This window comes from Oenanthe melanoleuca, chromosome 1, assembly GCF_029582105.1.
Source record: "Oenanthe melanoleuca isolate GR-GAL-2019-014 chromosome 1, OMel1.0, whole genome shotgun sequence".
NCBI lineage: Eukaryota > Metazoa > Chordata > Aves > Passeriformes > Muscicapidae > Oenanthe > Oenanthe melanoleuca.
The window spans coordinates 843,196-900,530 of record NC_079333.1 but is presented as its reverse complement, the minus strand read 5'-3'; the positions used below and the strand labels follow the sequence as shown (position 1 = coordinate 900,530).

The 57,335-nt window shown below is 56.7% G+C and overlaps 4 protein-coding genes across 11 annotated transcripts; 1 reads left to right on the top strand and 3 right to left on the bottom strand.

Moving 5' to 3' along the window:
* The first annotated feature begins 1,593 nt into the window (after positions 1-1,593).
* On the top strand, positions 1,594-3,177 carry TPBGL (trophoblast glycoprotein like). Its single transcript, XM_056487028.1, has one exon. It carries the CDS (start codon positions 1,631-1,633, stop codon positions 2,705-2,707), a length of 1,077 nt encoding a protein of 358 aa, XP_056343003.1. The 5' UTR covers positions 1,594-1,630; the 3' UTR covers positions 2,708-3,177.
* A 4,345-nt stretch (positions 3,178-7,522) lies between these two features.
* Positions 7,523-37,208, bottom strand: PGM2L1 (phosphoglucomutase 2 like 1). Of its 7 annotated transcripts, XM_056487000.1 has the most exons (17): positions 36,872-37,140; positions 29,718-29,885; positions 25,326-25,432; positions 23,318-23,402; positions 21,110-21,193; positions 19,393-19,586; positions 18,562-18,751; positions 18,252-18,349; positions 17,012-17,192; positions 15,500-15,593; positions 15,004-15,133; positions 14,399-14,588; positions 12,533-12,666; positions 8,593-11,708; positions 8,497-8,526; positions 8,137-8,354; positions 7,523-8,025 (listed from the first exon to the last, which is right to left on the bottom strand). In XM_056487000.1, exons 1-14 carry the CDS (start codon positions 36,980-36,982, stop codon positions 11,606-11,608), a joined length of 1,869 nt encoding a protein of 622 aa, XP_056342975.1. In that variant the 5' UTR covers positions 36,983-37,140; the 3' UTR covers positions 7,523-8,025; positions 8,137-8,354; positions 8,497-8,526; positions 8,593-11,605. The 7 variants fall into 7 exon arrangements, with proteins under 7 accessions (XP_056342975.1, XP_056342940.1, XP_056342946.1 ...); XM_056486965.1 differs by having other exon boundaries at positions 8,137-8,266; positions 8,325-11,708; XM_056486971.1 differs by having other exon boundaries at positions 8,137-8,454; positions 8,487-11,708.
* Positions 37,209-46,259: 9,051 nt separating this feature from the next.
* KCNE3 (potassium voltage-gated channel subfamily E regulatory subunit 3) lies at positions 46,260-48,414 on the bottom strand. The gene is made up of 2 exons (XM_056487014.1): positions 48,171-48,414; positions 46,260-47,198 (listed from the first exon to the last, which is right to left on the bottom strand). The coding sequence occupies exon 2, from the start codon at positions 47,184-47,186 to the stop codon at positions 46,908-46,910; it is 279 nt and encodes a 92-aa protein (XP_056342989.1). The 5' UTR covers positions 47,187-47,198; positions 48,171-48,414; the 3' UTR covers positions 46,260-46,907.
* Positions 48,415-49,063: 649 nt separating this feature from the next.
* On the bottom strand, positions 49,064-51,155 carry LIPT2 (lipoyl(octanoyl) transferase 2). 2 transcript variants are annotated; one of them, XM_056488195.1, is made up of 2 exons: positions 50,626-51,155; positions 49,064-49,757 (listed from the first exon to the last, which is right to left on the bottom strand). In XM_056488195.1, exons 1-2 carry the CDS (start codon positions 51,122-51,124, stop codon positions 49,669-49,671), a joined length of 588 nt encoding a protein of 195 aa, XP_056344170.1. In that variant the 5' UTR covers positions 51,125-51,155; the 3' UTR covers positions 49,064-49,668. The 2 variants fall into 2 exon arrangements, with proteins under 2 accessions (XP_056344170.1, XP_056344162.1); XM_056488187.1 differs by having other exon boundaries at positions 49,064-49,713.
* Positions 51,156-57,335: the final 6,180 nt, after the last annotated feature.

The window sequence follows — 57,335 nt, the reverse complement described above, 5'->3', positions numbered from 1 at the left end:
AGAGGAGGCTCCATCTGGGAGTGCTGCAGTCACTGCACACCTGGCTCTCCCCACCACCCTGCCCTGCATGCTGCCCCACCCTTAAATCTGTGGTGGCACACACAAGTCTATTTCTATTCCCACGGCTCCCAAGCCTATTTCTTTCCCCTGCCCTGTCCACAAGCTTCCTTGATTTCTCTGGCTGCTGTCAGACACTGTCACTTTAAATACAGAGTTTGCCCAATTTCTGGGAGTGCAGCAGAGGGTGGCCAGGAGCACCCAGTCATAGCAGCATCCAGACCAACCTGGTCCCTCTAAAATTCAGGAGAGCTTCTGGGGAAAGGAACCCCAGAAAGAGGGAAATACTTTGGGGAAAAGGTCAGAATGCGAGATAAGGACAGGGAGGAGGAGGAAAATCAAGATCCATAAGATTCCATCCCTGGAAGTGTCCAAGGCCAGGTCGGAGGGGGTTGGAGCAACTGGCACAGTGGGAGGTGTCCCTGCCCATGTCAGGGGTGGCACTGGATGCACTTCAAGGTCCCTTCAAACCCAAACCAGTCTGGGGCTCTGTGTGCCCAGGATGGGCTTTATTTAACGTGAGCCCCAGCTCAGGTCCACAGAGGTGTTTAGGCACTGAAGGGGATCCGACTGCTGCCGCATCTGGCTCTGAACGCAGCGCTCCCAGTCCCCGGCTGTGCATCACTCCGGCATCCCAAAAATCCCGTTCCCACCCAAGCCCATCCTCCATGGATGTGATCACCCCTGTGCCCCCCAGCCCCGGGCCGCCCCCGGGATGCCAGCGGGGACCAAGCAGGACTGGCAGCAGAGGGAGATGACCCCGCAACGCTGAGGCATGTGGGGGTGTCTGCCTTGTGGGGCACGGAACGGGGACCAGGGCAGGAAGGGGAGCGGGACAGCCCCTGGATCCCGCCCGGCTGGAGCCAAGCTGGAATCCTCCTGGAATGGGAGGGGTCTGAGGTAATTCCCCACATCCCCCCTGGCGTGGAAAGACCCGGTGACAGCCCGCGTCCCCTCCCAGGGCTGGGGGCGACACGCGGCAGCAGCCCCGCAGCTCCCACCTTGCTGGGAAAGGACGGGACAGCCTCCAAATCCTGCCCGGGCTCGGCGGGGACCGCGACATCCCCTAATCCCTCCGGGGACAGCCAGGGGACCGGCCAGCCCCGCGGCGGCGCCGGTGCCGGGTCCGGTGCCGAGCGCGGCTCAGCCCAGCCCGGCTCAGCTCCCCCCGACGGCCGCTGCCCGCGGCGCTCCCCAGCGCATCCCGCAGCGCCGGGCAGCCCGACCCGTCCCCTTCTCTTCTTCCTCCTCCTCCTTCTCCTCCTCCTCGCTCTCCTCCCCTTCCACCCCCCCCGGGCCGCTTTGGGCAGCGGCGCGGCGGGCGCTGCCGGCAGAGCCGCCGTGTGCGGGCGCGGCGCCGGAGGCAGCGCGGCCCGGGGCGGCTCGGTACCGGGACAGCCCGGCCCGGGGGCGGCTCGGTACCGGGGGCGGCTCGGTACCGGGACAGCCCGGCCCGGGGGCGGCTCGGTACCGGGACAGCCCGGTCCCGGGGGGCTGCGGCGCGGCAGGAGCGAGCCCCGCAGCCCCGGGCGCGGCCCCGGCGGTGCCCGTGCATGCCCGCGCCGGCGGCAGCATGGCCCGCAGGCAGGCGCGGCCGGCGGGCGGCGGGCGCTGGCTGCCCTGGCTGGGGCTCGCCGTGCTGCCGCTGGCCGTGCCGCCCGCCGCCGCCGCCGCCGCCTGCCCCTCCGCCTGCCCCGCCGCCTGCTACTGCCTGGTGACCCCGCGGCTGCAGCAGTGCCGCTGCGAGCGGCTGCAGGAGCCGCCGCGGGAGCTGCCGGCCGCCGTGCACAACCTCAGCATCGCCGGCAGCAACCTGAGCGTGCTGCCCCGCGCCGCCTTCGCCGGCAGCCCGCTGCGCGACCTCCGCCTGCTCCGCCTGCGCCACGACAACATCCGCGCCATCGAGGACATGGCGCTGCAGGGCCTGCCCGCGCTGCGCACCCTCGACCTCAGCCACAACCCGCTGCTCTCGGTGGCGGCCGGCGCCTTCGGCGGGGCGCCGCTGCTGCGCACGCTGCAGCTGAACCAGGCGCTGCTGGCGGCCCCGCTCGAGGAGCAGCTGGCCCTGGCCGTGCGCAACCTCAGCCTGCGCCGCCTGGAGCTGGCGGGCAACGCGCTGCGGGCGCTGCCGGCCGCGCTGCTGCCGCCCGGCCTGGAGGAGCTGGACCTGCGCAACAACTCGCTGCAGCGGCTGGCGGCCGCCGAGCTGCGCAGCCTGGACGGGCCGGAGCTGCGCGGGCTGCGCCTCAGCCTGGGCGCCAACCCGCTGAGCTGCGACTGCGGGCTGCGCCCGTTCCTGGCCTGGCTGCGCGCCGCCGCCGCCCGCGTGCTCGACGCGCGCACCCTGCGCTGCGCGTCCCCGCCGGCGCTGCGCGGCACCGCGCTGCTCCGCCTGCGGCCCGAGGCGCTGCTGTGCGCGCCCCGCGACGGCGGCGAGCCGGGCCGCCTGGAGACCGCGTCCTACGTGTTCTTCGGCATCGTGCTGGCGCTCATCGGCATCGTCTTCCTCATGGTGCTCTACCTGAACCGCCGCGGCATCAAGCGCTGGCTGCACAACCTGCGCGAGGCCTGCCGCGACCAGATGGAGGGCTACCACTACCGCTACGAGCAGGACGCGGAGCCGCGCTGCGCGGGCACGCCCGCGCTCTGACGGCGCCCGCGGGGTGCCCGCGGCACCCGGGACTGGCCTCCGGACGCTCCTGGAGCCTGCACTTGACTGAGACCGTGTACAGCTCTCTTTCCTATTAGATTTCTATTCGACAGGTGCGAAGTTTAACTCGATTTCTTTTTATTTTTTTTCCCCTTTTCGCTGCAAAGAGGAGAACGCATCGTCCTGCTGCGACGTGCTTTTCCTTGCCCGTTCACGCGTTCGGTTCTGCTCGATGCGTTTCCAGCTCGTTCTAGGCACGAGGCCGTAGAAGCGCCCCCGCCGGCCGGGTGCATGTTCCCGGGACAGGCGGGGCAGCCCTTGGACTCTAGAATGTAGCGTAGACCTGGTGTCTCGGCACTTTGTAACTTAAAACGAGCCGAGCAGAAGCTGCCGCCCTCATTCCCCTGCCCGTGTTTGCTTTAGTGCCTGTTACTATATCCTAGAGCAAATATATTGAAAGCTGCACCCACTCCGTCGTCTATTTTCTGTAAAGCTCCTTGCAAACGATCTCGGAATATCGCCGTGGCTGAGGCGAAGTCTCTGTGCTTTGTTTGCAGAGGGAGGGAGCTCCGGGCTCCTCCGTGTCCGTCGGTGCTTAGGAACTTCTCTTCCCGAGCTGCTGCGGTGGCCAGGGATGCAGAGGGATTTTGTGTGGCTTGTACAGAGAGCTCGGGCTCTGCCAGTCCCGATCCGCTGGCAGCAGCGCAGGGGCTCGGGAGAATGATCCAGGTAACAGCTTTCTAAAGCACTTTTTCTGTCCCGGGTGGTTTGAGGTGCAGAGCGCTGAGCATCTCCGCCCGCGGGGCTTCCCCGGAGGGAGCTGCAGCTTTGTACCGTGGCGTCTCCAAACGCGGGTTTGGTGCTGGGATGAAAAGGGGAGCGCGTTGCTCCGTGTGCGCTCGCCTGTCCCAGCGGGGTGCGGGTGGGGATGCGCTGACCCGGCCGTGCCGGCTGTGGGATGCTCGGAGCAGCGCTGCCCGGCGTGCCGCGTGTCAGAGCTCTGCGGGAGCTGTGCTCTGCAGCCGGGGAATGTGGACATGGATTTCCATCCCGGGGGTGCAGCCTGCTGCAGAGTCCTTTCCGTTTCCCCCTTTGAACTCCCTGACCCTGAAATGTCGAGGCAGGTCAGTCCGGAAGGGAGAGCGGAGCAGAGCCTGCAGCTGGGCTGGGCTCGGGTAGGGACGCAGCCCTGAGAATCAAAGTGAGTTCCCTGGATGTTCTGAGCTGGTCCGACTGAGCAGGGAGCTGGGTCCCCGCTCTGTCCTGGCTCCTGGGGACTCCTGGGAGCCCCACGGCTCGGCTCGTTGCGAAACTTGTTGAATTTTGAAGACCTTTTCCTGAGGTTTTCCCCCATAGTGGGAGCTTGTGGGCTCCGGTACCAGCTTGTCACTCCGTGCAGTTACAAGGGGAGGAATCCCAGCCTGCCCCCTCCTCCTCCCCTTCCCCACCCGCTGCAGCCAAACCCAGCCCTGAGCGGGAGAAGGGCGGCAGGGAGGTTCGGGTTCGCACATCTGGCAGAGCTCACCCAGCTGTGACTGCGGGGTGCAGCATCCCTCCATGGGGACAGGGGTGGGAGCCCTGGTGAGAGTGAGCGCGGTGCAGGGAGAATCCTGGAGGGTCTGCGGGCAGGCGGGGCCGGGGGGCAGGAGGAGCCCAGGCAGGGCCGGTGGGGCAGGAGGAGCCCAGGCAGGGTTTGTGGGGCAGGGAACAGAGCCCAGGCAGGGCTGTGGAGCAGGAGGAGCCCAGACAGGGTTGGTGGGGCAGGGAACAGAGCCCAGGCAGGGCTGTGGGGCAGGAGGAGCCCAGGCAGGGCTGTGGGGCAGGGAACAGAGCCCAGGCAGGGCTGTGGGGCAGGAGGAGCCCAGGCAGGGTTGGTGGGGCAGGAGGAGCCCAGACAGGGTTGGTGGGGCAGGGAACAGAGCCCAGGCAGGGCTGTGGGGCAGGAGGAGCCCAGACAGGGCTGTGGGGCAGGGAACAGAGCTCAGGCCTGGCAGCAGGCACCAGAGCCCAGCCATAGATAACAGGAAGGAGATCACCTCCAAAGGCAGAAGTGGCCAAGCACTCCCTGACCCCAGAGCCCTTTCTCTGAAGGGCTGGCTGGTGTGGGCAGCAGGCTGCTCCAGCTTTTCCTGAGGCTGGAGGAAGGGATCTGGTGGCTTTTGGGCACCTCTCCTTTTCAGAGCATCCTGGCCCTCCAGAGCGGGTGCAGTGAGACCCTCCAGGGGTGCCAGACCCCTCAGTGACATGCAGGGGTAGGATGGGGGTGGAGAAGCACAATTCCTGTGGCTTGCTAGCATCAATATTATCCTGTACAGCACATACCTCACACATGACGAAGGAGCAGGGTCAGGGTACCTCTGGATCAGGGCACTGGCACTGAGCTGAGACTCAGAATGTGCTTTCTGGGCTCCCAAAGGCAGCCCTGTGTTTGGAGAAGCCCAGCTGCCATCACGTTTGCATGCAGCCCCTTTCCCTGAAGGAATGAGGATGGACGTCCCAGGGCCCCAGCTCATAGCAGAGTTACCCCAGGAGCTCCTGGAGCCAAAGGAGAGGCAGGATGGAAACAGCACCTGTGATATGAACCAAGCAAAGCATGCTCTGAGCCCCCTGCAGTGGCTCATCACTGAAACAGGAGGAAAAGCCAAAAATGTCTGTTTATATGCCCTGCATACAGAATGGCACCAGTGCTTTGAGATCCGCTTTTCCTTCCTTATTTTCCAAAGCTGAGATGTTCCCTGGGCTGATCCAGCTGGGCAGGAGGGGGGTGTGGGTGCAGCTGGAATGTTCTGGGGTGTCACTGAACCAGGGTAGCCCAGCTGTGCCCAAGGTGCTCCGTGGTGCCCAGGGCTGGAGGGAGGAGGCTGAGGGTGGAATGTGGTCTCCTTCAGTGCAGGAGAGGCCAGAACTCCCAGTGGTGGTGCCAGCTGGATTTACCCAGGAGAAAGAACTGGGCTGGAGCAGCACCCTTGTTCTGGCTTAGCACAGGGTGTGCTGCTCCTGCACTGGGGCAGGGAGGAAAATCAGCCACGAACTGCCTGACCTTACAGAAACACATTTAATTAATTTCACATTAATTTAATTAATGATAATTAATTCTCCCCAAGCAACTTCACCCCTGAGGACCCACACACCTCACCTTAGTCGTCACATTCCCTCCTCCATTATCACAAATCAACCCAAACCTTCAGTGGGAGGAAAACACCCTCTGCTTTTCCTTGATTCCTTTAGGAAAAGCAGGACAGGGACTTTACACTCATACCTTGGGGAAACTGAGGCACAACCAGAGCAGGGCCCAGTTCCTGTGGCAGGGAAGGGTTTGCACAAGGGAAAAGGCCCCAGAGATGGATTTCAGTCCTCAGCAGGGCTCAGTTCAGACCCTGGGCAGCTTTGGGGCAGCACAGCCAGGCCAGTGCTCTGCCTGTCCCTCCTCTGGAGCAGAGGTGGCTCCTGGGCCCAGGAGGGTGGGTTGTTAATGAGGGTTTCTCCCAGGTACCTGGGGCTGCTTCTACCCAGCCAGGATGTTCCTGGGGGATGGGGGATTCTTGCTGAGCACTGAGCTGTCCCCAGCAGCGAGGAGGGGCTGGAGGTGACAGCACCAGGGATCAGGGACTGCTCCTGAGGGACAGGGAGCAGGTCAGAGTCCCTGAAAGGAGCAGAGCTGTGTTTTCCCTGAGCCCAGCCCCAGGGAGCTGGCACAGCACTGCCCAGGCAGATGGGGAAGGACGTGGTTCCACTAATCTGCCCCAATCTGGATTATTTTTCCAAATAAACCTCTGTTCCCAGCTGTTTTGAACAAGTTCTTGGCACGTTGGGGACAGGTGGGAGTCTGGGGCTAGGGAGAAGCTGGCAGGGGTGGAGGAGATAGAGGGGACAGCATCTGCTGGTGTCCCTGTGCCACCAGGCTCGGCCCAGAGAGGGGCACTGAACACCTCTGAGGTGGTTTTGGCAGCACAGCACCCAGAGCCTGGGGCTGGGATCACCCCAAGGGGCTCAGCCTCCACTGAAGTTTACTGCCAGCAAAAACCAGTGGAAAATGACTTATGGTGAGGGCCTGGTGCCCCCACCTCCTGTCCCAGCCAGGGCAGAGCTGGGAGCCTCTGCAGCTCTGTCAGGATAGAACAGCCTCTGGTGCCCAGGGTGAGCACAGCAGGCAGCTCTGGGCAGTCTGGGCTCCCAGGGAGCCAGGAGCAGCCAGGGCAGCTCAGCAGGTCCCTGATCTGCCTAAGGACACACAGTCCTGCAGAGTGCTCCATCCTGCAGCACGTCCCCAGCCTGACATTTACCAATCCCTATTTTTAGATCTTGATCACTTCTAATTGTTCAGGCTCCTCAGCCCCAGAGATGCTGCTCTGCAAGGGCAGGAGGGGCCCCTGAGCCCATTCCTCTCCTGCCCTGTGCCTCAGTTTCCCTTTGTGCGGGTGAGGTCTCCCCTTGGCTCCAGGTTTGGGGGCTGAATCCAGAGGGATCCATGCAGAGGAGCCTCAGGAGCCTGCAGAGAGCTGAGCCAGGGGACAGCCCTGGCACACTGCTAATTAATTTAGTTATAAATTAACATTTCCACTGCCAAGAGCTGAATGTGAAGGCAGGCACTGCTGCCTCCAGCACTCAGCAGCTTCCAGCCCCCTGGCTGCTCCAGCTGGCTGTCCCTGGGTCCTGGAGCTCCTGAAGGGACACTCAGCCCCAGGGACACCCTCCACCACCAGGGAGCTCAGGGCTCTGAACAGCCCCTTGGTCCCAGGCACATGGAAATTCCTCCAAGCCCAGCTCAGCTTCTTGGGCAGAAGTGTTTGGCTAAAGATGACAAAGAAACTTGGATTGAGACTATGAAGGGAATATTTTATTACTTATAACACTTCATTCAGCTAAATCCATGTAGCAGTACACAGAAACTCTTAAGAAAAGTGCAAATTCTCACTCTGCATTTGTAATACAGCCTAGTTTTACAGAACAGACATCAGGTAAACAGCAGTACAGATCCAGAACTCCAAGGTCGCAGGCAAGGAGAATAATGCAATTTGAGACACTTCAGTCACCTTTACAAAGCCATTTCTGAGCAGAGGGAGCCAGGCTGGACTGCAACCACCCAGGTGCCACCATGCAAGGAGCCCCCTCTTAGCTGGGGAGGGGACAGAAAGGGCAGGGAAGACAAAACAAAGTGATGACAGTATCAGTTTGAAAATTAGAGCCCATCCAGGTGCTTCCTAAAGCAGCACACACATCCCACCCTGCAGGGACAGAACCCTGGTTCCTCTGCTGGCTGCACCAGAGGGCAGGTCCCACACACACACCTGCTGGGACCCCCAGACACACACACACACCTGCTGGGACCCCCAGACACACCCACACACCTGCTGGGACCCACAGACACACACCCACACACGCTGGGACCCACCAACACACCTGCTGGGACCCCAGACACACACCCACACACACACCCCTGCTGGGACCCCCAGACACACACACACACCTGCTGGGACCCCCAGACACACCCACACACCTGCTGGGACCCACACACACACACACACACACCTGCTGGGACCCACAGACACACCCACACACCTGCTGGGACCCACACACCCACACACCTGCTGGGACCCACACACACACACCCACACACCTGCTGGGACCCACAGACACACACCCACACCTGCTGGGACCCACAGACACACACACCCACACCCCTGCTGGGACCCACAGACACACACACACACACCTGCTGGGACCCCCAGACACACACACCCACACACCTGCTGGGACCCACAGACACACACCCCCAGACACACACACACCTGCTGGGACCCACAGACACACCCACACACCTGCTGGGACCCACAGACACACACCCACACACCTGCTGGGACCCCCAGACACACCCACACACACACCTGCTGGGAGGAAACACAGCTGGAAGCCCCAGTGGCCCAGGAGCCTGGCAGGGAGGGCACACAAGGCACTACAGTGTGCATCTCCCCTCCTCAGGAGGGCTGGGTGTTTCCAACGAGGGAAATGAGCAGGGCTCCTGCAGCCCAGGGCCAGCCCAGCTCCTCCCCACATCCTGCTGGGACACCAGCAAGCAGCACTGCCCAGCACCAGCCAGCCCAGCTCTGTCACACACTCCCTTTTGTTGGCAGTCCCCTCTCACACGCCCAGAGGGGCAGGACTGCACTTGCAAACCTGATCCACGCCCTGGCTGCTCTACCCACCTCAGTAAGGAACAGCTGCCAGCTCAGCCCCACACTGAGCCCTGCCTGGCAAAGCCCTGACCCTGCACAGCTCCTGTCCCATGGAAACACCACTCACCTGTCACAGCCAAGGGACAAACACAAGCCCTCCAGATCTGATCAGCCACTAAACCCTCACACTGGCTGCGTGACCACAGCTGAGCCCCTGCCCAGCTCTGGAAAGGTGTGTTTTACCTGGAAGCATCTCAGAAACATCCACAGCCTCCTTTGATCTGTGATCTGCTTTCTACTCAAGGCAGAAAAGCCTTTGTTCTCATCTGAGAAGGGGGAAAGAACAGCTGGCAACTCAAGGAAGGTTGTGCACAACCCAAGTAAACTCTAACACGATGCACAACAAAGTTACAGGGCAAGGAAACAAGAATTCCAGTCCTTCACAGTAACAGAAGTAAGGGATGTGAGATCAGGGAGGAGATACAGGAGTTCCACAAAAGGAACAGTATAAATATATCCAACAGTTCCAATACAGTAGGAAAACAACAGTAGCAGCAGTTTCAAAACACAAATAATGACTATACCCTGAAAGTACATTCAGCACCTTGTGCCTGCTGCTGTCCAACCAAAAGCATCACCACAGCTACAGCTCACTGCCAGACCTACCCACAGGGAAAATCCCAGACACCACCCCACAGCTGGGCTTTCTTCTTTAATTAAGGATTGTCAGACTATCAACAGTTACCAGCTCCCAGCAATGCCTGTTTGAAGCCATTCCCTCCATTTCAGATCTCTGGGGAGCTGCAGACTCCTGCTCCTTGCAGGAGCAGAACCATCACTCACTGTGGTCTGCTACAGCAGCACACAGCTGGGCCCATCACACACACACAGCATCCTTCTGCACTGTTTGTTCACAGTTATGTCCCAAGTCACTTGTTTTCTTTGCTGCCTGGAGAACAAAATCCTCAGTGCCTCAGGGCTCAACCTGCTGCCAGTGGAAGGAATGGCAAGAGCTGCCCCAGGTTCAGTGCAGATCTGCACCTTTCTGGAGAGCTGAAGGCAAAGCAGCAGCAGAAACACCCTCCCAGCCCTGCCCAGCACAGACAGCCACAAAAGCATCCTCTGAGTGGGACTGGGTTTGCCTGTGTTCCCCACCATGTCAGCCAAATGTACAATCAAGGTAAAGAAACCAAGCTTTTGGCATTAGATACATTTCACTCAATGGCAGAACAATTCAGAGATACTCTCCCAAAATAAAAAAAATAAATAAATAGCAGTGACAGGTCAGAATTTGTGCAACACAGACCTTCTCTAGCACACACACACTCACAGACACAAATTCTTCTCCATGGATATAGTGCAAAGCTGCTGGCAGCAGGAAACCCCCAAAGCCCAGGGCTCTCTGAGGCCATGGAGAGGCCACACACAAACCTACCCTGTGCCATCAGAGGGAGGGTGAATTTGGAGAGGCAACAATAGTGGCAGAACAACAGCCTGAACCCCAGAGCTTCTCCCATCATCTCCAAGACAGACAGAGCCCAGCACTCAGCTGCTGCTGCTCCTCTTTGCTTGTGCCAGTGACAGCAGGGAGCTGTCAGAACCAGCTCCCTGTGCCACAGCACTGCCTTTATTGCCCAATTAAACCAGAAGGAGAACTTGAGAATTGGTTTGGGTGAGGTTTTTTAGGAAAATGTGATTAGCACTCTCACTTGCTACTTGAGCAAAAGGAGAAGACAAATGAGAGAAGCTGTTAACAATTTACCCTTAAAGAATTATAGTATTTGCAAAGTGCTATTTTAACAAATTACCTGACAGGACATAACCAAAAAGTATTTTAAAAAAATCACAATTTAGTAACTGTGCCAGTCTTTCACCTCCACTTTCTTCCTTGCCTTTTTTTTTTTTTTTTCTATAATACACAGACAGAATTAATTCAGGCCAGCAAAAACCAAAAAGTCACTGACTGGCATTTTTGTTCAAAGCAATGAATACAGAAAAACAAGAAAGCTTAAGACCCTTCAGAGAATTGGGACAAAAAGTAGCCACAGAGCCCATGGTGGTCAGAAGGGGCAATTTTACCAAGGAATGACCAATTCCTGCTCCTCTGGGAGCCTTGGGAAGGCACCAGGCAATTCCAGCCCCAAGCTGCAGCTGTTGCCACCATTGTTTCACTACCAATTGTTTTGAGACACACACAGGAAAGCTACAACGCCCAAGAACACCTTTACCAACAGAAGAATTGTTAAGGAGCTGAAAAATGTCAACAGTTTGCTGAAGAAGAAGTGCTGAGCTCTGCTTGGCTGCTTTTGGAAGTGCAGACCTGTACACAGAAGGTCTCAGCTGAGGGGAAGAAGCAGCCTTTGTGGCCAGTTTGGAGTGATCACTCCTTTAAAACTTCAAAGCCTTTCCACACTCCAAAAAGAGGTGTTTTAGGTACCTGAACTGACCTTCAGAGAAGATGCAGCAGCCAAGCTCAGCTGCCTCAAAGGTACTAGGGCAGTTCACTTGCATTGGTGTGAGTTAAACTTTTGGTCAAAAGGACTGAAAACTGCAACAATAAATTCTGCCCTTTCCTCTGAGCTCTCCTTATCCCAATTTGGTGAAAAGCCTGACAAAAGAATGCTTCTTCTTTACAGGAAAGAGTGCAGCTGTTGGAAACACACAGACACACACAAAGGCAGGCTGGTGCTGCTCCTGGCCCTCTGCTCCCCTCCTGCTCCGGGCTCTACGCAGAGCGCCAGGTCAGCCCGTTCTTGGCAGGCTCCAGGAAATTCTCAATCAGAGCCTCCACCAGCTTCTGGAGCTCCTCTTCCAGCACAGCCCTGTCCCTGCAGAGAGAGCAGGCCATGTCAGAGGTGTGGGGAGCAAATCAAATAGAGATCAACTGATTTATACCCAAATGTAAGCAAATAAACACAGGCCCTGAAGGGGATGGACTTGCTCTGCTGTGCTTGCTTCCCCTCCAGCTGCAGACTCCAAACTGCCTGCTCTAACAAGCCCCTTCCCAGCATGGAACCACAGAGCAGTTTGGGCTGGAAGAGACTTTTAATGGAGCCCAGAGCCCTCTAGCGGCCTTTTTCTTTAATTAACTTAATTTCAATTAATACTGCAACAATCAGGCGGTGAGGCCCTGGCACAGGTGCCCAGAGCAGCTGTGGCTGCCCCACCCTGGCAGTGCCCAAGGCCAGGCTGGAGCAGCCTGGGACAGGGGAAGGTGTCCCTGCCCATGGCAGAGAGGGGCAGTGAGATGGTCTGTAAGGTCCCTTCCCACACAAACCAGGATTCCATTATGGAAGAGGTTTCTGTGCAGTAAACACACCCTGGATTTCCCTCCCCAGCCCTGTCAAACTGGAGGGGGCTCAACCCAGGTGAACAACACTGAGTTCCTCTCCAGCAGCTCAGAGTGACACAGCAGATTCCCAGAGAGAGTGGGAACCCCTGGCTGCAGACACTCAGCAGCTGCAGCAGCACAAGCTGAGGAGAGAAACAACAGCCTGGATGTGACAGCAGGCCCTGGTCTGCTTGGGACTGTGACCTGGGAGCTCTCCCAGCCCAGACAGCTCTGATTCTGTCCCCTGCCCATTGCCAGCTGCAGTGGGCTGCTGGGGAAGGCTGCTGAGCAGTGCTGAGACCCAGTGGGGCAGAGGCTGACCTGTGTCCAGGCAGGGCACACATCTCAGCATAGTACTTGATCTTGGGCTCGGTGCCGCTGGTGCGCAGCGTGGCCACGCTGCCCTGCTGGAAGGTGAAGGTGATCATCTGGCTGCTCCTGCTCACTGGCAGCACCTGCAAAACAGCAGAGCCCCTTAGAACAGCTGGCAGCACCTGCAAAACAGCATCAGCACCTCAGTACTGCAGGGCAGCACCTGCAAAACAGCATCAGCACCTCAGTGCCACGGGCAGTGCCTGCAATAACAGCACAGCCCCTCAGTGCCATGGGCAGTGCCCAGAACAGCACAGCCCCTCAGTGCCAGGGGCAGTGCCCAGAACAGCACAGCCCCTCAGTGCCATGGGCAGTGCCTGCAATAACAGCACAGCCCCTCAGTGCCAGGGGCAGTGCCCAGAACAGCACAGCCCCTCAGTGCCAGGGGCAGTGCCTGCAATAACAGCACAGCCCCTCAGTGCCATGGGCAGTGCCTGCAATAACAGCACAGCCCCTCAGTGCCAGGGGCAGTGCCTGCAATAACAGCACAGCCCCTCAGTGCCAGGGGCAGTGCCCAGAACAGCACAGCCCCTCAGTGCCAGGGGCAGTGCCTGCAATAACAGCATCAGCCCCTCAGTGCCACAGGCAGTGCCCAGAACAGCACAGCCCCTCAGTGCCATGGGGCAGTGCCCAGAACAGCACAGCCCCTCAGTGCCATGGGCAGTGCCCAGAACAGCACAGCCCCTCAGTGCCAGGGGCAGTGCCTGCAATAACAGCACAGCCCCTCAGTGCCAGGGGCAGCACCTGCAATAACAGCACAGCCCCTCAGTGCCATGGGCAGTGCCTGCAATAACAGCACAGCCCCTCAGTGCCAGGGGCAGTGCCTGCAATAACAGCATCAGCCCCTCAGTGCCACAGGCAGTGCCCAGAACAGCACAGCCCCTCAGTGCCATGGGCAGCACCTGCAATAACAGCACAGCCCCTCAGTGCCAGGGGCAGTGCCCAGAACAGCACAGCCCCTCAGTGCCATGGGCAGTGCCCAGAACAGCACAGCCCCTCAGTGCCATGGGGCAGTGCCCAGAACAGCACAGCCCCTCAGTGCCATGGGCAGCACCTGCAATAACAGCACAGCCCCTCAGTGCCATGGGCAGTGCCCAGAACAGCACAGCCCCTCAGTGCCATGGGCAGTGCCCAGAACAGCACAGCCCCTCAGTGCCATGGGGCAGTGCCCAGAACAGCACAGCCCCTCAGTGCCATGGGCAGTGCCCAGAACAGCACAGCCCCTCAGTGCCAGGGGCAGTGCCTGCAATAACAGCACAGCCCCTCAGTGCCAGGGGCAGCACCTGCAATAACAGCCCCTCAGTGCCAGGGGCAGTGCCTGCAATAACAGCACAGCCCCTCAGTGCCATGGGGCAGTGCCTGCAATAACAGCACAGCCCCTCAGTGCCATGGGCAGCACCTGCAATAACAGCACAGCCCCTCAGTGCCACGGGCAGTGCCTGCAATAACAGCACAGCCCCTCAGTGCCATGGGCAGTGCCCAGAACAGCACAGCCCCTCAGTGCCAGGGGCAGTGCCTGCAATAACAGCATCAGCCCCTCAGTGCCACGGGCAGTGCCCAGAACAGCACAGCCCCTCAGTGCCAGGGGCAGTGCCTGCAATAACAGCATCAGCCCCTCAGTGCCATGGGCAGTGCCTGCAATAACAGCACAGCCCCTCAGTGCCATGGGCAGCACCCACAGGCTCAGGAGCTGCAGGAGAGCAGCAGCAGGCCCTGTGAGCCAATGCAGGCCATTGATCAGAGATCTCAGTACCCCTCACTGCACACCCCTGCCATGCCTGCAGGCTGTCCCTGCAGGGTTCCTGTGTCACTCACAGACTGGTGGTCGGGCTGGCTGCTGTCATAGCCCGTGGTGACATCTCTGACGTGCAGGATGCTGTAAGCCCCACAGCACTGGGGGTAGCTCTGAGGCCCATCCCAGTTCCTCAGCCTCTCAAATATCCTCTTGATGGTGGCAGGATCGTAGCACAGGAAGTAGGAAGTCTTGGATATGTGATAGCCGTACCTACAAGCACAGTAATGCTCTCAGCTGCAAGATTCAGAAGTTTTGGCACATTTGGGACCCAAGAGATCTCAGAACAAGGCTTAATTGTGACAAACACAATCCTTGTTCTGATGCTGGGATTGCATTCACAGCCATTCCTTCCACCTCTGCTGTTCCAGATCCCCTCTGGCAGTGGGAATCACTCCCTGTGTCCTGTCCCAGCTGCCTCTCCAGCCCCCCTGGAGCCCCCAGGATATGTGCACAGTGCTGGGCTGTAACCCATCCCACACCAAAAACCCCACAACAACTCACTATGAGCAAACATGAGGGACACAAACATTTGCTCATGTGTTTATTTGTATTAAATAAACATTCCTTGGGTTATCCCAGCTCTGAAGCAGTAGAATGTTCTAACAAAGAGCAGCACTCAACTCACGTTTCATAAATGCCAAGGAGTTTCTGGGCCAGGCTCAGGCTCTGGCCCTGCAGGTAAGTTGCCATCTCAGCAATGACCACAGCTGCACTCACTCCATCCTTATCCAGCACTGATGTGCCACACATGAAGCCTAGGAAGAAAAAAAGGGATTGTGGAAAAAGAACCTGGCAGATTATGACACTGATTTACTTGACTGAAGATTGAACCTTTGATCCTATAAAGGAAGATTGGCCAGTACATGAAGCTGCTTTATTGCTGCACATGCAGCAGAAATCTCATTACCTTGGGGGTTATAGGGCTGGACAGATAAGCACAACACCAGAATCAGCAAGTCAGATACAATTTATTATGGGAGTTGGCAAGTCAGTTTGATGAGAGTGCAATATCAATGCTATTAACTACTAGGATAAAAATAAAGTACTTTGTGTGTTTTATTTCACAACTAAGATCATCCATCCCATCCACATTCCCCCCTCAGGGATATCAGCACTCATACCAATAGACTCCTCAAATGCAAAGAGAACTTCTTTTCCATTGTCTAGGAGATTTTTTACTCTGCTTCCAATCCATTTAAAACCAGGGAGTGTTTCCTAAAACAGGGGGGGAGAAGAGTGATTAAAATACACATTTGCAATTTAGTTTCAATTCAAAGAAAAAAGTACAGCCACTGTCACCTTCACTTCAGACTAAAACAAAAAAAAAAATACAAGACCCAAGCAAAGAAGATAGAAGAATGCATTTTGAATTTTAAATATAACAGGAAGATGCTGCAGACTCAAAACACTACAGCCAAAGGATGTTTTTCTGATTTTTTTGAAGTGATTCCCTTAAATTTAAATCTAGTTAACTGACAAGCAGGAGAGGGACAGTGAGAAGCATCAGACCAGTCCTGTCTCCAGTTAGGAAGAGGCCAAGGCCAAGAGCCACTGGGTAACATTTTCCTAGTGGATACTCAAGTAGGACACGAGTATCAAAGCAGGGAAAGTGTGTCAGGGACGTGGTGCTCCCACATCACATCAGATCATCTGTGCTGTCAGACCAGACACAGCTACTCAGGGGGAAAAGCTACAGAAATGCAAAAGCAACACTCGGGGCTTTCTCACAGCTCATTAAAAAGCAGCCAAAGGCTTAGAAACAGTGTTTCCTGGAGAGAAGGGAGTTACAAATAATAAACGAGGGGGAGCTTTTAGAGAAGCTTAAGGACTTCTGTAAATTCCTGCTTCTCTTTCTTTTAGTCAAGTATGTCCTTGTCCAATTAAAAAAAAAAAAAAAAATATTTAGAGAGAACCAAATCCACCACAAGGAAGAAAAGTTTACCCACATTAGGCTTATCTGGCCAGTCACTCAAAATGGTTTCCAGAGTTGCTTTCAGTTTTAAATTCCTCATTGTTTGGAAAAATATTTATTCCTATTGCACACAGATTTAATTAAGACATGGATAAACAAGGCCTGGCCCTTTATGTTTGTGATATGATTTCAGGCACTTCCCTCTCTTCTGGCTAGCATCCAAGAGAAATCAGATTTAATTTGGATGCAGGAACTAAACTGTCAGTCTGGAGGGAGCACCCCCAGTTTCTTTTCCAGCAAGTTCTTAAAGCTGCATTAAGGATCTGAACACAAGAGTTCCTCTGCCTGAGGCAAACCCAAATTCAAATCCCACTGGCACCTCCAGGTGCTCATTACAGACCCCTCAATGCTCAGGGTGAACAGGCAGGCTGCACAAAGCTCCCTCCCCTCACACAGCAGAACTGCTCCCCAGGGAGAGAACAGGAACACCCCAGCCCTGCTCACCTGGAACTCAGGGGTTCACCTGTGCCCCTGCTGCTGAGCTTTGCCCATGCTAGAACACTGAGGAGACTGAAATCAGGCTTGTGGGGGTCAAAGAACACTCTGTGAGTGGGGATCCCTCACAACTCCCAGCCAGAAGCCTGCAGGTCAGTCCCTGCTTTGGATTCCCTGAGGTCAGCAGCAACAGTTCTGATGGAGACAACACCACAGCCCCACTCACCTCAAAGTGAAATCCCTCTTTGAGTGCAATGGCCCTCAAAATCTTGGAGGAGACCGTGGTGGCCAGCATGTAAACATTCTTCACATCAGCATCTGGGGAGCAGTTCTCCTTCCAGCAGGAAAACATCCACCAGCCAAACAAGGCTGCCAGCTCATTGCCTGTGAACACCTTCCAGGAGCCACTGTGGGGAGAGCAATCCTGCAGTGCCTGAACCCCAGGGAGCCAAGGCAGCAATCCTGCAGGGACTGAACCCCAGGGAGCCAAGGCTGCAATCCTGCAGGGACTGAACCCCAGGGAGCCAAGGGAACAATCCTGCAGGGACTGAACCCCAGGGAGCCAAGGGAACAATCCTGCAGGGACTGAACCCCAGGGAGCCAAGGGAACAATCCTGCAGGGACTGAACCCCAGGGAGCCAAGGGAACAATCCTGCAGGGACTGAACCCCAGGGAGCCAAGGCTGCAATCCTGCAGGGACTGAACCCCAGGGAGCCAAGGCAGCAATCCTGCAGGGACTGAACCCCAGGGAGCCAAGGGAACAATCCTGAACCCCAGGACTGAGCACAGCACTGACAAGCTGCTCTAGGCAAAGCCACCATACTGACAGGACTCCACACTCACCACACCTAAAGCATTTCCAAGCCCAGAGCATTCTGCCAGCAAGGAAAGACACCCTGGGGGCTCCTGGCTGGCAGCTCAGACCTGTGGTGCCCCAGCAGCAAAGAGCAGCCCAGAACTGAGCCACACAGGGCAGCCCAGAACTAAACCCTAGAGAGCAGCCTGTGCAACCTGGACATTGCAGCAGGCAGAGCCTGCACAACTTTTACTTACACAACCATCAGAACTGGGGCCTGTTTGTGGGAGAAAAACAATTTCTATTCAATATGAACAAGCAGGGGGAAAACAAAGGGTTAAAATTAAAAATATTAAAAAAAAAAAACACTCCACCAACAAAGCCCATGGCAACTGCCAAGGATTTTGCTGTTTTCAGTAACCACTCAGTTCACAGCTGAGCTCTATTTGGCCATTTACTATTACACCAGTAAGTATTTCATCTACTCTTTGCTGAGTGAACTGATTTCAAATGCATTTGGAGCTATACCAAAGGATAAAACTAGAAGTAAAAACACCCAGATACCTAAGGGAAATAATGGACTGAAGGCCTGTGCCTGGCAGCCTTCTGGGGACATTCTGTGACTCTCACACCTTCTCTGCAGGAAGACAAAAAGGGTCCCATCACTTACTTCTCCTGCTGCTCTGCCACTGCCAGTCGATCTGCATCTGGATCAGTGGCCACTACCACTTTTGCATCCTCTTTCTCTGCAAGCCTCAGTGACAGCTCCTGGTGGGAGAAGGAGGAGAGGTCAAAAAAAAAAAAAAAAAAAACCCAAAAATGTAAGAGCAAATAAACCCACAGCCTTCCTACTTACAGCCAGTGAAAGACAAATGCCCCCTGGACCGCCCACTGTAGGAACACAGCTGAAAGCAGGCTCTCCCTGCTCCCCCCTCAGTTTGTGCTTCCCCACAAACCTGATGAAACAGAAACCAAAATACCAGCACAGATTCTCCTTCCTCAGGATTTGGGCACCTGACAGTAGAGAAGTCTGGGTCTGGGTCTTTCTGCTCGGGCACTGGAATGGGGGGCTGGAATCCAAAGGCCCTGAAGGCCAGCTGCACGTAGTCATGTCCCACGCCATGGAAAGAGGTGTGCACAAACCTCAGACTGCTCTGCACGTTCAGCTCCCTGAGGAGAAACAGCTCAGTCACACCCCAGCTTTCTCACAAGGCTGGTTCATGAGGCAAAGCAAAACAAACTGCAATTCCCTGCACACTATTCTGATTTCTGCATCAGCTTCAAAGGAATGACTCCAAGTGCTTATTCTGCACTAGGAATTGCTGGTTAAAGCTTCTTCTCCTGGAAAATGAAATACTTACCTTCTGCTGAAACACAAAGTCTCCCAAGAATAAACTGTTGATTTCTATATCAAACTCAAGCTCTTCCACCACCTTAAAATGTTATTCCAGATCTGCTTCATGTCATCTATTCTCCTCCTTTTATTCTTACCTTCTGCCCCACCTAACCTTTAGACTGAATCTGTTTTATGCATGTGCACCTCACTTTTACTCTGAATTTCTGCATTTTATTCAGAACCCTCACAGCACATTCACTTGCATTAAATGGTTTCCACTGGGGTATTTCATGGTAGTTTAACCCCCAAAGACAGCTGGTTTATTCCCAACCAAAAGGTTTATTCCTGAGGATGGTGACCCTTGAGTTTATGACGCCCCAGAGAACACACTGAAGATTGTCTGCAGTCATTTTCTCCACATGCAGCCACAGCTGACTTAAAAGCATAACTGAGGTGCCTTCTGCTTATGCAATACCTGTGATAGCAGATCTTTGTCAGATCCTCCATGTAGCTGTCACAAATTTTCTTCAGAGGATCCTGCCTGAGGGGACTGGTGTCCACCAGATTTTCATTCCAGGAGCCATTCCATGGTTCAACACACTCTTCTATACATTTAATAATTTCCTTATCATGAGGAGAGGTGATCTGTGCTCCATTCTCCCAATAAACCTGAGGTAAGTTGAAGGAAAACAAGACACAGTTTATTTATGAAGTTTATTAACCTGGTAAGTTATTTCAGCTATAGGATTTTACCTGATTTCTGCCTATGTCATACAGAGAAGTCAGCATCTGACTGCCTTGATTCTCAAGACATTTGGAATCATTCAGCATGAACCAAAGTTCACAACTGTTGTGATAAATGGAGCTTAAACAGCAATACCACCTGTTTTCACAAAAGCTGGTATTTACCATTACAGCTGAAAGATCAGGACGTGAGAAACCAAAACTGGGCACTTGTATCAGAGTGCTGTGCAAACTGCAACAGTAGACAAATATCACCTTCCCCAAGGCTGGCATTCCTTCTGAAAAAGGAGCAGGACTTGTTTTTGAACCCAAAGGAAAACAGATAAGCAGTGTGCCAAGGTCTGTTTTTCCACAGCTGAACAACTGTAATCTCCCAGCTGGAAACACTCTCCAGAGTGGAAACACCATATCTAACCCCCAGCTACAAAAAAGTCCTTGTTGAAGGCTCAGAGGGCTTTCCCACAGCCTGCTGCCAACAGCATGGCTCACTCAGCCTCTGCTCAGATAATCTGCCTCTCTTCTCATCAGCTCCTCTGCGCTTGTCACCTGTGCTGAAAATTGCCCAAAACCTTCAGAAGCTGCTGAAAAGCACACAGGGAACTGGGAAAGACGAAACAGCTCTTGGGAGACACTGGGAAACACACCAGTCAGTATCCTGACCAAAGTAAACTGCTGTGTGTCAGAAGACAAAGATAAAATTGCTTCTTGGCAAATGAAGCACCTGGGGAATTCATGTGGCTTCTCTCCTCACTCACTGTTCCAGCTAGGCAGAAACAAAGGCTGGTGGAGAACTTCACAGCTTGTTCCAGGGAAGACAAGAGCAGCTCAATAACCCCCAAGAGCTCCCTCTGGGCCTTTGCTCACATGGCCATCACTCACTGACCTGCCACAGGGCTTCTAGCTAAATCTGAGAGTTTATAAAGCTGAGGAAGGAAATACTCAGTTAAAACACTGCACTTGCTGTTGGGGGTGGTTTATTGTCCCAAGCTCTCAAAGTGAAGCTACCCACCCCTCTTCAAAGCCCAGAAAACCAGGGAACAAAAGGCTAGTGTGTTTTATTAATCCACCCTTAAGCCATTCCCATCTTCAGCACAGTCCCCCACTGTGTGCATGAATTCACCTCAGTTCTGGCTCAGTTAAACTGAGCCTTAAGCCTCAGACAAATTGCTGGAGCATTTCCTCAGCTGCTGATCAGACTATGGAATGTCACTCCAGACTGATGCTCAAGACAGAGCTGTGTGGCCTCATGTCCTCATCACAGAGCAGTGTGTCGGGCTATGGAAGGGTGAGTTACTCCACATAACTTACAATGGGCACACAAAAAAAAGCTTTTCCACCCAGAGGGTTCCCAGGCTGGACAGGCCCTGGAGGTGTCCCTGCCCTGGCAGGGGGGCACTGGATGGGCTCTGAGGCCTTTCCCACCCAAAGCACAGCGTGCCCAGGCTCACCTTGTAGCCATTGTCCTCCTTGCGGTTGTGGGACGCCGTGATCATCACCCCAGCCACAGCCCCCAGCTGCTGCACGGCATAGGGCTGCAAGGGAACCAGAGACAGGGCTCACACAGGGCTCACACAGAGCCACAGACACTGCAGCACTGCCAGGGATCCAGAGACAGACTCACACAGAGCCACAGACACTGCAGCACTGCCAGGGAACCAGAGACAGACTCACACAGAGCTCACACAGAGCCACAGACACTGCAGCACTGCCAGGGAACCAGAGACAGACTCACACAGGGCTCACACAGAGCCACAGACACTGCAGCACTGCCAGGGAACCAGAGACAGACTCACACAGGGCTCACACAGAGCCACAGACACTGCAGCACTGCCAGGGATCCAGAGACAGACTCACACAGAGCCACAGACACTGCAGCACTGCCAGGGATCCAGAGACAGACTCACACAGGGCTCACACAGAGCCACAGACACTGCAGCACTGCCAGGGATCCAGAGACAGACTCACACAGAGCCACAGACACTGCAGCACTGCCAGGGATCCAGAGACAGACTCACACAGGGCTCACACAGAGCCACAGACACTGCAGCACTGCCAGGGATCCAGAGACAGACTCACACAGAGCCACAGACACTGCAGCACTGCCAGGGATCCAGAGACAGGGCTCACACAGAGCCACAGACACTGCAGCACTGCCAGGGAACCAAAGACAGACTCACACAGAGCCACAGACACTGCAGCACTGCCAGGGATCCAGAGACAGACTCACACAGAGCCACAGACACTGCAGCACTGCCAGGGATCCAGAGACAGACTCACACAGAGCCACAGACACTGCAGCACTGCCAGGGATCCAGAGACAGACTCACACAGGGCTCACACAGAGCCACAGACACTGCAGCACTGCCAGGGAACCAGAGACAGACTCACACAGAGCTCACACAGAGCCACAGACACTGCAGCACTGCCAGGGATCCAGAGACAGACTCACACAGAGCCACAGACACTGCAGCACTGCCAGGGAACCAGAGACAGACTCACACAGAGCCACAGACACTGCAGCACTGCCAGGGATCCAGAGACAGACTCACACAGAGCCACAGACACTGCAGCACTGCCAGGGAACCAGAGACAGACTCACACAGAGCCACAGACACTGCAGCACTGCCAGGGAACCAGAGACAGACTCACACAGGGCTCACACAGAGCCACAGACACTGCAGCACTGCCAGGGATCCAGAGACAGACTCACACAGAGCCACAGACACTGCAGCACTGCCAGGGATCCAGAGACAGACTCACACAGAGCCACAGACACTGCAGCACTGCCAGGGATCCAGAGACAGACTCACACAGAGCCACAGACACTGCAGCACTGCCAGGGATCCAGAGACAGACTCACACAGAGCCACAGACACTGCAGCACTGTCAGGGATCCAGAGACAGACTCACACAGGGCTCACACAGAGCCACAGACACTGCAGCACTGCCAGGGAACCAGAGACAGACTCACACAGAGCCACAGACACTGCAGCACTGCCAGGGAACCAGAGACAGACTCACACAGAGCTCCTGCCACAAGCACTGCAGCATGGCACAGTTCTGCACCAGGAGCCCACAGGGTGCCTTTAACCCTGCCCCAGCTCACCTGAAAGCTACACACACATCAACACCCTGCACTGTCTCCTGCAGCCAGCAGTACAAAGTTGTTCTAATCCTTCTCCATAGAAATACTTGTTGATCAATTTTTGTTCAATCAAAATATTGTTTATCAATCACAAAAATGCAATTGTTAACTAAACAAAGTCTACAGTCAGATTACAGGAGCACTTGGAGACAGAACAAAGCAATTCACAGAAAGGCTTGCTGAAAAACAAGTTACAGGTACTCCAGGCACTCCAGTCCTGCCCTCAAAGCAGGATCCACAGAATACACAGCATGCTAGAAGGGCTTATGGAATACAAGCCAGGATTTAAAACCTTGCAAAGAAAGTTGCTGTGACTAGAAAAGTCTATTTTTGAGATGTTAAAAGCAGAGGCACTGAGGAGCTCAGCAACATCCTTGTTACAGCCTCCCTGATAGCCAAGTGTAGCAAGCTGCCTCTATTTTTCTGTTAAATAGCAATTTAAGAAAATGGCTAGTTCTTTATCAGTAAACTCAAACCCCCCCTTAGCTGTGTGGACAATAAGGTGACTCACCACGAAGGGGGTGGGGACATAGGTGGAGAAGAAGTACACAGGTACATCTTTTGCCAGCAGGACTGCTGCAGTGAGTTTTGCCAGCCTACCAACAGGAAAAGAAAATATTCAGTCACTGCAGCTCCCCAGGGCAGCCCAGCAGCAGATGGAATTGCTGTCACCCCCAGGCACTGTTCCTTAAAGCACTCTACTGCTTTTGGCTTGTGCTTAGAGTGGCATCCTACAAACTGCCCAGTCAGGGTGAGTTCTCAGGCTGCAGAACCTGGGCCAGCCCCTTCAGTGCTGCCTGGACAGTGCAAGGCCCCTCAGCCCCTCACCCAAACAAAGCATTTACCCCACACCAAGGCACAGAACCCCTTGGCAGAACACTCATCCTCTGCTCAGGGGCAGAACCAGCTCCCCAGAGAGTCTGAAGCACCAGATGTCTGCAAACAGCAGGCTGGGAAAAGGATTTGGTGTCCCACACAAAGCTGGTTTGCAGCCCTGCTCAGCAGCTTCAGACAATGTCCAGGAAGCAGGGCTGCTCCTAAAGCATATTTCTGCAAAGCAGCACCCCTTATTCCAGAATGTTTAGAAACAGGAACAGGGCCCACATTTCTAAATCTTGCTGTATCATAAACTTGCCCTTTCAGGCACCAGGGAAGCTCATTCTCTTCCAGGTAGCTGATATCAAACTTCTTCAGCACTCAGGAGATAGAGGGAAGTCTCAGAGTCCAAACAGATGAGCTATTAAATGCTGTAAGCTCACCTTGCTCCCTTGTGCTCACAGGCAACCATTAATACTGACTGACTTCTCTCCACCACCAGCAACCCAAGTTTCACTGACTCAGAAATTCACTGCAGCACCTCTCCAATGTCCGCTGAGACCACTGGAAGAGTTTGAGGGCTCAGCTTGGAGCTGAAGCTACTAAAACTCTGCTTGGTTTACAGCAGCTTAATTCCAGGACACCTCTGGATGACCTGGCACCCCTGGGCCTGCTGGAAAAGCACTCTGCTCCCACTGGAAGCTTTCTGGGGAGTCCAGGCTGATGTTGCACTGCTGCTGATCCCAGGGGACAGAGGGACACAGGCAGGACCTGAGGGGCAGCCTGGACATGTGAAACAGAGCCAGCACCCAGCCCGGGCTGCAGGCTCTGTGTGGCACAGAGGGACAGCACTGACACCTCCCCATGCCAGGCTGTGCCCCAGACACCCTGCAAACAGCCACAGATGGGCTTGAACCCCTGCTGCCAGAGCCGGGGACAATGGGCCACGTGTGCCCCAGGGAGAGGGACAGCCTGTGCTCTGTTTACCAAGGGTCATCCCTAAAACACTCAATGCTACAAAGTTGAAAAGAAAAAGAACTGTTAGTTACAACAACAACTGCAGTAATTAACTTCTCTTCACCTAATTAGCTCCTGGGTTGGCTTTTTTTTGCACAGCATGCCATTACCACAGTGCTTTGCTCCCCAGTCTCAAGGGATTAAGAATCATTAGAGAACTGACGAGGCAGTTTCCTCCCCTTTCCTTGCAAGGACAATTTGCCATTGCTGGAAACCTACATTTTAGGCATTCCAGGTACAATCCCCTCAAAGTGAAAGGACACTGGGTTACAGCAGGCTGCAGGTGGAATTGTTCTCCCCCAAGCAAGCTTAAATCAGGTGTGAAATTCCAGAGAAATACAGTATTAAAAATGCATTAATATCTAGGGGTTTCCAGCTGGATGTTAATACTCTGAATTTACTTTCATATTCAAATTTGTCTCCAGGCATACTAAGCCTAATGTTCTCATGCATTTAATCTGTAAATTCTCTGGTGGAGCAAGCAGCCTCACACTCCTCCCTGGCTGGCAAACTGGTACCACAAAGGATTTAGACCCAGCCTCTCCTCATTACTATTTCAAGGGACTAAGGCACAGGGGAGAGTGTGCCCAGCTCATCACAAACAGAAAGAAAAAGTGCTGATAGGACAGAACACATTTAAAGCCACATTTCATTTCTAGTCTTGCAAATGTAATCAATACTCATACTTCTTACTGCTGCAGTTGCTGGTGACCTGACCTCGTGTGTCATATCCAACAACAAAGCCTCTCTGCTTAAAGTCTGAAAAGTTCCTCTCAAGATACTTGTAGATCCCCTGGAGGACAAAAAAAGAGAAAAGAAGAATTAGCTGTACTGCAGCACACACAAACATTAAAGGTGATATTGCAGAAAGGATGGATAATGTCAGTAGGCAAAATACAGCTCAGACACATCAATAACAATGTTCACAAAAGCAGCAGAGTTTCTTCCCCAGTGACCACTGAAAGAAAGCAAGTAGCCAGAGAAACTGCTGTGGGAAATAAAAGTGAGGAGGACAACAACAAACCCTCAAGAAGCAAACATTTATTTTCAATCCATACTGTGTTTCATTTACTCAAATCCATTTTCTCAAGACTAAAGTGAGAAAAATCCATATTTTGGATGTCCATCCCCTCAGGCAGTGTAAGATGTGTCAGCCTAGTCTCTCTCTCTGCCCACAGTACAATTTCAGACATTTCCAACATTGTGCCCCAAGTGTTAGTCCTAAATCTGCCTTAAAACCTGGGAATGGTTTGGGTGGGAAGCTCAGCCTTTGCTCCAGTTCCACCCCCCTGCAGCCCTCAGAGCCACTCCTTTCCAGCAGAGCCCCTCTGGAGATGCAGAGAGCAGCCCTCCATGGCTCAGCAGTTTCAGATGAAAAGATGGAAGCACTATTGTCAATGGAAGCTTCCAGAGGCTGCAGCTCCCCACAGCCAGACAAGAGAGCACAGAACTTCACTGACCCCACAGATGCTGCCTCTGGATGCCACTGGGGCTGTTCTGAACCAGAGTTACATGGATTTTTTTTTTTCCCCATTTATTTAGTGAAATCCTTTAGAGTGTGTTTTATTTTTGTCTGGATATCTGGAACACCAGGCTGACTCCCACCCTGGAACTGAGCCAAGATCTTTTCCTTGAATGGCTTTGGCCCTTTAGAGTGACAGATTGCAGGGGCTGGGAAGGATGTGCTCCAGAGCATGACCTGCTGGACTGGCACCTCTTTGGAGAGCCCTCAGCTGCAGCATGGAGGGAGTACACAGAGAGGATATATTTATTGTTAAAACAAACCTAACTCTGAGCAGTGGCAGGTCTGGAGGCTGTGCCATGGCAGCATCACCTGCTAGGGTGATCTGGAGTGATCAGCCTCACACTGAGCCCAAAACACGCAAAGTGCTCACCCTGCCCTGCCAAGAATTTCCATTCACAGCTGCAAAGAGGGAAGAGAGGAACTGGAAAAACTCCTCAAGTTGACCTGAATAACATCTAAATACATGAACAGCAGATTTCTTATAACAGATCCGTGATGTAGGCCAAGGCTTTGTATGAAGAAAAACAGCAATGTCTTTATTTTCTGCTGTGGAGTAGTTTGCTTAAAATTAATCCCTTAAGATCAGCCACAGACTCCACTGAAGTTAACTCAGTCCTGGGGGACGTGCTGCTATCCAAACATCTTTATGAAAATTGCAGGAAATAAAAGTAAAGCAATAAATGTCAGAGAGGAAATGAATGCAGAGCCTCTCCACTATCTCAACCCTCCACCTGAGCTGCCACCAATCTTCTTCCAGGTGCCCCAAGGGCAGTTAGGAATCCCAGCACCTCTGGGGTTAAATTCTCTCTTGGAAAAGTTCCGTAAAGATTTTCTATTTCCCTTTGGCAAGACCCAGGTTTTGATAGTGTCCCTAATTGTTACTGCTATTCAATTTCTACCACTCCTAAACAAGGCCCAGGTGCATCTCTTGGTGATAATTAATGGCTCATTAGCAGGTGTCAGCACACCTGTATAAGCCCCTCAGATCCATGCCAAAATTCTCTTCAGGTGACTGAAGTGCCACAATTACCTCTCCCACAGCTCTGTTCAGGTGATTTCCTGATGCAAGACCCAGGGAACAGAACAAGCCTACATCTACAGCATGTCCAGCCCCTGATGCTCAAGCTCAAAAGAGAATGGAGGGAACAGGGATGGCATCAAGAATAACACTCAAAGATTTTTGGTTGATGAAATCCAGAGAGGTAGGAACAGCTTCATAAAGTCCAGCATTCAAATTTTCCATCTTTTACCTTGCCTTTTTAAGCAGCAGGAAACTCCTTGATGCAAATGTTTTGTCACTGTGGAGATGAGTGACAGGTTTCTTTCCCACTAATAAAAGCACCTGGACGTGCATCAAAGCAGGATAAAAGCCAGGAATCAGGGCTTGACATGGAGTTTACACACTGGCAATTTTCAGCAGAGCCCACAGCAGCTGCTGAATACTCTGTACCTTCCTGGATCTGACTTTTCATAATAGCAATATAATCAAATTTAAAAAAAGCAGATCAAATGAAGGACACAGAGCACACATGCACCTTCACTACAGCTCATTTTAACTGAAGGAAGTGTTAATTCCACTCTGCTCTTTGGCTGGCCATTTATTCCTGACCCAGGTTAAGGACAAATCCAGGGAGCCAGGGCTGCCCGTGCCCAGCCCAGAACTGTTCCTGTAATCAGCTCTGAAACAAGAGTGCTCAAAGATAGGATCTGCTGCAGTTTGCTTCAGAAACAAGTTCCAACCCCCTTCCCAGAGCCTGCTTTTCCCAGCTCCACACACAGCCTTAATAAACAACTAAAAATAGCAGCTGTGCAGAGGAGCACACACACACCCCGGTCTGTAACTCCCAAAAACCAGCAATGCCCACGAAACTGAGCCTGCCAACACATCCAGGGAAGCTTTCCCTCTGTGCCAGGAACGTGGCTGGGCCAGCAGAGCAGAGCCAGCTCGGTGACACTGCAGCAGCCTGAGCCACAGAGGAGCAGGCAACAGCAGCACCTCCAACCCAGCAGCAGGGAAACAACTCCCAGGAACCTGCTGGGGAAGAGGGAAGAGGGAAGAAAAGGAAGAGGGAAGAAAAGAGGAAAAGAGGGCTGGCTCCCAGCACTGCCAGCAAGATACTGACTGCTCCAGCCCCTGCTCCCACTGCATCCACCCAGAGCTGCTCGTGCCATCACAGCACTCCTGGACCAGGAAGGGCAGAAGGGAAGGAGGCATCATTTCAGGATGTGCCCAGCTTACAGGTCAGACACCCAAAGGAAGCTTTTTGTTAGACCCAAGAAGACAGTGCAGAGCAAAACAGCCAGAGGGGAGGCTGGGTTTCAAACCAACACTGCAACACAAAAACCTCTATAAACAGCACTGGAATTTGGCCCCTCCACAAGAGTGTGGGCTCCAGTTGTACAACTCAGACAACAGAATGTCAACAGCTGAGGAGAGTCCCAGCTGTTCCAAGCACATCCCTCCATCCTAGGGCAACAGAAAACATTATTTCAGTCACATGTCCTGAGGGAGGTTAGAGCATCAGCCTGCAAAGAGAAACCAGCTAAAAAGTTTAAGTGCACAGAATTAAATGAGAGGTTTTACCAACCCTTGCTAAGCCATGTAATGAAACACCTTTGCTCATATGGCTGAAGCTCCATTTCTACAAAAATTATCCATCAAAACAGGTAAGACTCAGTTTTGTCATAACAAATGCAAGGGTTCCAAATATATCAGCTCATTCTATTTTCAACAGTCAAGGCTAAAGCTGGGCACAAATCAACTGTTTAAGTATGTGTAATGTACTTACTCCATATATGTTCACAGATTGTGCTAAAAACTAAAGAAAAGGCTCATTTGACAGGGGCTTGGCTTTTTTGGTGTGCATTATTTTTGTTGCTTTGTTTTTGGCAAATATACAAGTTCTTATGGCAGCTCATAAGATTTCCAGCTCCAGGGCTGTGTGACAGATTACCCACTGGCCAAACTGCAGCCCAGCCAAACCTCTGCAAGCCTCTCCATTTGCTCTGAGGACCGAACCCTGCACTCTTCCACCCCGCTGCTGTGTGCCAGCTCTGGGATTTGGGGATCCCAGCAGGACTGGAGCCGATCCTGGGGCAGGGGCTGTGGCAGGGACAGGGGCCGGGGCAGGGACAGGGGCCGGGGCTGCGGTAGGGTCTGTGGCAGGGACAGGGGCCGGGACAGGGACAGGGGCCGGGACAGGGACAGGGACTGCGGCAGGGACTGTGGCAGGGGCAGGGACAGGGGCCGGGACAGGGACAGGGGCCGCGGCAGGGACAGGGGCAGGGGCCGCGGCAGGGACAGGGGCAGGGGCAGGGGCAGGGACAGGGACTGTGACAGGGGCTGTGACGGGGCAGGGACCGCGGCAGGGGCTGTGGCAGGGGCTGTGACGGGGCAGGGGCTGTGGCAGGGACAGGGACAGGGACAGGGACAGGGGCCGCGGCAGGGACAGGGTCTGTGGCAGGGACAGGGACAGGGGCTGCGGCAGGGACAGGGACAGGGGCAGGGGCCGCGGCAGGGACAGGGACAGGGACAGGGGCCGCAGCAGCTCACCTGCGTGGACTGGATGACGGTGAGGTCGTTGATGTAGCAGAAGCCCGCGCCCATGGCGGAGCGCAGCCCGGCCGTGCCGAAGCTCAGGCGGCAGCACAGGCGCGCCCGCAGCTCCCCGTGCCGCCCGTCCTGCAGCAGCCTCTCGATCTGCGCCTTCGTCTTCTGGTTCTGAAACACATTCAAGGCTTTGCTCAGGGGCTGCCCTCGGCACGCTCACCGCCTTTCATTCTACAGCCAGCCCCTCCTGGCCCACAAACTGGGTGTACACCAGCCTCCTCTGTAACTCATCTCTCACAGCCTTCCCACATTATCCTGATTAAATCAGGATTCAGGAGCTCCTGCTGCCACTGATACTGTGATGTGATTGCCTGGCCATTAAGACACCCTCCAGCCCCTCTGCACGAGCAGCACAGACTTTGGAACAGCTTTTTCCAAGGCAGAAAACACAATTCAATAACAACACAATTCAATTCTCTGCCGCTGGAGGACAGACAAAAATCCCAACTTCAAAGCAGCATTTCCTTCCTCCCCACCCAGAGGAAAGAGGCACAGTAATACCATGGGGATCACAGGGTGGCTGGGCTGGCAGGGACCCTGGAGATGAACCCATGTCAGCCCTTGCACTGGCCAGCAGTGACAGGCTGGGTTCTCACCCAGACTGGTCCCCTGCTCAGGATTCCCCAAATCTGCTCCACCACCGCAGCTCAGAACCCCCAAGGGCACCAGCTGGATCTGCTCCTCAGTCACCCAGCCAGCACTGGGTTAACCTGGGCACCCAGGCTGGACACAGCACTGCCCAGATCCCAGCTGTGTGCTGACACAGCACTGCCCAGATCCAGCTGTGTGCTGACACAGCACTGCCCAGATCCCAGCTGTGTGCTGACACCCAGGCTGGACACAGCACTGCCCAGATCCAGCTGTGAGCTGACACCCGGGCTGGACACAGCACTGCCCAGATCCAGCTGTGTGCTGACACATGGGCTGGACACAGCACTGCCCAGATCCCAGCTGTGTGCTGACACAGCACTGCCCAGATCCAGGTGTGAGCTGACACCTGGGCTGGACACAGCACTGCCCAGATCCAGCTGTGTGCTGACACAGCACTGCCCAGATCCAGCTGTGTGCTGACACCTGGGCTGGACACAGCACTGCCCAGATCCAGCTGTGAGCTGACACAGCACTGCCCAGATCCCAGCTGTGAGCTGACACAGCACTGCCCAGATCCAGCTGTGTGCTGACACAGCACTGCCCAGATCCCAGCTGTGTGCTGACACAGCACTGCCCAGATCCAGCTGTGTGCTGACACAGCACTGCCCAGATCCAGCTGTGAGCTGACACAGCACTGCCCAGATCCAGCTGTGAGCTGACACCCAGGCTGGACACAGCACTGCCCAGATCCCAGCTGTGTGCTGACACCTGGGCTGGACACAGCACTGCCCAGATCCAGGTGTGAGCTGACACATGGGCTGGACACAGCACTGCCCAGATCCAGCTGTGTGCTGACACAGCACTGCCCAGATCCAGGTGTGAGCTGACACATGGGCTGGACACAGCACTGCCCAGATCCAGCTGTGTGCTGACACAGCACTGCCCAGATCCAGCTGTGAGCTGACACAGCACTGCCCAGATCCAGCTGTGAGCTGACACCCAGGCTGGACACAGCACTGCCCAGATCCCAGCAGAGACAGGGGTTGCACAGCTGGCAGGAACAAGGGCTGCAGAGGGGTGGAACAGCCCTGGTGGCACAGGGGCTCCTCCAGAGTGCTGCTGCCTCAAGCAGGGCGGCAAGGAAAGGTTCAAGAAGGCAGATGGAATCTGCAGGGAAGGGGTGAAGCACCCCTGACATTTAAAACAGAGGTCAGCCAGCTCCAGCAGCACTGGGAAACATGCTCCACACACAGGGGGAGGCTCTTCAGGACAGGCAAAATGCTGGGAAAGCACAAAGACAGGAGCTGTGCACATTCACTGGCACAAAACACAATCAGTAAAACACATGGAAAAATCTGAAACCATTCCTGCAGCTTGGTAACAAACCCTGAACACCAGAGAAGTGAATTCCAAATAACTTTTTATTCCAGTGTGCTGTAAAATAAAAGGCAAGCCATTATTGTCCTGGATGGCCCGGCAAGCAAAGCAAGACACTGCTCACTACACAGCTAAACACAGGCCCAAAGAGAAACCAAAACAATGGGGTACAATAGATATTAAATTGCAAAAGTGAAAGTTTCTCTTTCAGCTGTTCACAGGCACCCAACCAGAAAACAAATGACTGATGTGAAAGAGTCCAAGGCAAGAGCATTGAAAACCTCACTTCACACTATCACAGTGCATGGCTTTGCTTTAACACGCTTATTAAATTACACAGCATCCTCTACAGCTTTTTAGGACACACTGCATGGCTTCCCTGCAAAAACAGAACAGAAATTGCACATTCCATAGTTTACGGAGTTTTGCAACACTGAGGCAATACTCAAGCAACAGAACAAACATTTTAAAAATAGATTAAGGAGTATTTTTGATTGAAACCACTTAATTTCCTAAGGAATAAAAACGAGTTGGCTAAAGCAGCACACAAATAACATTTTATTTTGCTCAGTTCACACTCAGTTAAGCTGAACTTGCAGAAAATAAAGGAGGAGAAAAAAGATGAAAGTGAAAATCTCCAAGCTTTCTACTGATGCCCTGAGCACCCTGGGCCAACAGAAAGAGGGAAATCTACAGGAGTGGGTAAATCCTGAAAACAAACAAGGGCTTTTGCTGGTTTGCTTGGCAGTTATGAAATCAAGCCATACCATCAGCACCAAAATTGATGTAGAAAACACCAGACAGTTGTTTATTTGATCATTCTTCAAAAACTAGGAACACTTCCACTTCATTATATCATTATTTATACATACGTAATGAAGATACCTAACAGACAATACATGCCATATATAAATAAATCAATAATAATAAATCATGTTATTATCGACTTGTAATATAAATGTGTATTAGAGCACATAATAGATTCATATTATAAATCTACATTTAACAGACAAATTAAATAACAGAAATGTGTCTATAATAAACAAACGGTCCTGGCCCAGTATCTATAATGACATGTGCAATGCTGTACAGCACATCTCCATGGTCTGCACAGCACACAGCACAGCCCATCACAGGCACAATCAGCAGCCACCAGCCCCTGCTGGACAAGGCTCCTGCACCAGGAGGGGCAGATAAGGGGCAGTGGCCTGGGAGAGGCTGGTGCCACCTGGACACACCCTGCTGGGCAGAGGGGACGCCTCCACCCCATCCCCAGGGCATCTCTCAGAGCCAGGCAGAGAGGAGGAGACTGGCAGAACCTTCCCTCAGCACTCTGCAGCCCTGCCACACAAATAAAACCAAACACCTGGGCAGGGGCAGGCAGGCTGCTGCGTGGGTGACACTGAGTGTGCTCCTCCCTCACACAAACACCACAGAAAATACAGCTCTGGAATGATTTCTCTCTTCAATTATTACACTAGTATGTATATATATATATATACATATATATAACAATTCTCTTATAAGGAGTCACTGCCAGAATCAGAACTCCAGGGTCACAACCTGCAGGAGACTCAGCAACACAGTTCAGAAATTTTGAAGTATTATTAAACAACAACAAAAATATCTACTCTCAGCCAAATTTCCAGCTCTCCAAGTGCTGCACAGGTGCCTGCTGAGGCAGAACCACACTTGTGGCTCAGGGTTCAAGGTTTGGAACAAATGGAGAATTAAAGACAAGGGCATTAACTGAGTATTTCTAACAGATCTTTCACACCCAATCATGTTAATCACGTGTACTTACCACCAGAGTTAGGTTTCAAAGCTAACACCCTGTCAAAATAACTGGAAATTTACTACTCACAGCCATTTGTTTGGTTTGCACACTCTATTCTTGTTTGTTTTGCTGAAAGGAGGGGAAAAGTCTCAGGTTGGTTTGAGTTTCAATGAATTTTTCTGTGGTTATCATTTTCCCAATGTTATTCTTAAAAATCCACTTCAAAGTCTCAAGCAAAAATATTGCAAGTCAAATGACTGGAGCAAGTTACTGGTCTCAAACCATCAAGCCCATTTCCCCTTGGAAAGCATCCCCAAAGCCACAGAAATGAGAAGAACACCGAGGGACACTCCAGAAGCACTTAGGCAGCGAGGAAGAGCTCTCCACGCTGCAGCTGAGACAGTGACAGCGAGCCCATGAATTAGTAAAACCAAGGCAGGATGCAGTGAATGGGGCCGGCACAAACAGCTCCTGGATAATTAATCCCAGCTTTCCAGGTAGCCCAGCAGGCACAAAGGCTGCCCTGAGCAGCTGGCCACACTGCCAGGCTCCTGCAGGAGCACGGCAGGAAAAGGAGGAAGCGCCGAAAGGGAACTCGAGGGAAAGTGGAGAACAATGCCTGACTGTTCACTCCCTGCCAGGGAGCACTGAACAGGAGGCAGTGCCTGTGTGCAAGGCTCAGGGAGGAGGAAGGAACCCAGGAGCACTGCTGGGATGCAGGATGCTGCCGAGAAGGGCAGCAAAGCAGGGCACTCATCCCACATGCACCCAGCCAGGGCTCAGGGGAGGTGAGCACCAACACCCAACCCACAAAGGACACACAGCACAGCTCTGGCAGTTAATTACAGCAAGCAATTTCCAATTAAGCTGGAGGACAAAAGCCTCCCACAGCTGGGAGCTCAGTGCATAGATTTTTCCTTGATCAGAGGCAACAAAATTCCCTGCAGCTGAGGAAGCTGGGGGTGGGAAGGGGGTCAAGTCTGATAAGCAGCAAGTATGTGAAATGTGGATTGTGGTGAAATACAAGGGCATTGAACCAGAATCCCTGCTCCTGCCATATTTCCTGGTTTTTCCTTGCCTTCCCCTCCCACAACACCTCAACCTGGTTTGTTAATACCTGTCCTGAAAGGCCCCTGGCCCCAGCAAGCAGCCCCAGCCCTCCTCCTGCAGCTGATTTTGAGTGGCCACATTTGCCAGGAGCTCTCTTGGAAACCTCTCCAAGCAGTTGTGAACGCTCCAGGTTGGGGCAGCTTTATAGGAAAGGTCGTGTTTGTCACCTAGGGAAGCAAGGGCAAACAGGTACACCCACACCGACCTGCAGTTCGTATTTCAGTGGTTAACTGCAGCCCCAGAAGGAGCTCTAGAAATGGGCGCATTTCACCGCAGTCAGTTTCCCCGGTGGGAATTTACACAGTCCTTAGGAATAACAAAACAACCTGCTAAAAACAACAAAAGCCTTTGATACACTAACAAGCGTTACTGAAAACAACAACGAAACGATGGAGCTCAGGCTGGGCTATGAAATGTGTTATCAGGAATGCGATTTCCTTTCTGCTCCTTCCCTCCCCCGGGCCACCATTCCCGAGGACTTTCACAGCAGCAGCTCCGAGTGCAGAAGGTGCAGATGGCACCCGGTGATTTCGGCAAAGCTGCAAGCAGAGACTGCATTTCCAAGGAGCAGAAAGCTCATCTCAGAGCCATCAGGTGGCATCTGCTGCAGCTCTCCTGCTTTGATCCTGCCAGGAAGAAATTAAAGAGGAAACACCACCAACACACTGGTGGTACTAGTTAATAAAAATAAAAGCAAAATAAGTTCAGGAGAGAAAAAGCCTAAAAAAATAAAGGGAAAAGCAGTCAGAAGCCCAAGCCACTGGTGTGCTGGTAGCTTACCCTCCCCCATCATCAAGGTATTTTTTTAAAGCACAGGCCATGATGGTTGAACAAACCAGCTGTAAAAAAACCCACTCAAAAACCCAAAGTAACCCTTTAAACGACAGGACAAGCAAAGTACCCTCCAATACCACACCTATTACAGGTTTGGGTGGCTCAGTCAGAGCTAGTCAAGCCTGCAGTGCTCTTGGCAACGTGTGGCACTGAAAAGAGAAGGGGAATGCTGGAACCTGGCTGCTTCTTTCCCGGAGAGGGGTTAAATTCAGGCAGCTCAGCGAAACAGACTCATGCTGCATTTTAATGAGCTACTCATCCATCCATCCATCCCTCTCTCCTGCCAGCTGGCCACTCCAGCCGGGCACTAAGGAGGGAGCAGGTGGGGCAGGGGCCAGGACGGCCCCATCCTTCCATCCATCTCCACACAGGTGAGCACAGCGCTCCAGGTGCCAGGACAGCCCCATCCATCCCTCCCTCCCTGCACAGGTGAGCACGGTGCTCCAGGTGCCAGGACAGCCCCATCCATCCCTCCCTGCACAGGTGAGCACGGTGCTCCAGGTGCCAGGACAGCCCCATCCATCCCTCCCCGCACAGGTGAGCACGGTGCTCCAGGTGCCAGGACAGCCCCATCCCTCCCTCCCTCCCTGCACAGGTGAGCACGGTGCTCCAGGCACCAGGACAGCCCCATCCCTCCCTCCCTCCCTCCATCCCTCCCTCCCTGCACAGGTGAGCACGGTGCTCCAGGTGCCAGGACAGCCCCATCCCTCCCTCCGTCCCTCCATCCCTCGGTCCCCGCACAGGTGATCAGGGTGCTCCAGGTGCCAGGACAGCCCCATCCCTCCCTCCCTCCATCCCTCGGTCCCCGCACAGGTGAGCACAGCGCTCCAGGTGCCAAGGCAGCCCCATCCCTCCGTCCCTCCATCCCTCGGTCCCCGCACAGGTGAGCACGGTGCTCCAGGTGCCAAGGCAGCCCCATCCCTCCCTCCCTCCCTCCATCCCTCGGTCCCCGCACAGGTGAGCACAGCGCTCCAGGTGCCAAGGCAGCCCCATCCCTCCGTCCCTCCATCCCTCGGTCCCCGCACAGGTGAGCACGGTGCTCCAGGTGCCAAGGCAGCCCCATCCCTCCCTCCCTCCCTCCATCCCTCGGTCCCTGCACAGGTGAGCACGGTGCTCCAGGTGCCAAGGCAGCCCCATCCCGCCGTCCCTCCATCCCTCGGTCCCCGCACAGGTGAGCACAGCGCTCCAGGTGCCAGGACAGCCCCATCCCGCCGTCCCTCCATCCCTCGGTCCCCGCACAGGTGAGCGCCGGGCGCGCACGGCCGCACCCTCCCGGCTCGGGAGCACCTGGCGCACCTGCCGGCCCCGGGGCCGCGCTCCAGGGGCGGCAGGGACGGAGGGAGCGGCCCGGGCGCCGCGGCCGGGAGGGGACGGGGGCACCGGGAACGAACGGGCGCCGCTCGCCCACCTTGTCCCAGCTGAGCCACTGCCACACCGCCTTGTCCAGCTGCGCGTCCCCGGTGCTGCGCGCCACCAGCACGTTGGAGTTCACGTCCCCGGGGGCTCCGCAGTCGCCCATGGCCGCGGAGAGCGAGCGAGGAAGAGCAGGATGAAGACGGAGAAGGCGCCGCTGCTTCACTCGGCCACGCCCGCCGCCGCAGCGCGCATCGCCCGGGAGGAGCCGGGGCGGAGGAGGGCGAGGGGCGCGGGCGGCGCCGCGGGGCCGGGCTCTATCCAGCGGCGATTAACGGGAGCGGCCGCCCCGCCGCTCCTCCTCCTCCTCCGCCTCAGCCCAGCCCCGCCGCGGGGCACCACGGGAAATGTAGTCCCCGAGGCGCTCCCGGCAGGCGCGGCAGGCGGGCGGCGGGAACTACAGCTCCCAGCAGCCCCGGGGAGCGGGCCTGGCGGAGGGGCGGGGGCGCGGTGTGAAAAACAATGTCCCGTGTGTCACCGACACCCGCGATCGGGCCCCGTCCGCGTCCGCCCGACGGGAGAGCTGCGGCACCCCGCGGCAGCGCCCGGGCTGCCACGGCATCTCTGCTCCCCCCGACAGGGAATGTCCCAGGCGCTGCCCTGGGCCGTGAGCCGCCTGCTCAGAGCGTTTCCAGACGGCCATTCCGAACCATTAGGAGGAGAATCATAACCTCTCCTGGCTGCATCAGCGCTAATTGGATTGCCCGGCCCTGAACAGCAGGCTCGGAGTGACCACATCCCGCTGAGCATCCTCATCTGCTGAGCATCCTCAACCCACAGAACATTCCATCCCACAGAGCATCCTCATCCTGCTGAGCATCCTCATCCCGAACATCCCCATCCTGCTGTGCATCCTTAACCCACAGAACATTCCACCCCACAGAACATCCTCATCCTGCTGTGCATCCTCATCCTGCTGAGCATCCTTAACCCACAGAACATCCCCACCCCACAGAGCATCCTCATCCTGCTGTGCGTCCTCACCCCACACAGCATCCCAATCCTACAGACCATCCCAATCCCACAGAGCACCCCCACCCCACAGCATGTCCTCGCACAGGTTGCCATGGAGACAGCAGGCACTGCAGAGGGATAGAATCATGGGATCACAGATGGGTTTGGTTGAAAAAGACTTTAAAGCTTATTTCATTCCCACCCCTGCCAGGGCAGGGACGCCTCCCACTGCCCAAGGCTGATCCAGCCCCAGTGTCCAGCCTGGCCTTGGGCACTGCCAGGGATCCAGGGGCAGCCACAGCTGCTCTGGGCACCTGTGCCAGCCCTGCCCACTCTGCCAGGGAACAATTCCTGCCCAATATCCCACCCAGCCCTGCCCTCTGGCAGTGGGAGCCATTCCCTGTGTCCTGTCCCTCCACCCCTTGTCCCCAGCCCCTCTCCAGCTCTCCTGGAGCCCCTTTAGGGCCTGGCAGGGGCTCTGAGCTCTCCCTGGAGCCTGAAATGGATGAACGATGGCAGAATTATCCTCCTCTCCCATGTCAGCACTCCTCCATGATTATTCCCCTGGAGAATAGTCTCAATACCTGCAGCACAGAGGGTTTGATACTTCCCAAGATCTCAGCAGTGCACCCCACATTGGGAAGTGATGATTAGCTCCCAAATGTTTCCCTCTGAGAAGGCTTTGGATCTCTAGCTGCAAGGCACCCCATGGCAGGTGCCAGGCAGCCTGAGCAGCCCCAGAGCAGGGCAATCATGGAAAAAGATTATGGTGATACAGCTTAGATCACACCGATGGAGATTTGCTGTGTTGGCCTGGAGGAAACACTGACCTCGTGGGAGATGGCAGCTAAGAGTTTTGAGGGCATTTGAGGGTTAATCAGCCTCCAGAAGAATTTTTAAAGCTGATTATCTTTCTCCAGGAAAGTTAAACCCAGTCCCATCTGCTGGCATGGCTGGAGTGGCTCTCCCAGGACTCTGGGGGCATTGTAGGGCCCCCCTGACAGCACAAACATCTCCTCTCATCTACTGCTAGGAACACATTTTCCAGCCCTCGTGGTTGTGGGAAAAAAAGCCAAACACGGGCAATTACTCTGTGAGTGAAGGAAAGCCAAGGTCCGTGTTCCCACCCTCAGGCATCGTTTGGCCCGACTGAGGCACAGCACGAGCAGAGCAAAGGGAGCAGCAGCAAAGAGCCCAGGGAGCAGGGCCAGGGAGGGAAGGGCTGCCAGGGATGGAGGGAGCCAGCCTGGAGAGAAAAGGGCTGCCAGGCTGGAGGGAAGGGCTGCCAGGCTGGAGGGAAGGGCTGCCAGGCTCGTGTGCTGGCAGCTGCCAGGCCAGCAGAACCGTGGCAGGGCTCAGCAGGAGGGAATGGCTTCTCCAGTGGAGTCCAAGGAGTGAACACCCTCACGGGAGTGGGAACACCCTCTCGGGATTGTGAACACCCACATGGGAGTGGGAACAACCACATGGGATTGGGAACACCCACATGGGAGTGGGAACACCCACACGGGATTGTGAACATCCACATGGGTGTGGGAACACCCACACGGGATTGTGAACATCCACATGGGAGTGGGAACACCCACATGGGATTGGGAACACCCACACGGGATTGTGAACATCCACATGGGAGTGGGAACACCCACATGGGATTGTGAACACCCACATGGGATTGTGAACACCCACACGGGAGTGGGAACACCCTCACAGGAGTGAGTGTGGCACTGTGCAGGCATTGTTCTGCTCTCTGCCTGCCAGCAGCAATCCCAGAGGCACTTTTGGGACTAGAACAATTCCAGCCCCAGCCCTGCAAGGGCAGGGACAGCTCCCACTATGCAGGGCTGCCCTTGGACACTTCCAGGGAGCCAGGGGCAGCTTCTCTGGGCAAAGAATTTCCATCTAATCTAAAGCAATTCTCTGTCAGTTTGAGGCAGACGTGTCCTGGAACTCCAGGCCCTTGTAAGAAGTCTCTCTGTCTTTCTTGTAGGTTCCCTTCAGACACTGGAAGGCCACAACCAGGTCACCCTGGAGCTTCTCTAGTCTGGGCCAAGCAATCCCAATTCCCTCAGCCTTTGCTCACAGCAGAGGGGCTCCATCTCTGATCATCCTGGAGCCTTCTCTGGGCTCTCTCCATGAGCTCCACGTGCTCCTGCTGCTGGCCCAGGCTGGGCAGCTCTGCAGGTGGGGTCTCACCTGAGCAGGACAGAGGGGCAGCTGCCCCTCCCCTGCTGCCCACGCCGGGCTCAGCCCACAGGGCTAGGGCACACACCAGCGTTGGAAACATCTGTCCATCCCATCAGCATCCTCAGGGATCTGGTTCCAGCCCAGATCCTCGCCCAACCAGCGGGATCAGCCGGGCGCTCTCACAGCTGCGGGAGCCCGGTCGAGCAGCGTTTCCACGGCGATCTGCACCGTTCATTCCACAGCGTGTACAATCAGCCCGGAGCCCCACGGCGATCTGCACCGTTCATTCCACAGCGTGTACAATCAGCCTGGAGCCCCACGGCGATCTGCACCGTTCATTCCACAGCGTGTACAATCAGCCCGGAGCCCCACGGCGACCTGCACCGTTCATTCCACACCGTGTACAATCAGCCCGGAGCCCCACGGCGATCTGCACCGTTCATTCCACACCGTGTACAATCAGCCCGGAGCCCCACGGCGATCTGCACCGTTCATTCCACACCGGGTACAATCAGCCCGGAGCCCCACGGCGATCTGCACCGTTCATTCCACACCGTACAATCAGCCCGGAGCCCCAGGGCGATCTGCACCGTTCATTCCACACCGTGTACAATCAGCCCGGAGCCCCACGGCGATCTGCACCGTTCATTCCACACCGGGTACAATCAGCCCGGAGCCCCACGGCGATCTGCACCGTTCATTCCACACCGTACAATCAGCCCGGAGCCCCACGGCGACCTGCACCGTTCATTCCACACCGGGTACAATCAGCCCGGAGCCCCACGGCGATCTGCACCGTTCATTCCACACCGTGTACAATCAGCCCGGAGCCCCACGGCGATCTGCACCGTTCATTCCACACCGGGTACAATCAGCCCGGAGCCCCACGGCGATCTGCACCGTTCATTCCACACCGGGTACAATCAGCCCGGAGCCCCACGGCGATCTGCACCGTTCATTCCACACCGGGTACAATCAGCCCGGAGCCCCAGGGCGATCTGCACCGTTCATTCCACACCGTACAATCAGCCCGGAGCCCCACGGCGATCTGCACCGTTCATTCCACACCGGGTACAATCAGCCCGGAGCCCCACGGCGATCTGCACCGTTCATTCCACACCGGGTACAATCAGCCCGGAGCCCCACGGCGATCTGCACCGTTCATTCCACACCGGGTACAATCAGCCCGGAGCCCCACGGCGACCTGCACCGTTCATTCCACACCGTACAATCAGCCCGGAGCCCCACGGCGACCTGCACCGTTCATTCCACACCGGGTACAATCAGCCCGGAGCCCCACGGCGTTCCCGGCTGCTTCCCCACTGCCGGCTGTGCGGAGCGGCCCCAGGGCGTTCCTGCAGCGGGGCGCGCCCTGCCTCGGGGCAGCTCCTGGAGCACTGCTTATGTGTCCTGAGCACCCGTCAGCTCTCCCTGAGCCCTGGGCTCCCTGCTAATGACACAGCTCCATCTCTCCCTGAGCCCTGGGCTCCCTGCTAATGACACAGAGCTCAGCTCTCCCTGAGCCCTGGGCTCCCTGCTAATGACACAGCTCAGCTCTCCCTGACCCCTGGGCTCCCTGCTAATGACACAGCTCAGCTCTCCCTGACCCCTGGGCTCCCTGCTAATGACACAGAGCTCAGCTCTCCCTGAGCCCTGGGCTCCCTGCTAATGACACAGAGCTCAGCTCTCCCTGAGCCCTGGGCTCCCTGCTAATGACACAGCTCAGCTCTCCCTGAGCCCTGGGCTCCCTGCTAATGACACAGAGCTCAGCTCTCCCTGACCCCTGGGCTCCCTGCTAATGACACAGCTCAGCTCTCCCTGAGCCCTGGGCTCCCTGCTAATGACACAGAGCTCAGCTCTCTCTGAGCCCTGGGCTCCCTGCTAATGACACAGAGCTCAGCTCTCCCTGAGCCCTGGGCTCCCTGCTAATGACACAGAGCTCAGCTCTCCCTGACCCCTGGGCTCCCTGCTAATGACACAGCTCAGCTCTCCCTGAGCCCTGGGCTCCCTGCTAATGACACAGCTCAGCTCTCTCTGACCCCTGGGCTCCCTGCTAATGACAGCTCAGCTCTCCCTGAGCCCTGGGCTCCCTGCTAATGACAGCTCAGCTCTCCCTGACCCCTGGGCTCCCTGCTAATGACACAGCTCAGCTCTCCCTGACCCCTGGGCTCCCTGCTAATGACACAGAGCTCAGCTCTCTCTGAGCCCTGGGCTCCCTGCTAATGACAGCTCAGCTCTCCCTGAGCCCTGGGCTCCCTGCTAATGACAGCTCAGCTCTCCCTGACCCCTGGGCTCCCTGCTAATGACACAGCTCCATCTCTCCCTGACCCCTGGGCTCCCTGCTAATGACACAGCTCAGCTCTCCCTGAGCCCTGGGCTCCCTGCTAATGACACAGCAGCTCCAGCTCTCCCTGACCCCTGGGCTCCCTGCTAATGACACAGCAGCTCCAGCTCTCCCTGAGCCCTGGGCTCCCTGTTAATGACACAGAGCTCAGCTCTCCCTGAGCCCTGGGCTCCCTGTTAATGACAGCTCAGCTCTCCCTGAGCCCTGGGCTCCCTGCTAATGACACAGCTCAGCTCTCCCTGAGCCCTGGGCTCCCTGTTAATGACACAGCTCAGCTCTCCCTGAGCCCTGGGCTCCCTGTTAATGACACAGAGCTCAGCTCTCCCTGAGCCCTGGGCTCCCTGTTAATGACAGCTCAGCTCTCCCTGAGCCCTGGGCTCCCTGCTAATGACACAGCTCAGCTCTCCCTGAGCCCTGGGCTCCCTGCTCCAGCAGCTCCATCTCTCCCTCCCTCTCAGCGCTGGGGACTGGGGAGGCAGGGGGAGCCCCTGGCAGCTGCAGGGCAGGGCAGGGCACGGCGCCTTTCGGGCTGCAATGCCGGGTTTTAGCGGATCTGGCGTCACAGCAGGAGCAGCTTTGTCCCGAGGGAGCTGCAGGCAGAGCAGGGGCACAGAGCCCGGGCTGGGAGGTGGGAAGGAGGCAGCAGGGACTACTGGCACTGGGAATGGCTTCGGCAGTTCTGCAGCTGCCCCAGCTCGATGCTTCACGATGCCAGCCTCGGGAAGGCCCGATCCCACGCCCTCTGGCACCAGCAGCACACTCCTTGGCTTCCTCAGGAGCACAACACTCTGAAGATGCTTTAAAGCAGTTTGTAACGTGCAGCTCAGAGCCACGGGAAAAGCCTCTGCTCTGGTCCCTAAGGGAGGGCAGGAGCAGCTCCCTTCACCACTCCCCGATTCCCAGAATTTTTGTATTCCCAAAATCAACCTTCCCCACGGTGACCCCTGTGTCCCTCAGGCTGCATCGGTGATGTGAGCCCGGCTCAGCAGTGCTGAGGGGAGGGACAGCAGCTCTTCCCTGGCCAGCCCCACTCCCCGCAGAGCACAGCACAGAGCACTGCCCCGCAGAGCACTGACAGCTCTGCTGGAGGAGCAGCTCCCTGGAGCACAGCTTCCCCCTGCCCAGCCAGGCTGTGCCCCATTCCAGACCAGGCTCAGCGTTCACTGAGCTCACCCTGAGCCATCCCTCCACCTCCAGCGCTCCTTATCCAAATGCCCAGATCAAAGCAGCCCCAGGAACAGGCTGCTGTGATTCCTGCTGCTCCAACAATCCAGCCATTGATCCACTCAGCCAAGGTCAGCCCAAACTTCCCACACGTTTTGATATCCGAGCACCAGATACTGTCTCACCCGTGATCCATTGCTGTGTGCCAACAAAAAAGGTCTTAAATAAATTGGCCTCCCAGGAGAGTTTTTTTTTTTTCCCTAGCTGCATTGCTTAAAACCCAAATGTAGTCAGCTACAATTTGCTCGGTTGGATTTAGGGATTGAGCCAAGACCAGCACGCTCCCAGCTCTTCTCTCTGTGTGCCAACATCTCCTTGCTGTTAACAAAAGCTTTGTGAGTGTGACCCAGGAATTGGCTGCTCCAGGGAGGTGAGGCCAGAGCCCATCGGCTCTGAGGAAGAATCTCTGAGCTCTGGGATAAACATCTAAACAGTGGCAAAATCCTTCCCCTGCTCCTGAATCAAACCCATCTGAGGAGGCTCCCAAATCCATTCTTCCCTCCTCTATCCGTGTTTCTGTAGCCCTCTTTGTCAAGCTGGCCCAGACCATGGATCCCATGGACACCCAGCCAGGCTGGAGCTGGGGCAGCCATGGGGACAAGGACAGCCAGGCAGGAGCCAGAGGTCCCCAGGGATGCAGGGGTGTCCCGGGTATGTGACACCGGGATCCCGAGGCAGCTGCCACAAGGTGGCACTGGCACCTTGTCACCCAGCCTGGCGGCATCCAGCTGAGCCCAGCCCAGCCCAGCTCAGCTCAGCCCAGCCCAGCCCAGCCCAGCCCAGCCCAGCCCAGCTCAGCCCAGCTCAGCTCAGCCCAGCTCAGCCCAGCCCAGCCCAGCCCTGCCCAGCCCAGCCCAGCCCAGCCCAGCTCAGCCCAGCCCAGCTCAGCCCAGCCCTGCCCAGCCCATGCCCAGCTCAGCCTGTTCCAGCCCAGCCCAGCCCAGCCCAGCCCAGCTCAGCCCAGCCCAGCCCAGCTCAGCCCAGCCCTGACCATGCCCAGCCCAGCCCATGCCCAGCTCAGCCCAGCCCAGCCCAGCCCAGCCCAGCCCTGACCATGCCCAGCCCAGCCCAGCCCAGCCCTGCCCAGCTCAGCCCAGCCCTGACCATGCCCAGCCCAGCCCAGCTCAGCCCAGCCCAGCCCAGCCCAGCCCAGCCCTGCCCACCGCCGGCTCTGCTCTCAAGTCACCGGCAGGGATGGGTGGACCCTGGAGCTGCCGAGGGATCGCAGGGCAGGCAGGTGACATTGCTGCAGGAGCTGTGTCTTGTGAGAGGGATTTTTACCCTCAGAATCTTCTAGGGAAGAGCAGCTTTTTTTTTTTTTTCCAAATTTTTATGACGTTATCCTTCAACAGGATTTTTCCCTTTGGGTCACAGCATTAGAAGAGATTCTGGAGTCACCAGATTCATCCCTCTCTCCCAAAAGTGGGAATAGCAAGAATTCCACATCACTGGGGGGGTATGGGGTACCACACTGACCATCCAGCCCCCATCCCATTGCAGGGTCCCACATCCCAGCCCTGCTGCTCCAGCTCATCCCACTGGAGAGCTGGTGTTAGAGGAGGACCCGCCCGGGGAGCTGGAGGAAAAAGGATCACACAGTGTGTGTCTCTGTCCCCACCTGGCCCGATTCCCCTGATTTATTTGCAGATAAAGGGTTTATTTTCCTTTCCCAGCGCTGCAGGTGCAAGATAAACAGAGCAAAGCCTCTTGAGCTACTTCCCGCTCGGGCCAGGTGCCGGAGGACACCTGCACCCCAAAACGCCCTGCCTGGCTCAGGAACCCAGGGGGATCAGCCCAGGATGGGCTCCCAGAACCCCTGCTGCAGGGCCTGTGCCCAAGCCACGGGCATGGCAAACCAGGAATCGGTCCCTAAGCTCAGTGCCAAGGTTCCCAGCCCTGCCCAAACACGCTCACATCCACCATTCTCTCTTGGATCAGGGTTTGGCGTCACTGTTTGGGCTCAGGATTGCTACTCTGTTTGACCTTGGAATGCAGGCGGAAAGGCCCCCGTGGGCCAGCTAATCTAGCTGCAATTAAAGGCACTCATTATGCCATTAGGAACAGGTTGAGACGTGTGCGACACCGGGTCGCTGGCTGCCCCACAGCCTGTTGTGAAGGGCAGGGACGTTCACTGTCCTGGACACTGGCCACCCCACGGGCCAGCTTAACAGCAGCGTGAAAGCCAAGGAGCCCAGCAGGACCCAAGAACATCCCCTTCCGTCCAGCGCTGCCCTCACCCCATGGAAAACACATTTGGGACCTGCGGTACAAAAGGCCAAAGCTGCAGCTGACAGCAGGAAGGAAGCAGGAAAGGCTCCGGCATCGCCATCCGGAGCCCGGAGACACCTCGGGAGGTGCCTGGAGCCACAGCCTGCAGCGGGCTCGGCCAGGATTGCTGTGTGCCCACTGCTCCACAGGGCAGGGACAGGGCAGGGACAGGGCAGGGACAGGGACAGGGCAGGGACAGGGACAGAGCAGCCACTGGGATGTGGGGCTCACTGCATCCTGGGGTGTGTCCCATCCCGGGGCTGGGTGCCACCCGAGGGCTGCCCTTGGATCCACCTTGGCAGCATACAGGTTCAGCCCTTTCAGCATCCCTGGGCTCTGGCACAGAGGGTGCCCCATGGGCAGCCCCAAACACCAACCTCGCTCGGAGGAGAAGCAAACACAAGCCCCCTGGAACCCACCACCTCCTTTAATTCCCTGCCAGAAAAGCAGGGCCCAGCCCAGGGGCCTGGGCTCAAACATTACAGGGTTTTAGCAGCAGAAAAACCTGCTGACCACTGTCACAGCTGCTGGGAGCCCAGGGAGGTCAATGCCAGCTGATCTGAGTAGGGAAATGGGGAAATACTGTCCTTGAAGGCTCCTGCCAGCCCCCAAAGGCCACGGTGGGAAAGGAGCCCAGGGTGGAGCCGGGGTGGGTCTACGGGAACAGGACCTGCTTGCAGGTCACATTCTTCCAGCTCCTGCCAGCCAGGACATCCCAGCGCTGCTCCACCAGGACTGAGCTCCTCCGTGGGGGGGTTCCCAGCAGCTCTGGGGGTTCTCAGCAGCTCTGGGCGTTCTCAGCAGCTTTGGGGGTTCCCAGCAGCTTTGGGGGGTCCCAGCAGCTCTGGGTGTTCTCAGCAGCTTTGGGGGTTCCCAGCAGCTTTGGAGGGTCCCAGCAGCTCTGGGGGGTTCCCAGCAGATTTGGGGGAGTTCTCAGCAGCTTTGGGGGTTCCCAGCAGCTCTGGGGGGTTCCCAGCAGCTCTGTCACACAGCGAGCGGGGTGTGCAGAGCACGGTGACCCCGAGCCCAGCTCCCCGGCCCGAGGCGCGGGCCAGGCTCAGATCATGGAGACCCTGTTCTTGATGTAGACGTGGTAGGGGTCGCTGCGCTTGTCCACCTTGCGGGAGCGGGTGTAGCCCAGGATGAGGCTGCCCACGGTGGCGGCGAAGAGCGTCATGACGAACAGGATGTACATGTAGGCGTTGTCGTTGCGGCCGCGGCCCCCGCGCGGGGGCTGCCCGGGGCAGGGCACGGCCCCCTGCGCGCTCCGGTTCAGGGCGGTCAGCACTGCCTGCAGGCTTTGCTGCCAGGCCTCCGTCCGGTTGTTGTCGCCCATGTCCTCCGCAGGCTGCAGGGAGGGACAGGGACACTCGGGAGATGCTGCCCTCACAGTGGAGGTGTTCCCAACAGTGACCCCAAACTGGTCCTCCGAGCATCTCCTCTGCCACACAGCAGGGTGGCCAGACCCTTTGCATTCCCAGCAGCCTTCTCCCTAAATTTCAGCCCTTCCATAGAAGAGATAAAGCTCCCAGGGCTCTGGGGCAGCTGCCTGCCCCCTCTCCTCCCTGGGCTGGGGACAGTTTGGGGACACAGCTGTCCCAGGGGACCAGGAGGGCTGGGTTCAAAGTCTGCTTTCCCCAGGGATGTGTGGGGATGGTGGGCACATATCCTGCACCCCTGCAGGGTGCAGAGCTGGCACAGCCCCCCACAAATCACCGTGAACCCATCTTGCCCTAAACCTCTCTGGGGATTTCCCTTCTCTCTGGGTGCCAGAGCCCCTCTGCCCTGCCATCCCTCCTTCGGCATGGTGCCCTTCTGCCAGCCCCCCGGGCTCCCTGGGCACCCTCACACCTTGCTGGCCCCGGGGCAGGCACGGCCAGGGAGGGACACTGGGGCGCAGTCCCCACGTGTGCCCTCCTTCGGGACACAGTCCCACAAAGCCCCCCGGCCCCCAGCCTGTCCCCACCCGCCCGAGCCCCCAGCCCGCTGCAGCAGCAGCTCTGCCCCGTGCAGAGGCAGCCGATCCCCTCCCAAACGGGCCGCCCTTGACTCGGGGTGCCCCTCCCAGGATGAGACCCAGCTGCGAGCAGCAGGAGCAGAAAGGGGCTGAGCTGCACGAGCCCACGAGGATCGGGTCGGTCTGGCTGCCTTTCTGACTTAAGAGAAGTCGGCTGAATTTGGGAGGTTTAGGGCAAGATCTGGGTTTATCCCAGGAGGGGACCCGCAGATGGGGTACGACTTGTGGGGACCCTCCTTAGGAGGGGTGTAAGAACAGGGGGAGGAGTGGGGACAGGGCGTGGGGCGCAGGGCTCGCACTCACCTCGTGTGCCCTCCCTGCTGCCAGGCTGAGCCGGGACTGAGCATCGCAGCCGGCGGGGAGGGATGCCGGGCTGGGAGCGCCGCCAGCCTCCTCCCCTTCCCGGGGCTGAGCCACCTGCCGGGCCAGCCAGCCCCGCGGGGCCACCAGCCCGTCCCGCAGGGTCCTGCCGGGCCACCAGCCGGGTCCTTGGGCCACCAGCCTGTCCGGGGCTCTGGGGGCGGAGAGCGGCGCTCCGCGCTTCCCCGCACGGTCACGCTTTCCTGTCCCTCCTCGTCCGGCACCGCTGTCCCCAGCCCTCACCCTGGCACCGAGCCTGCCTGGGCACGTTCCTGCTGCTCACCGTTCCCTTGGAGCTCAGCCTGCCCCAGGAAATGGGATTTCCCCCTTCCAGCCCCACTGGGCACCCGAGGTGGCTCACAGGGAGCTGCCGTGCTGTGCAGCAGCACAGGAACCCCAAAGCCTGTGGGGCTGGGGAAGGCCCAGAGCAGCAGTGAGGGGCTGTGCGTGGGGTCGGGTCCTGCTCTGTGCAGGGTGAGTACTTCTCACCCCTGAATGAACCTGGCCGTTAAATCAGCTCCTGGTGCTGCCGCTGGGACAGCGATTTCAGAAGCGCTGCCACAGACCCAGTGGAGCAGGTCTGCATCACCAGCCAGGATGCTGCCTGGTCCCACAGGACCCACGACAGCCGTGCCTTCTCTCCTTGCGACCCTTCTCCCTCCTCCTCCCCTTTCCCACTGCATCCAATGGCCTTTTAACCAGCCATTTACAGCCAATCTTCCACCCGCCCTGATGCCGGGATCTTTGCCTCCTTAGGGCTTCCCTGGGCTCAGGGTGAGAAAAAGGTTATCATTGAAAAAGTGTTGGGGGAAATAAATGACAAAAAGATCAGCAGCCAAAGTTCCCAGCAACTCTCTTTATATATAAAATCTGCCTCTTTTTACCCTTCAGCAAGGGAAGGATGCTCAACCCACATGAATTCAGACGAATTCATCAGCACTCACACAAATCACTAATTTTTGCGGGGCAAAAAGCAGAAAAAACCCACAAAAGCACTTGTTTGGGTACTTCCCCAGCAAGTAGTTTGGGGATGTGGTACCCACGGAGGTCTCAGCCAAAGGATGGAGACTCACTGGGCTGGAGAGAACAGCCCCAGTGGAGGTCTGGGTGTTCAAGCAGCAGCCTGAAGCCCTGTGCCACTGTCCCCTCACAGTCTACAGGCAAAGGCACGAGAATGGTCTCACCACAGAGACCCAGCGCTGCCCTGACTCCACGGCTTTGCCAAAACACCCGTCCGAGGCACCCCTGCAATCCTAATCCCTGGGGTCTTCTGAAGAGACCAAGGTGCAGTCAAACACCTCCTGGAAGGAGTCGAGGAAGGGCTGGAGGACGTGGCTGACAGTGACGTGCTGGCCCAGCTGGTGGCTCAGCGAGGTGACCCCCTTCCCCTCCAGCCCGCAGGGGACGATGTGCTCGAACCAGCTGAGGTCGGTGCAGCAGTTCAGCGCCAGCCCGTGCGACGTGATGTGGTTCCTGCAGTGCACACCTGCAGGGCGAGAGCACCGCCGTCAGCACCAGCACCTGGGTGGCCTGGAGGGACACTGAGTGACCACGCTGCCCACACCACTGCAAACGTCCCCCCCACCATCTGTGCTCCTCCATTCCGCCAGGGAGAACGCACAGACAGGCTCCCCAAATCTGGGGCAGATGGGCCACAGCATGTCCAGATCCCTCCACCCCAGCCCTGCACCCCCAGCATGGAGACTCCCACGGGCTTGGACATGAGAAGAGCTGCAGGACCCCAAATCCAGGCTGCAGGGTCCCAGGACACCCAAATCCAGGCTGCAGGGTGAGATACATGATGTGGAGGGGGAGCAAGGGAAGGGGACTGGGCTGCAGGCAGGCACCCAGCCCTGGGAGCAAGAGCCTAATAGGTGCAGGGTTGCAAAGTGTTTGGGCCTGGGTGGGCTGCAGGGGATCAAAATTGTGCTGCCCTTTCTTCCGGGATGCAAATCCCTCCCCTGCACGCTCCCCTGTGCCCTCCCACCCTGGCCGGTGCCACAGCCCACGGCAGGTTCCCGAGCGCTGTGCCGCTGTGCCCTGCCGAGGCGCGCGTGGGATCACAGGCTGGGCTGGGCCGGGAGCTGATCCATGGGCGGGGACACTTCCCACCGTCCCAGGTGGCTCCAAACCCCGGTGTCCGACCCGGCCTCGAGCATTTCCAGGGATGCAGGGGCAGGCACGGCTGTTGTGACCAGCCTGTGCCAGGGCCTGCCCACCCGCCCAGGGAAGACTCGCTCCCCAACACGCCATCTGACCCTGCCCTGTGGCAGCGGGAAGCCGTTCCCGTTGGTCCCCGGTCCCTCTGCCGCTCTCTGGAGCCCTGCCCCGTGCGGCGGAGCGCTCCCAGCCCCGCGGCCGGTGCGGGCACACGCACCCGCCGCCGCGCCCCGCTCACCGATGGCGCAGAGCTTGCTGTCGCCCATCCAGACCCCGGTGAAGGGCGGCGGGAGGGCGCGGGCCGAGCCCAGCCCCAGGCGGCGGCACAGCCGCACCACCAGCGCCTCCAGCGCGGCCACGTAGGCGCGGAGCGGCAGGCGGCGGCGCCGCAGGTCCAGCACGGGGAAGGCGAGCAGCTGCCCGGGGCCGTGGAAGGTGATGTGGCCGCCGCGCCGCGCCGCCACCAGCGCCGCGCCCCGCGCCCGCAGCGCCGCGGCCGCCGCCGCGCCCGGAGCGCCGCGCAAGCCCCAGGCGTACACGGGCCGCGACGGCTCGCTCAGCACCACGCTCTCGGCCGGCAGCGCCTCCGGGCCGCCCCGGGCCGGCCCCGGCCCCGGCAGCGCCCCCGGGCCCCGCGCCGCCCGCGCCGCCGCCACGCAGCGCTCCTGCACCCGCAGCGCCTCCGCGTACGGCACCGCGCCCAGAAACAGCAGCCGCACCGCCGGGCCGCGCCGCATGGCGGGGACGGGACGGGACGGGATGGGATGGGACGGGATGGGACGGGACGGGGACAGACACGGCAGCGGACAGGACGGGCGCGGCGGGCGGCACCGGAAAGGAGGCGGGCTGCGAGCGAGGGGCGGAGTGGAAACGCGCGGCGAGGATAGGCACGGACAGAGTGATGCGACAGGCAGCGGGGCGGGATCCTGGGGCACGGGGCGGCACGGTGGCTACAGGAGAGACACTGGGCATGGAGACAGGGAGGGGAGAGCGGGGCACGGGGGACAGAAATGGGTGGGGACGTGGGTAGGGGACAGGCATGCAGGGAGAGAGGACGGGGGACAGGGGACAGACACCGGGACACACAGACACAGGGAGAGGGAACAGCAGGACACAGGATGGCGGTTTGGGGTTAGAGTAGGGAACAGGGGACGTGGGACATGGCCAAAGGAGGTTAGCAGGGGTGGGGCTGTGGTGGGGATCGGAGGCTGGGCACAGGGACAGGGGTAAGAGACAGGGCACAGCGGATAAGGCAGGGGAGGAGGCCTGGACCTGGGGTGGCTGATAGGGCCAGGGCTGCAGGAGGGACACAGAGAGGAGAGACGGGGCCCCTCTCACCGTTGGGTGTGGGACATGGGGCAGCAGGGTGGGGAACAGTGCGGTGCTGACAGGGGGATGAGGGCAGGGAATAGCACAGGACATCCCAGTGCAGCTGGGCTATCACAGGCCTGCTCAAAGCAGGCTAAAAATACGATTCTGGGGTGACATTAGGATAGTTGTGGGTGCTCCAACCCTGGAAGTGTTCCAGGACAGGTTGGATAATGCCTTGAGCACCCTGGTCTGCTGGAAGGTGTCCCTGGCCATGGCACGGGGTGGAACTGGATGAGCTTTGAGTTCCCTTCCATTCCCTTCCAGCCCCTTAACTCTGTATGATTCTGTGCTGGCACCTCAAGGTTCTGGACTGTAGATAAAGCTCTTGTACTGCCGACGTGCTGTGAGAGCTGCAGTTCATCACCCTGGGACTGTGAAAGACAAAACATTCCCACCTCATCTTTTATTGCAAGTGTAGAAAATAGACAGATCTGGTCGAACCGCTAATGAGTCAACCATTAAAACACGAGCAGACCGTTCCCAGGCTGCAGCCCTCCCAGCTTATCGGCCGGCTTAGGCGTGTGAAAGAATGTCCTGATTCCCTGGAGCAATCACTGGGTGACTGAGCTGCTGCTTTTATCACTGACACACCTCGCTCTAAGTGCCCTTTGTCGCCACAGGTAATTCGGGCGACTGGCAAGGTCAACTTCTGCGTTATTGCAAGGAAGGAAAGGTGCTTCCCTTTGTTAAGCCGTTCTCTCAATGAAAAGGAGAAAAAAGGGGGGGGAACCACCATGAACCTGACCAGGAACTGAGCAGCGCCCGTCATATCCTCAGCCAGCTCCAGGAGAGCTGCTCCAGGACTCTGCCTTGGCAGGAGAGACTCATGTTTTGCACCAACAGCGTGTGTGCAGCGAGTTATTTCCTTTTTTATATGGCTGAGCCCCCGCTCCTCGCTGGAGGTGGGGGCCCGGCTCTTCCTGCCTGCGTAGGACGGGGCGAGGTGGCGTCCCGGGGCCGGACCCTCGCGAGCAGCAGTGACTGCCTGCTCATGAGCACATCCTGCCTGGGAGCCAGGAAACCCGTCTGGAGGGCACGGACCCGTCCCGTCCTCGGCAGCGCTGGGTGTCCTGAGGCGGCCGGGGCTGTTTGGTGTCCGTGACACCGCCAGCTGCTGCACTGCTGTGCACACCTTCTCCTGCGCAGCAGCACAGCCTCCGCGGTCCTCACCTGTCCTTGGACAGCAGAGCCCGGCTTGTGCGGCAGGAGAGCCTCCCTCGGGCAAGCTCAGGGCTAATGCATCAGGGCCGAATAGCAGGAAGGGGAGGGGAGACAGAGGTGGTGGCTGTGAGACAGGTGCCTGGCAAGGGGGCTGTCACAGCTCGCAGGGAGCTGCAGAGAGGGCAAAGGGCAACACCTTGGCTCCAGTGAAGGCTGGGACCAAACTCCTGTTGAGTTTGGCAAGGCTAGGATGTGACAGCGAGGTGACAGAGCTGCGCTGGCATCGGGGCCGAGCTGAGAGTGCAGTGCCTGGCTCGGCTGCCTCTGGCACCCCCAGCACAGCAGCTCCCTCCCCGCGCTGCCACAAGCCTTTCAGCAAAATCCCCCTTATTTTTCCCAAGGAAATCATACTCGAGGGCCATTTGCATGTACCAACGACACAGATGATGCACGTGAGGGAGGTCAGTGCGTGCCAGGAGCCACACAGGCTCGGGGAAGCAGCCTGTCCCGAAGGAGCATCCCTGACCGTGGTGCTGGGAGCTCTCAGGCTGTGGTTCTGTTTGGCTTGGTCCAGTGACAGCAGGTTCCCAGGTTCCACATGGACACATCAGCCAGAGCACCAGCAGCACTCAAATCCTGCACCAGCTTCTTAGGAGGGACACACGTTTCATTCCAGAGTGCACTTTGCTGAGCAGTGCTGGGGCTGAGATCCCCTTCCCTGGGGCAGGATCTCGCTGGATGTGTCCCCCAGCAGGGCTGCTGTGCCCCCTCCCTGCCGTGCCCGTCCACTCCCAGATCACGTTCCCAAGGCTGTGCCAGAGGAGAGACACAAGGAATTGCCGTGTGGGGCTGTGCCCCGGGCTGTGCCACGGGCTGTGCCCCTCGGGGCAGCAGGGAAGTACTTGGGGAAGCTCCTTGCTGGCCTGGGCAGACGGTCAGAGCCGTGTTTCTGTGCTGACTGCACTTCTCCGGGCAGTCTCAGGTCCTGGCCCGCCTTGGAGCGGGCTCCACGCTCCCCTGGGCTTCCCCTGCCACCAGGAGCTGATGTTTCCACCTGCAAAGCTCAGGGGTGTGCTTGGTCCTTCCTCAACGCTGCTGAAGATGTTTTCATCTCCAGCTTGTCCCCAGCAGCTGCCAGACCCTGCCAGGGGTGACCCTGCCAGCTGGACAGCCAGCACGGCCTCAGAGCAGCCAGAACCAGAGGGGCTGAGTTAAACAGCCAGCACAGCCCTGCTGTGAGAGGCGCCCCAGGAGAGCTCAGCTCAGAAGAGCTCAGCTAGGGGAGGGATGGCAGTTCTTTGGGAACACCAGAGCAATGTCCATGTGAGACCCCTCCTGCAGAGCAGCAGCACCTGGAGCTCATGGAGAGAGGCCAGGGGAGGCACAGAGCTGCTCCAGGGCTGGAGCCAGGCTGGGAGAGCTGGGGGAGCTCACCTGGAGGGGAGGAGGATCCAGGGAGAGCTCAGAGCCCTGCCAGGGCTAAAGGGGCTCCAAGGGACCAAACACCTAGGCACAAATCACATGCAGAGCCAGCCCCAAATCCAGGTTACAGATCTGCAGGGCAGCTCCCCACAGCCTGAGCAGAGGGCAGAGGGTGCCCAGAGGCGGTTCCAGCCCCGACAGCGAGGAGCCAGCCCTGCCTGGCCCTGTGTCCTTCAGAAACTCGGCTCTCCTGAAGGACCTGGGCTTTGTTGACTCTTCACACCTCACAGGAGCTGGCACTGAAACTTCAGAGCTGGCACAGCACAGGAGCAAGGACAATGAAGCAAGCTCACGTTAAGAGATCTCAAAATATTTCACCAAGGAGATCAGGAGCTGCCTGGTGTCCCTGCCCAGGGCAGGGCAGTGCAACAAGATGGTCTTTAAGGCCCCTTCCAATCCAAACCCTTCTGTGATTCTAGTAACTTCTCCTTATCTCCAGTCTTGTTTCAATTTGTGCCCACATAGCTCCCTCAGAGTATAAAGCAGGTGTAAAACAGCATTTTACTACAAAGAAATCCTCAGCTAGAGAATTCTTGCCTCTTGCACTCACCGTGCCCTTCAGCCAACCTGCAGCACCAACAGAGGCTGTGCCTGCCCTGGGGGTGAAATATGTAACTCTACAGTTATCAGGCACTGAAATTAGCCCTGAAATCATCCAGAAACTCAGAGCAGGAAACTTAAGGAAGGAAAAACAAAAGATGAAAGGAGGCTTAAAACAACAAAAGGATGAGTAACACACTCAAGAGCTGCACACTCCTTCCGTAAAGCAGACAGAAATGTCAACCAGGAATAACTACAGTGAAATGAAGGAAAAGAGACACCAAGAGTGAGAGAGGAGGTGCCCGGGACACAGGAGGAAGAGGATGTGGATTATTTTGTTACCAGCAGAACAAACCCGGTGCCAGCTGAGTAATGAGTGCCATTGTGAGCCCTGGAGGAGCACTGCAGCACAGGAGCACTGTGAGCTCGTTTTAACACTTATCCAACGTGTCCAGTTCCTTCCCTGGCCTTTGCCAGGTGAAAACCTGTCGTGTGCAAGCGAGGATCTGCATCTGCTGGGAGCTCCCAGGGAGTGAGTGAGTGACATTGCCCAGGGCAGGGACGCTCCTGCTGGATGTGGTGACCCTGGGCTGGCACCACCTTGGCTGGCATGGCATCACCTGGGCTGGCATCACCTGGGCTGGCACCACCTGGGCTGGTATCATGGTCTGGCACACCTGGGCTGGCATCACCTGGGCTGGTATCACCATGGGCTGGCATCACCGGGGCTGGTATCATGGTCTGGTATCACCTGGGCTGGTATCATGGTCTGGCACACCTGGGCTGGTATCATGGTCTGGCACACCTGGGCTGGCATCACCTGGGCTGGTATCATGGTCTGGCACACCTGGGCTGGTATCATGGGCTGGCATCACCACGGGCTGGCATCACCATGGGCTGGCATCACCTGGGCTGGTATCATGGTCTGGCACACCTGGGCTGGCCTCACATCACCATGGGCTGACATCACATCACCATGGGCTGACATCACATCACCATGGGCTGACATCACCATGGGCTGGCATCACCACGGTCTGGCATCACCATGGGCTGGCATCACCTGGGCTGGTATCATGGTCCGGCACACCTGGGCTGGCCTCACATCACCATGGGCTGGCATCACCACGGTCTGGCAGCACCGCTGCCTCCCCAGCCAGAGCTGCTTCCCCGGGCTCCCTGCCAGCTGCTCCGGGCCGTGCACACCGCAGATATTTGCTGATAACTGGACGGTTTCAGCTTGCTCAGCCCCTCCTGGCCGCTGTTTCTGGCGGTGCTGGTGCAGCGGGCAGGGCTGAAGGGACATCGCTGCTCCGAAGAACGAGTGACAGCAGGAGGTGGCTCAGGCTGTGCCGGGGGAGGGTCGGGTCGGACACCAGGGAATTCCTTCACGGGAAGGGCGGTCCGGGGGGATCAAAGCCGTGTGGCTGTGGCACTGGGGACTCGGGTTAGCGCCGGCGGTGCCAGCGCTGCAGGAGGATTCCCCCGATCAGCCCGGGGCTTTCCCACCGCTGGGACCCTGGGATTCCTGCCGGCTCCCCATCCCATCCCATCCCATCCCATCCCATCCCATCCCATCCCATCCCATCCCATCCCATCCCATCCCATCCCATCCCAGCGCGGTGTCCCGCTGGCACCTGCCGACCCGCACAGGGAACTGCACGGCAGCCACTGCTCCTCCCGAGGTGCTGCCCGTGCTGCTTTCCCAAATCTACTGAGAAGCTTTATTTTATTTTATTTTATTTTATTTTATTTTATTTTATTTTATTTTATTTTATTTTATTTTATTTTAATTTTTTTATTCTTTATTTTACTTTATTTTAGTTATTTTATTTTATATTTTAATTTTACTTTATTTTACTTACTTTTAATTTAACTTTATTTTATTTTATTTCATTTTTTATATTTTATTTTTTATTTTACTTTATTTATATTATTTTTTTATATTTTATTTTTCTTTTGCTTTATTTTACTTATTGTATTTTATTTTTTATATTTTATTTTACTTTTATTTATTTTATTTTTTTTATTTTTTTTTTTTTTTATATTTTATTTTACTTTATTTTGTTTTAACTTAATTTATTTTCATTCCATTTCATTCAATTTCATTTCAATTTCTCTCCATGTCACTTCATTCGAGCCGAGTGCGCCCGGTGATGGCAGGGCAGTGCCCGGGTGGGAGCAGGGTGATGGCAGGGCAGTGTCCGGGTGGGAGCAGGGGGCTGGCAGGGCTCAGGGGACAGGCAGGGCAGTGTCCGGGTGAGAGCAGGGAGCTGGCAGGGCTCAGGGGGCAGGCAGGGCAGTGTCCGGGTGGGAGCAGGGAGCTGGCAGGGCAGTGTCCGGGTGGGAGCAGGGTGATGGCAGGGCTCAGGGGGCAGGCAGGGCAGTGTCCGGGTG

Coding starts and splice junctions, on each gene's coding strand:
- TPBGL (XM_056487028.1), top strand. CDS start 1,631: ATGGCCCGCAGGCAGGCGCGGCCGGCGGGCGGCGGGCGCTGGCTGCCC.
- PGM2L1 (XM_056486961.1), bottom strand. CDS start 36,982: ATGGGCGACTGCGGAGCCCCCGGGGACGTGAACTCCAACGTGCTGGTG. Junction 23,403..25,325: donor AGCAACTGCAGCAGTAAGAA/GTATGAGTATTG, acceptor TCCTGTTGGTAG/GCTGGCAAAACTCACTGCAG. Junction 12,667..14,398: donor GCCAGCCCGACCACCAGTCT/GTGAGTGACACA, acceptor GCTGTTTTGCAG/GTGCTGCCAGTGAGCAGGAG.
- KCNE3 (XM_056487014.1), bottom strand. CDS start 47,186: ATGGGCGACAACAACCGGACGGAGGCCTGGCAGCAAAGCCTGCAGGCA.
- LIPT2 (XM_056488187.1), bottom strand. CDS start 51,124: ATGCGGCGCGGCCCGGCGGTGCGGCTGCTGTTTCTGGGCGCGGTGCCG. Junction 49,714..50,625: donor CAGCAAGCTCTGCGCCATCG/GTGAGCGGGGCG, acceptor CTCGCCCTGCAG/GTGTGCACTGCAGGAACCAC.